Source organism: Chenopodium quinoa, unplaced genomic scaffold (assembly GCF_001683475.1).
Source record: "Chenopodium quinoa cultivar QQ74 unplaced genomic scaffold, ASM168347v1, whole genome shotgun sequence".
Lineage (NCBI taxonomy): Eukaryota > Viridiplantae > Streptophyta > Magnoliopsida > Caryophyllales > Amaranthaceae > Chenopodium > Chenopodium quinoa.
Genome location: NW_018742951.1, coordinates 2,633,000 through 2,705,088, shown reverse-complemented (window position 1 = coordinate 2,705,088; position 72,089 = coordinate 2,633,000). Strand labels below are relative to the sequence as shown.

At 35.6% G+C, this 72,089-nt stretch overlaps 4 protein-coding genes across 6 annotated transcripts in view; 2 read left to right on the top strand and 2 right to left on the bottom strand.

Annotated features, from left to right (window-relative positions):
- Positions 1-27,570: 27,570 nt before the first annotated feature.
- On the bottom strand, positions 27,571-29,426 carry LOC110728516 (40S ribosomal protein S12-like). Its single transcript, XM_021908153.1, has 5 exons — positions 29,305-29,426; positions 28,719-28,758; positions 28,309-28,603; positions 27,918-27,983; positions 27,571-27,831 (listed from the first exon to the last, which is right to left on the bottom strand). Exons 2-5 carry the CDS (start codon positions 28,724-28,726, stop codon positions 27,772-27,774), a joined length of 429 nt encoding a protein of 142 aa, XP_021763845.1. The 5' UTR covers positions 28,727-28,758; positions 29,305-29,426; the 3' UTR covers positions 27,571-27,771.
- Positions 29,427-35,867: 6,441 nt separating this feature from the next.
- Positions 35,868-49,303, top strand: LOC110728515. Of its 2 annotated transcripts, none has more exons than XM_021908151.1 (10): positions 35,868-36,347; positions 38,238-38,320; positions 43,926-44,192; positions 45,311-45,809; positions 46,183-46,436; positions 46,535-46,738; positions 46,826-46,918; positions 47,021-47,137; positions 47,258-47,577; positions 49,026-49,303. In XM_021908151.1, exons 3-9 carry the CDS (start codon positions 44,022-44,024, stop codon positions 47,291-47,293), a joined length of 1,374 nt encoding a protein of 457 aa, XP_021763843.1. In that variant the 5' UTR covers positions 35,868-36,347; positions 38,238-38,320; positions 43,926-44,021; the 3' UTR covers positions 47,294-47,577; positions 49,026-49,303. The 2 variants fall into 2 exon arrangements, with proteins under 2 accessions (XP_021763843.1, XP_021763842.1); XM_021908150.1 differs by having other exon boundaries at positions 46,177-46,436.
- Positions 49,304-51,469: 2,166 nt separating this feature from the next.
- LOC110728513 (solanesyl-diphosphate synthase 1, mitochondrial-like) lies at positions 51,470-69,089 on the top strand. Of its 2 annotated transcripts, XM_021908148.1 has the most exons (13): positions 51,470-51,986; positions 52,529-52,686; positions 52,803-52,892; positions 54,568-54,648; positions 54,746-54,817; positions 55,319-55,465; positions 56,463-56,549; positions 60,106-60,177; positions 60,329-60,414; positions 62,375-62,507; positions 64,253-64,342; positions 65,264-65,362; positions 68,693-69,089. In XM_021908148.1, the coding sequence occupies exons 2-13, from the start codon at positions 52,534-52,536 to the stop codon at positions 68,870-68,872; spliced, it is 1,290 nt and encodes a 429-aa protein (XP_021763840.1). In that variant the 5' UTR covers positions 51,470-51,986; positions 52,529-52,533; the 3' UTR covers positions 68,873-69,089. The 2 variants fall into 2 exon arrangements, with proteins under 2 accessions (XP_021763840.1, XP_021763841.1); XM_021908149.1 differs by lacking the exons at positions 51,470-51,986; positions 52,529-52,686 and having other exon boundaries at positions 52,809-52,897.
- Positions 69,090-70,687: 1,598 nt separating this feature from the next.
- Positions 70,688-72,089, bottom strand: part of LOC110728512 (transcription termination factor MTEF1, chloroplastic-like) — a 1,808-nt gene continuing 406 nt past the window's right edge. The window contains exon 1 of the mRNA XM_021908147.1: positions 70,688-72,089. This exon is cut by the window's right edge and continues 406 nt beyond it. Coding sequence (XP_021763839.1) covers positions 71,206-72,089 — 884 coding nt within the window. The 3' untranslated portion in view covers positions 70,688-71,205.

Genomic DNA, 72,089 nt, shown 5'->3' with positions numbered 1-72,089 from the left:
TCTAATCACCTATCGGGATTAAGAGCTTTCCTAGCTAGCATACACTTACACTATCGTCATAAGGCATACAAACTAAGGTCATGCAATAATCAATCATCTAATGACTATTCCTAAATCACAATATTGTCATGATTTAGTTCAAGTCACTCAACCACAACATGAATATGGCCATAAACATGGAGTAGCCAATAAGTATAAGCATAAGGAAGATTTAATAACAAATATTTCAAATTAATTTAGCCTAACATGCATCAAACTCAAAGCATGCCTTCACCAAAACCCTAGCAACAAGAAACTACTCACTATCCATAACTACAACTACAATCATGCTAAGCAACATTATAACCAATGAAATAGTAAGAAAGACAAGATTTTTATCAACTAAATTAACAAAGGTAGAAACTTCAATCATAAAAACAAGAGAATATAGAGAAATATACCAAAAGCTGCATTGAAATCCAAGTAAAGAACAATACATCATCCACGCTCCAAGCTTGACCATACACCAATGTTGCAAAATACTTCTTCAAAAACTAAGAGTAAACTAGTGTTAATGGCAAATGAAATTACACTAAAAACTATGAGGATTCTTCAATACAAAAGTGGCTAAAACAATAATCTAGAAATATGCCCTAAAAAGCTCTCATACAAGGTTTCTATGCTAAAGTATGCTAATGATAGAATGTTGTTGAATGTTAGCCGTGTTTCCTCCCTTTTATTCTTTGGACTGAATTCGGAATTTGAATCTGCAGCAGACAGGCGCGCCCGCGCACTACATGATGGAGAGGTTGCTCCTCGAAATGCGCGCCTGCTCTAAAATGGGTATTTAATGGTTGGTCCAACTCATTAGCGCACCCGCGCTCAAGGGAGGCGCGCCCGCGCCCTATTGGTGCGCCTGCGCCATTGGCTAGGTTTGGAATTCTCCCGTTTTGCCCTTGTTCCTTCCATCTCTAAATCAACGGCATACACCTACAATCATGAAATAGGAAGGCTAAGCGTAATACAACGAAGAGGGAGGGGAGTATAGACTACCTAAACCATATGGATATGCGATACGCATCACAAAGGTAACATACTCAAACTAGGAAAATCATAGCAAAAACGTACTAAAATGGACTAAATTATTACTGAAACTACTAGAAAAGACTACCGTAGGAGTTACATAAATGTCATTCATCAAATTCTCCCAAGCTAAACCTTTGCTCGTCCTCGAGCAAAGCTAAAGACAAAGAAGAATAAGACACAATTATTCAAACACAAGAAAAATATAAAAGGAGGGAAAGGAATATACACTAACTCACTTAAATTGGAATCACGGTTGTTTTTAGCATAAACAACAAGCCATTTAAACCTCAAAGTCGCCAATGAGGACAAGTATGCTCTCGTGGGGGTTTCCAAAGAGTTTAACCCAACTCTACATGCAAGGACAACAACCACAAGGCAAGGCATAGACATAGGCAATGAAAATACACAATGAAAATACACAATGAAAATGATTTTGGTGGACATTTGCAAAAAGATACATAATGAATGCAAAGCTTTCTAAATAGATAATGGTAAGCATACTCCAAGATGTTTGAGGTTGAAAGAAACATAAATTAAGCTAAGCGTAGAGAACTAAAGAGTATACCATTCACCTTTCACCCCAAACAATCTAGCCACATTTTCTCCACTAGCTTCAAGTCAAACCTTAGGTAAGCTTCTCATGATTCTTCGAAGGAACAGAAAAAAAATAGAAGTTAAGCCATAAATGAGTAGGGTATCCCGACATCTTAGCGATGTATAACCTCTCTATAAGCTTGAAAACTATCTCCCTACACCAATAATGACTATACTCTCTAAGGTCAAAAGGTCTTTGAAGGGTTTTATGGAAGGTCTAGAGTGTAAAGTGAGGGTAATTTTGAAAATTTGTAGGGTATTTGTGAAGTGAAATAAAGTAGTGAAATGTATATGATGAAAAATGGGTCAAATCACAAAATACCTAGCAAATGCACTTAAAAAGTTGTCTCCCCAAGCTTATTTATGAACATAACTAAATTATATACAAAAAGGGGTACTATCAAGTCAATCCCCCCAAGCTAAAATGGAGCATTGTCCCCGTTGATCGCGTAAAGAGGAAGGAAAAACTTATTCTTTTTTTTTCTCTTTTTTTTAATATTTCTTATTTTTTAGAAAAGGGGACTGTTTTCCCTTTTTTATTTTTTATTTTTTGTAGCGATGAGGAACTATACAATACAAGTCAAAGAATGAAGAGATATGAATGACTCTTACCCTTTTGAGCATGGACTTGTTTTTCTCTTTCTATTTTTTTTTGAAATTATTCTCGATCAAGGGAACACTTTTGAGCATGGACTTTTGCTTCACATGGGGTAAGGGAAAAAGTTGGGAAAGTGGATAGGGAAAGGGATGAAGGGGAATGCCTTTGTCTTTCCTAAGAGGGTAAAGGCACGGTCTTGGGTAGATAGAGGTCAAACTCTAGATTAGCATATGCATAGACAAGGATCCTAATAAGCCGCTCAACAAAAATGAAGAAGGCCAGAAAACATTGAACCTCAGGCAGGATTTTTGTGTAACAATTACCAACCTAAGGATTCACATCCCGTGGGATAAGGCTACAAGAAACCTAAATTTCTTAACCGCTACCTTAGCATTAAAATTTGTTTAGGTGAACCAAAAACACTCTCAAACCATGCAAACCATTAACATTTAGGAACCAAGCATTTCAAGAATGGAAATGAAACATAGTTCGACCAACGAAAGCAAATCATCCAATGAATAAAATAGCCTTGCATTGCATTGCCCCTTTTTTATTTATTTATTTTATTTTCACTTGAAATCATCTAAACTACTCTATCATCAAAAAATTTCTAAATCCACAAATCTCAATAAGAAAATCGTCTTGAAAAATCTCATCATAAGTTGTCTCAACAGATAACCAAATCATCAATCAAATAAATAACATACCTCTACAGATCAAGCCCCACGTCGGCGTAGATCAGTACCAATCATCATCAACAATCATCAAATATAGTCAGAAGGACGAACTTCCCGATATCCAACAGCATCATCATCACAACTCAGAAAAATCTCAATAACTCATCAGAAAAGAAACATCAGTACGCCAAACACAGAAAAACAGCCGCAGATAACCAAGCAGAGGAGGCAGCAGACAGACATAAAGCATAAAGACAGTGACTACACAGCAAGCGAGCAAGAGAATATCCCTGCCAAGTAACTCCCCACCAAGAGTATATACCCCCTTATCATTAAAATAAGCTACTGAGCCTAGCTCCTAAGGGGCCACATCATAATGGAAGGCACCCGGGGGACCGGAGAGGTCCTAGCCACCGTCAAAGCCCGGTGGCCATCTGTAGTGACCCCTATACAGATCCTCCTGCCAAATGGGTAGCTTATCTGAGGGAGCGTCCGGGGAATAGAGAGGGGCAGGGTGATCAGGATGATCATAGGGTAAGCTGGGTCCCCTCTATAGTCACTCCCGCCGGGCACACGATAGTCGTACTGCCCATCGTCATCAGGGACGCTGTGAACCTCCTTACCGGGCTCGAAAGGATCCTGTCAGTAAGGATAGATAGGGAGGTTGTCCCTCCCCCCCCCCCCCAAAGAAGGAACATGGCCATGCTGAGGCGGGCAATTGGGATATTTAATAAGGGGGCAATCTCACCTCTGTTCACAGCGGAGTCATATAGAGCTTGCTGCTACAAGATGTGGCCCTACTGTGACTCATAATAGCCTCGTACACCGAGGCTTAGCTCTTGCATTTGCCTAACAATATAAGTAAGCTCGAATGTACCTGTAGTCTGTTGGGTAACCGGCTATTGCTGCTCCTGAACCTCCTCCTCATTACCCGTCTCTACCTCATCATCCCCATCAACATCGTGAAGTGAGGCTTAGGGAGGAAATAACGATGGGCTCCTCTAACTAACCACCTAAAAGCATTGGGGTTTGCCGTGGGCATGATAAAATCAGAACGGCGAAGCTGGTCCAAGTCAAGGTAAATATCCCCACTACTACCTATGGCCGTCCAAGTCTGTGTAACCTAACTTGGTGGCCAATTTAGTGACCATCGCCTTGCAATGGATCTCCCGCGACTTTTTCCCCTAAGTTATGGCTTGACTAGTTTGCAAAAAGAGGAAACTCAAATTCAATCTCTGTGCATGCTCCTCCTTTGTGGCTATCCACATGCAAAGGACCTTTTCCTTAGTCAGCTTACCTAAGTCCTGTTTACTAATGGTAGAATACCCTAATAAACGGTGCAGGATCCTAAGGGAAGGGTGCCAAATCTCACTGGCTATGGAATGCCTGGTATGGAATTCATCTTTGCCTGAAATGGAACGCCACCAAGCGAACTCACTTTACTCCCTAAACTGCTCATAAAGCGGGTAGAGGATGTCTGCATCTGAGTGATCATGCAAAGTCCAAAGTCTTATCAACCAAATCCGCATAGTGGGATTACTATCAACATGCTTGTAAAGCTTTAATAATAATTCAATTAATCCTTTTTAATACAATAATTCCAATAACAATTCAAACTCCTTTTTATTTAATTCAACTTGATTTCAAAATCAAACCTTTTTAAAACATAATAAATAATTTAATTATTCGAAACATGATATAAAATCAATCCCTCAATTCATTTATTAGAACGAATTCTTTAAACATACTCTTATTTCATAAATCATAATTCAATTCAATTTAATTCAATCATCATAAAAATCATATAAAACATGCTCATTCAATCCAATCAACTTCAAAGGTATCTAGCCACCTAAACGTACCTTTGATCCTTGCTAGCAAAACAAAAAGGAACTTCAATCACTCTTGTCAAACACACCCTACAAATAAATATAACCTTAATCAATATAAAGTTGACAAATAATTACAACAATTGAAATAAAACCCCCAACTATATATACATGAACCTTATAATTTCTTTTTCATAAACTTGAATAAAAATCTGATTTTATTTAATTAAAAACACTCATAATAATTTTATAAAACCCCCATAATAATAATAATAATAATAATAATTAATTAAGATAAGAGAAGAAGAAGAAGAAGAAGAAGAAGAAGAAGAAGAAGAAGAAGAAGAAGTAGGAAACCAAGGAAAAAGGAGGAGAGAGGTGGCGGCAAAGGGCGGCGGCTGGTGGCTACCAGTGGCTGTGGTTGGTGGTGATGGTTGGCGTCGGCGGCAGGTGGCAGCCGGCGGTGGAGGGTGGTGGTTGTGGTGTTTGGCGCAAGAAAAGGTGAGAAAAAGAGAAGAGAATTAGTGAGAAATTAAGAGAGAATTAGAGAGTTTTGGTGTGAGTGTTTAGCTATGATTCAAGGGGTAATTATAGGCTAGCTCATGCAAGAATTATGGTAGGAGAATGTAGGAAGAATTATGGTGAAAAGAATTAAGGAAATTACTTGGAGAAGAGAGTTAAAGAATTATAGAAAGTTTAATATTAAGGTGACTAAGGAATAATTAATTTATGGAAAGTATGTTGTCATGAAAAATAATATGGTAAATGTCTTTTCTTGGGGAATAATCAAGAATGATATGAGGTAGGGAAATAAGATGATCAAATATTTAGGAGATGGGAATAAGAATTAAGGAAAAATGATAGATTTAAGGGTGATAATTAAAAATACAAATTACCAAAATAATTTACCCAAAAATCAACCAAGATGGCTAAAAATTTTGAGCTTCCATAGCTCAAATTTTCGGACCACTTAATAAGTATTTAGGAAGTTTGCTAGATTTAAGGGATTTAAAATAATAGTGTAAATAATATATATTGTATAAAATAATTAATTAAGAGAATACTAATTATTCACTAAATAAATTTACTAAGAAAATCAGATTTTCCACACTAGGAAAATCCAAAATCCCTAGCTAATCATTAGGAATTTTCGGACCTCTTAGTTAAATAATAAAATATAATTGTTGCTTAATTATAATATCCGAAATATATATATAAATAATCCGTTTTTTAAAAAAATAAAATAAAATGGATGATAAATCTTATCCAAAATCCAAAAAGTAATAATTAAGTTTTAAAATACTTTTGGCGCCAAAATTCAAATATCATTTAGGCTCCAAAATTCAAATAGTAGAATAAATTACTAAAATATCCTTTATAGAAAATAATAATTAATTAATTAATTAATTAATTAATTAATTAATTAAAAAATACGTTTCAAAAATATAGAGTATTACACACTGCTTCCTGGTGCCTGCATTACAGACAAAAAAACCTGATATTAGTCATAAATCTAGGCTGTCTTTCCAAAAACAAATGAACACAACAAAAAAAAACAAAAAAAAAAACACTTACATTTGTCATAAATGTTCCATTAAGACTGACCAAAACACTAAAGCCTTGAGGAACAGTTGTTCTGCTCCCCTAGATCCCCTCCTACAACCCCTAAATCCCCTGCCACCACTTCTGCCTCCTCTCACACTTCTTTCCCCTTCCTTGCCACAACCTCTGCCTGAATTTCTTCCTCCCATGATGAAAGTTTCCCCAATCCTTCCATCAATCCTCCCTCCCTTAGATCCTCCCCTTGCTCTTCCCCTTTCTCCCTTACTACCACCACCTCTATTGACTACTCTACCCCCTTTGCTAATTCTAGATGGTTCTGTAGTTGATGTGTGATGGGCAATGCTATGTGGATGGGGAGGTTGTTGTTCTGTGACAGCGGTCTTTTTTGGCCTGCCCCTTGGTTTCTTTGCAGGAGGCTCTAAAGTCTGGACTGTAGCAGGTGTAGGGTCGGGTTAGGGCACCCTCTTTTATTATGGCCTTTTTATTTGCATAAGATGCAAGTCATTTCCATTCATGCTTAGTGAGCTTTCCTGGCCTCTTAGGATCTTCAAATGGGTCTTTTCTTCTATTTTTTCTTAGTCTTCCTGGCCCCACATTGATTGGTGGTGGATCAAGATCAAATTTAACTCTTGCCAGTGCCTTTCACCATCAATTAGTGGGATTGAGCTTGCATATTCTCTAATATAATTCTCTGTCTTATAGGATGGATCAAGAAAGTCTTCAGCATTTTTATGTGTAAAAAATATTGCAACAACGGTATGGAAACAAGGGATGCCAGTCATATTCCACTTTCTACAAGCGTAAGTCCTTCCCCTCAAATCAACTGTCATAATGTCCAAGTAATAACTAACTTGGAACAAACTGTGTGTAGATGGGATTACATCATACTTTTCAGCTTCTTCTTTCTCTTTCAATGGTTTCTTTGCTATCTTGGGGCATACATCAGTTGTCTATTTCATCATTTCATCTCTCTTTGTCTATTTCATCATTTCATCTCTCTTTGTAACCAGTCTATTTCATCATGTCTTCCCTAGCATTGATTATATATCCATTGAATGTCTCTGCCATATTTCTAGTAATCACATCAGCCTTCACTTCTGTCTTCAAAAATTCTCTATAGAATAGTGAAGGGTTGTATGATTTGAAAGCTTCAGCAGTAAGGGGATCTGCTTTTGCTAACACATCTAAGGCATCATTGTAATCTCCTAACTATATGCCTTTGCACAATCCCAGAACATCAACTTGTACTAATCTCCCTTGAAATTCTTATGCCATAGTGAAAATATGTGCCTAGCACAATGCCTATGTTCAGCCCTAGGGAGTACAACTGAAACTCCCCTTATAATGGACTGTATGCAACACAAGAAAGCATAACATATTACTAAGTACAACAAAACACATATAAATGAATAGAGGAATGCAATTTAATAAGTAATGTTCATCTGATACAAGAACACATCTAGCTCCATCATCAAGATTCAAGCTTTTTTGCGGATTACTCAGAAACCACTCCTGTTTAGGGTAAAAATACCCCCACCGCGTGGTCCAATCCTATAATGACACGTAGCCCAACAATAAGGCGACACGTGTCCCAATAGGAAGATGACACGTGGAAAACAAAATAGCACCTGAATGAGAGAAAGGCCTCCTTACATCAGGAGACCCAAATCCCGAGGAAAGCGCTAAAACAGCGCCCCCAAAGAACACTTGTCCCTACCTGATTGCGCCGCCAATCAGAGCACACCAGTTTAGGTCACTAAAACCTAGATGGCACACATTCCCCCCCCCCCCTATAAATACCCCAATCATTTATGCTGGGAGGAGTGGATTGAGACATCATTTATTGCATAAGCAATTTGCTCTAACTTCTCTCTACTTTCTCTCTCTAAATTACTTCGTTTTTCGATCACTAACTTGATTGTTGGAGTCGAATATTCCGTCAAACGGAATATTCATTCTTTTACAGGTGTCCAAGATCGTCCGGCTACATTCAAAACCTGTATCCTGAGGGATTCCAAAAAATCCCGAAATAACTCCAATGAAGAATTATTTTCACCTTTCACCACAGCCCAAGCAATGCGGTCATCTGGTCATTGCCATCTCTCCCCCACTGCCGACGTTAGTTTCCCCCCCCCCCCCAAGAAAAGTCTTTAGGAAGCATGCATATATTGGGTTTCGCGGTGTCCAACACCGCGCGGAAGGAAACCCGCCCATAGATCCATGCATAAATTAAAGCAACTAAAAATCTATGTAGATAATTAAACACATAATTAATAACAAGAATAGAGAGAAAATGCTCACCCTAGAATCATGCTTCGCTCAACCGTTGAGCTCTTACTTAAAAGCTTCAAGTTTCGCAAGTGCGACAACCTCCGACGACTCACACCCTCGCTACCGAACCGTAACCGGCCCCTACCCCGTAGCTTAGACGGGGCTAGACCAAAACAACTTAGAGTTTACGAACAAAGGTTTTCTCGCTTTTGGAGATCCCTTAAAGTTCGCAAACTCAAGTCAAATTCCAAATACCCAATGATGGGTATTTATAGGGAAATGTCCCCAAGAATTCCCATCATCTTTCAATGTGCGATAGTTGGTAAAGTGAGAAAAACATGAATTAATTTAATTCTAAATTATATTAAAAGGCATGTACAATAGTCAAATGACAAGTGTCAATCCAAGGGAGGGGTTAGGTAAGGATCACAAACCCTCCCCTTGGAGAGCAAGCAAGCCTCAACAAACTCATGTCCACGGCATGCCCCTAGCCTAAGGCCTCAAGGCATGCCGCGCTGGCAGCCTTGGCCTTCGGCTGGGCCGACCTCGCAAGCCCAGCTTGCTACTGGTGCTTGCGCCATTGCGGGCTGGCAGCGCACGCAAGCGCGCTGGACTAGCAGCCTTGACATACGCAACGACATGCTGGCCTAGCACACTTGCTATGTGCTTACGAGCTGGCACTGCTAGCTAACCTGCTCGGCCAGCTTGCCCAGCCAGCGCACATGCGTAGCTGCTGGGCTTGCGGCCAAGGCAAGCACATGGCTAGCAGCCTTACTAGCCTAGCGCGCCTAGCCCTTGCATGGCTAGGCCAATGCGAGGCTAGGTCTTTGCGCGTTGACTTTTTATTTTACTTATTTTCTCGTCTTCTCGATTCGTTGAATCGACTCAACGTTCGACGCTCGGCTTCGATGCTCTAAGCTCAGAATCTGACGTCTTAGTTCGTAAAATCTCTATCGACTTATTTAATCCTCCGGATTCATTCGTCGCTTCTGTTGGGTTGCACGATTGGATGTGAGCCAAAGGGTTCAGTCAAGATTAAGCTGTAATGTTAAGGGAAAATTGTCCAGAACTACCCGAAACACAGGCTCATTTGTGAACAACTACCCATTTTTTTTTATTTGTTTACAACTACCCGCAAGTTTGAAAAAGTTTGGGTAACACTACCCATTAACGTTTTCCATCCAAAAAACCATTAGTGGGCCCCACATTGTACACGTGTCAATTACTTATTGGATAAAAAAATTTAAAAAAAATAAAAAAAAAAAAGAAAAGAAAAACCCAGCCCTAACCCTAAACCAGCCCCACCACCACCACTACCACTGCCGGTAGCCTAACCCTGCCACCGGCACTAAACCAGCCCCACCACCCCACCTACCCTATCCGACGCACTACCCTAGCCCAACCCGAAACACCTCACCCCCAGCCAGGCAGCCACCACTGCGCAAAACCACCCCCCTTTCCCCTACCCTTGAAACGGCCAAATCGACCAACGAAATCAACCATTCTAGGTTTCCATGGTCGATTCCAGCCATTTTGAGGGTGAAAGGGTAGAGGATTGGTGGTTTTCGTCCGTTGTCGGTTTTTGTTGATTCCATGGTCGATTCCATGAGGTTTCGGCGGTTCAGCGACGGTGGTAAGGGTGTGGGTGTGGGTTGCTGTTTCGGGTGGTTTAGGTTGTGGTTAGGCTAGGTTCGGAGATGGTGTGGGCTAGGTTTGGGGGCCGGCCGTTTTCAAAAGTTTAGGGTGGCGGCCGGCCGTTTTTTGGTGGTGGCTAGGGGTAGGGGCTATGGTTTCACGGTGGTTGGGGTGGCTGGTTGGTGGCTGGGTTTTTTTTTTCTTTTTTTTTTAAATTTTTTTTAAAAATTTTTTATCTAATAAATAATTGACACGTGTACAATGTGGGGCCAACTAATGGTTTTTTGGATGGAAAACGTTAATGGGTAGTGTTACCCAAACTTTTTCAAAATTGCGGGTAGTTGTAAACAAATAAAAAAGAATGGGTAGTTGTTCACAAATGAGTCTGTCTTCCGGGTAGTTCTAGACAATTTTCCCCTAATATTAATTATACATTAATGTTACTAATCAGAAGCGGCCTCCAGCTAGGCAATCCGATCACTTGACCTCACTGAATAGTTAGCTTTCCTAATTAATTCCGAACCCTCTATTGAAATAATACACTTGTTCGAAGGACACCATTCCTTTCAGTCTCCCACTTGTCCTTCCGGAAAAGTGTGCAGTTTGTGTATAGCATGTTTCCTATGTCACTTAATGTCTCTTCGTGAACTAAAAGGTAAGTTTCTTCGTCATCCTTATTACGTCCAAAAATGTTTCTCGATTTCTGAGTTCGACTGTCAATAAGCAGATAATTTCTAAAATCCATCTGAGCACGGCCATGCATTTTTAAGTCTGGCTCTTCGAGAGGCCTTGTCAACAACAAAGACATGTTCCCTACTGTTAATAGGGGGACATTCCCAGTCTTGCATTGTTAGCTTCCCTAACTAAGGGTCCCTAGCCGCCCAAGTGTTGCCTTTATAACCCCCTTGTACGGCAGACATTTGACAACATCAAAACAGACTAGGACTCAAACAAGAGAACTAACAACACTCATGGTCGAGGAAAGAGGTTCCAATAGCCATAATAAGCGATGTACTTATGACGATTGTCAAATCTCTTAAAGTATTCTCATAGGTCAATCCGGTATAGTTCTAAACCAATACATGTGCAAATGATTTATGACAATCATGTCCTTGTAGCACAAGAAACGGTGCTATAAATCATATTACACACTAATCTCACGCGGTCATTAGTCGTCCAACTTTTAAATGACCTTGATTAGGGATAATTTCAATATGATATTCAACGTTCACTTAATAGGTGTTTCTTTATCCAAGACATGGTCTTGATATCCTATTTTGAATATCGTCAAATTGAATGGACTCATTATTTAATTCTAAACCACAATTAAATAGTTTTGTGGAATAATTAGTAAATTTTATTCCACTATGAAACTTTTCAATGTTTCATCTTATGATAAATAGTTTTCTCCAAATGTTTTAAGAGTAATACTCTTTACAAAACATTTATAGAGATCACACCCATATCTAATATGCTTGATTTATTTTATGCAATTGTGAATGTTGTGGTTCACTTATTGTATAGGTTTAGTTATGATTACTTTGAAAATCTTAGCATCTTCATTATAAAACACTTTCATAACAAGATGATAAAATTTAAGTGTGTTATGGATTATACGTGATTTAGGATTTATTGTCCAAGTGATGACTCCACTCATTTTTCATGATTTGAGATCTTCAACTTGGCAACCTACAATCATCAATGTTCAACAACGAACTATCCATTGATCAACTTCCTTATTATTTCCTTTAAGGCAACAATATTCTCAACATATATTTTAATAGACTTCCTAATGATGCTTTGCTTGGATTTTAGTCCAACGGTTCACAATGATTTGGGATACCCTAACCATTTGTGCTCATGAACATTTACCTTAAATTTACGCACAATACTCATGGATGTAACCCCACGTTGCCATTCTCAAGCCAATACGCATCTAAGCTTGTGTTTGTCAATGACTTCCTCGTTAAGGATCTAATCCTTGCTAAGGTTGTGCTCACAACATCAATACTCAAATTGTATTTTTTCCATGCATCAAGAAATCATCTTCTTAGTTAACCAAGTACTTTAGATGTTCTTGATCATAATCTAACAATCTACTGCTTAAATTCAAGTTTATTGATACTTTATACTTCACATGCTCTAAGCATGTAAGTCATGTGACAATTTCATATCGTAGCATACATGATGGATTCAATTGCAGAATTATTCCCAATCTTATTCCATTCATGTGACATTTTTAGCTCATCCAGTTTCACCGAGTCTTGCTAAACTATTTTCTATGTGATACGGTTGAAAGTCTCTACTAGAGCTTTTCTTGTTTGACTTAGTATTTACCTATACTACTAGAAAATAGGTCATTTTTGACGGAGAACTTCTGTCGGAAACACCCTAAATTCCGTCGGAATTTCCGTCGGAACAGGTTGTCGTAAAACCATTTGTAGGAAAAAAGGCCTTTTCCGTCGGAACAGTGTTTTCCGACAGAATTAGCCCATCGAAAGAGGAGTTCTGGCCACCGGAAAGTCTGTCGGAAATTTCCGACGGGGTACAAATCCGCCGGAAACTTCCGACGGAATTCAGCATAAAAAAAAATAAAAAAAAAATCCCCAGCACCACCCCAACCACCCTATCAAGCCACCACTTCCCCACCTTAACCCACCTCACCAAACCCACCCACCTACCACCTCACCAGACCCACCCACCTCCCCACCTCATCAGACCCACCCACCTGACGTAAACCCACCTCCCCACTTCATCAGACCCACCCACCCACCTCACTGAAACCCACCCAGCACCACCCCCCCTGACCACCACCCACCAAGACCACCCCCCACCCACCACCACACCCACGAAATAAACCCCCCAACCCACCCAACCAAGACCAAAACCCACCCTGAAGAACCACCCTAACCAACCACCTAACCCACCCACCGAAAAAACCTAGATCGAAACAACCACCAAAAACCAAAACAAAAACCAATTCCCTTACCCACAAACCCATTACCACCGAAATCACAACCCCCAAAATCGAAACAACAACCAAAACAACAACTAAAAATCGAAAAAACTTAAAAAAAAAATTGAAATCAAACAAAATAAATAAATATACAATTATCTTCTGAAATTAATCAAATAACATTACAATTATATCAAAAATTAATTATAATCTGAATTGTTAAAAAAAAAAAAAAAAAAAAAAAAAAAAAAAAAAAAAAAAAACTAGATTTTAAGGAGGAACGAGAAGTCGTTGCCGACTTGTCATTGTTGCTTGGGCTCAAACCACCAGCCGTTGTTGCTTAGACACCTCACACCACCAGCCGTGAAACGCCGGATCTAAAGGAGGAACGAGAAACCGAAAAAGGCCGAATGACCATTTTGAGAACAAGAGGAATTTTATTAAAAAAATAGAGAAGTAGAATGAAGGAGAAGGAGAGGAAGGAGAAGGAGAGGAAGGAGAAAGAGGGGAAGAGGAAAGAGGAGTGAGGCGCCGAGGAGAAGCCCGGAAAGGAAGGAGAAAGAGGGGAAGAGGAAAGAATAGAGGAGAGAGAAAGAGAAGAGAGGCGGGGTGAGAAGAGGAGAGGAGAGGGTTTTAAGGGTTTTTTAGGTTTTTAAGGGTCTTTTTATTATTTAATTATATTCCAACAATTTTCCGACGGAATAATCCGTCGGAAATTTCCGACAGATTTTTTTCCGTCGGAAAATAACTGTTTCGACGGAATAATCCATCGTAAATTTCCGACGGAATAAAAATCCGTCGGAATTTACTACGGAAAAACATGTTTGTCGGAAATGGTCCGTCGTTAATCGGCCTATTTCTAGGAGCTAGCTTATACTTAGTTCAAACATTTACTCAGTTTTATACATATGGGTCGAAAGCCTTTCCAAGTCCTTCATGTTTAACACAGTAAATTCGTTTACTCGTTTAAACATTTTATTAAGTCTATACAATAGATCTTAATTCCCAATATGTACTAATTATCGCCTTTAGCTTGGTCCAATATTGAAAAATACTTTCAAATCTAAACATTTAGCATTTGATAGTCATTTTACAATAGAATAGTTCGTAAACTTCTTGTTGGACCTTTACAAAATTGACTTTTGCTCCCACTAAACTTCTTATTTAAAAGAATTTCTATATTTCTCCATAAGTCAATCCTACTATTATCTTCATGAGAAAACATGTTCCAATTCCTATATGCAATGTTTCCCTCAATCCAACAATGGAATTCTTGTGCTTGCTTTCAAATCTAGCCATTATTTAGATTAATAAAAACCCTTAGACTATTCCATAGTCTCTTCCAAAATCCTAGGCAGTTTTGATATCTATTTTTCCATATTTAATATGCGCAATTTTGCTAGCATAATCACGAAAAGACTTAAGCATTCCGATTTGTGAATAGGTTTTTGTAAAAATCAACGCCGTGAATTTAATTGTATCCTTTTCAACCAATCTAGCTATGTATGCATATACATTACCATATTTGTTAGTTTTCTCCTTGAAAACGTATTTGCGGCTGATGGGTCTTTACCCTTCACGCAAATTAATCAAGTTTCAAACATGATTTTCAAACATGGAGTCTTATTCAGATTTTATGTCCTCTAACCATCATTCAGAATTTAGATTTGTCGTAGCTAATTTACAAGACACTATTTACCATCTAATAGTAAATAGTATGCTTGTAAGTCTTAGGTTTATTTCTAACTTAATAGAAACTTTATAGGATTCAATCCATGCCTTTGGTGAATTTTATACCTATACGGGGTTATTGCATCAAACACTGAGTTTCAATACGCTTTTAAAGCCCTTTGATTATATTGATCTTACTTCAATACTTCTAAAGTTTTGTGAGTAATGAATTCTCTTTTAAGGCACTTGTAAAGTCCTTTGAGTATTCTTTATCAATCATTCCTATGAAGCCCTTCAAAAATCTTCCGAGATTCTCATTTCTAGTTTGTTGCTAATCTAGATGGACATCACTTAGAGCAACAAATACTATGTTCTCAATTAGGTTGTGGAAGTAATCCCGTGGTCTCACTTAAATTCTTACAAAGAGACATGTATATTGTCTTTGGGTAAAAGTTCGTTGTGAAACAAACAATTAGCTCCCGCTTGAGCTACCTTAGCCCTTATTGAGTCACTTAGCTCCCACTGAGCCACTTAGCTCCCACTGAGCCAATGAGCTCCCACTGAGGCTAAGAGCCCTAGACATATACTTGAAAAGACGTTAGAAACTATTTCTACCATAACTGAATATGGTGTCCTATCTTAGCTTCGACATTTTATTTAGTGTAACATTAGTCATTTGTGCAAATCTTTAAGAACTTCACAGGAAGGGATGTGATCCATCATCATTTGAGTCATTTCCAAATGGCATCGAGGTCTCCGTGAAGACATACTATATTATTTGTGGAGCTATTTATGAAATTCCAATTTCATAACTTTGAGATGATCACACTTGGCTCAAGTAAACATCGCTCGATCTAATCTAGACTTTTCGATATCTTGCCAAGTTGATTCTATACTTCACTAAACTTTTGAGCTACTCATGATCCAATTTGTTCACATTTGATGAATATAGCCACATTCTTTCAAATTCTTGTGAAAACATTAAAGTAATGGAATCCTCTTTAGCTTTCAGAGTCAATTGTCTATACCAAGCACAATAGCTACTTTCTTTTTCAATTTCAACAAGTAAGACTTGCTTGTCTTAGAACAATTCTGAATCGATTAACTATCAAGAGTCTATCTCATAGAGCCTTGAGTACGTTCTTGTCGATGTGACATTGCTAAAGATGTTCGGAACACAAATCATGTCCATGACTTGCGCTTTGTGAGTTTTCATGTTAGAGAAATGTTTGTTTATAATCAAGCATCCTTGATTCATGGCTTAAATAACCATTCCATTCAAATAAAACCAACAACTATTGTTCTTTTACATTGAATGTGAGTCTTTTCGTGTGTAAACGGATCGTTTACTGATTATGGAACATAATAACCATTATTTGTTCCAGCCTTAGCTTTAAAAAGGTCCTTAAACAAAGCACATGACTTTACAACTGATGTAGCACCACTTGCTTCATTCCAAGCTCGTAAGTCAATAACTTAGCTTAGCATCAATGGTTTGAGGTCACTTTAAAGAACACTCAAGCACTATCCGATACTTGTGAAGATAAAGAATTGCTAAGTTAACTATGATAACATGAACTCATAGGTAGAATTGGAATCTCGTATTCCTCTTCTATGTTCCTTGTTTCCTATATTTCTTATCATTCATCATCTAATAACTTTAAGAACCACTTCTTTAAGTGTATTGACTTTTATACTTTGTTAGGCATAATTAAGTATCTATTGCGTCGTAAAACAAAGTTCCATCTTTTCCTTTAATTCGTACTTGAATAACTACATCAATGAGTTTTAATCATTAGTGTATAAAGCGAAAAGATATGTTGGTTATCAACTATTAACAATTTGAGTTTTCAAATCAATACTTCATGCTTATCAAAACTACCTAGTATTTTGACTACATGATGTCCAACCGTCCTTTCAGACTTAGCCATAACAATCATTTATGAGAAGTTGTATTTTAGAAATGCCTTTTCTTTTTTCGAAAACCATTCTCAAAAGATTTCCTCCACCTATCATTGGAAATAATATAATTTGATTTTAGAATTCTACAAATATATGTGCAAAATATAGCCATTTATCAAGATAACATAATTAATAAGCTTTTAAATACATGCAAACTAGTTATTTCAATCAACTTATTAGCGTTTTATTCACGCATTTAAAGTTTGTCCCAATTTTGCGAATATAAAACGATCTTAAGACCCCAAAAATCAAAAAGTGATTAAGCGTGCTTTGGCTTGTCTTAACACTTAATATTTTAAGGTAAGCAATCTCATTGCTAATAGCTCTAAGCTATTCTTGGTTTGATAAGTCGTCTCATCCAATGCTTCCTTGACGATTATCTCCTTTGCCACGACATCTAAGGACTCCTTATTGATATCGTTGAGTTTAACCAAAACTAACGTGTATATGATGTCTTGCGTTAGCAAACCCCCTAGGAAAGTAGTAATGCCTTGCTTTGGCATATCCCATTACTATTCTCATTAGTTCCGTAAGTGTCATTTTGGAATGGCAAATTTAACTCAATATTCTTTGGGACTTAGGGTTTCTATGTTGATTGATTTAAGTGAACTAAACTAATCATTCATCATTTGAAATCCTAAACATGCATATAACATAGCAATTATATATAAGCATAAGCATAAATATATAAAGCATAGATAAAGATGCATTTGGCAACTAGCATGACCCCTTGAAACTTGAACCTTCAAATCTTCAAGGGCCTTCATTACATCTTCTTAGCTTCGTCTTCTTAGAAACGCCATCTTCGAGACTAGGACTAATTATGCAACTACTAATAAGACTAGGACTAATCTACATATTAAGGTATAAAAATACTCAACGAAACGCAATCCGTATTTAGATTTACAAAAATATTAAACAGAACGCAGTCCGTATTTACTATCCTAGTCGTGCCCCACTAGTTGCCATTTTGTAAAACCTGCATTAGAATATCTATTCCATTCATCTATTCACTTCTAAAGTGAATGGCCCAAGCATTTTACAAAATAAACCAAACAACAACGCAAAACACGCGCAAACTAGTAACAAACTTAGGTGGTTAATCCGATTAATACGCCTATCTAAAACTAGTCAAAGTTGTTATCCGATTATGTGAAATTAACACAATAATAATAGCTCAAAACTATTAATGAAGCTCCCACTAAATTCCACATCCAACTTAATTAAAATTAATCCAATTAAAATTAATTAAGCCGATTAACCAAAATTTTGTCAAAATAATTGCAAGTACGTGAAAAATCAGGGCCTAGCCTCGTTTTAAACTACATTGGAAAACAGCAAGCCTAGGCCTAGGCCAAGGCCTAGCCTCCCAAGCCGAGGGCTCGGTGCTGCTAGGCTGCCTAGCCGAGCAGCCATGCTGGCGCTCGGGCTGGGTGCTGCCTAACAGCCCCAGCGCATTGCTCGCATGTGCTAGCCGCACATAGCTCAGCAGCGCAGCACTTGCTGGCCTTGGCAGCTACACAGCATGCTTGGCATGCTTGCACGCTGCTGGGCTAGCTGGTGCTTGCACACTAGGCTGGCTAGCAAGCGCTGCTGGGCAGCCCTTCCTTGTGGGCTGGGTGCTGCCTAGCAGCCACTGCCCTTGCGGCATGCACATGGCAGCCCTCACACTCACTTGCTCGCACACACATTCATGTGCTCGCACGCACCACCTCAGCAGCCACATGTGGGCTGTGCAAGCAGCCCGGCTAGCCGAGTTGGTGCTTCGAAGCTTGATACTTTGATTTTTATGCTCATGCTTCAGAATTAAATTCCGATTTTTTTTTGTGTGTGACTTTAAGATTAATTCTAAATTGATTTTAGAACTAATATTGAGGAATAATGAAAATAAAACAAGTCCAACTTAATTAAATTTAATTTTAGTGCACAAACCAAAATTAATTCACGAACCATTCTTTAATTTAGTTTTTGGCTCAACTTGATGCAAAAAAATTGAGGGCTATTCTCACAATTTATTTAACAAACATAAATTAACAATGAGATTTGACAAAAAATGGTTGGAAAAATAAACAATCATCCAATGAAAAATTTATCCAACAATTACATGTGCAAATTTGAAAATTACATCCTTCTAACATGAAGAGTAATCACATTTCAAGCACAAGTATGAACATTTAAGACTTTAATCAACTTGAAAATGATTAAAACCAAAAATTTGTTCATTGTGGATTTTAGTAAGTTATGATCCAACCAAATAAACAATTAAGTATTGAATCTTTAACATTTAAAGGCTTCAAAAATACATTTTCACCACAAACATTCACACTCCAAGCAACTAATTTGCAAAAATGTGAAATTGCAAATTTATGTGAAATTAAGAGATAACCAAATTAAGCATCAATTATGACTTCATAAACATGCTTAATGAGGGTTCATATTGCAGAAAATTAATGGTATAATCAAACACATAATCCAACAGTTGCATGCCATAATTAATCAAGGTTTAAAGATTTAAAAAATTTTGTCAAAACGAAAACCCCCTCGAAAAAAACCACTTTCTGGGTGGATTTTAGCTTCTAGAAGGTCATTTTTAAACACTTTGTAGGTAAAGAATGATTTAGAACTTCGATTTTCCCCAAAATTCACTAATTTTGAGTCAAAATCGAAGTTCGTAGGCCAAAAATAGCATAAATACGAGTTTAATCTAATTAAAAACGAGTTCCTAATCTAATTAGGAAGCAAAACCAGAAATTTAAATCCATTTAATTAAACACATAATTAATAACAAGAAGAGAGAGGAAATGCTCACCCTAGAAGCGTGCTTCGCTCAACCATTGAGCTCTTACTTGAAATTTTCAAGTTTCGCAAGTGTGAGAACCTCCAACGGCTCACACCCTCGCTACCGAACCATAACCGGCCCCTATCCCGTAGCTTAGACGGGGCTAGACCAAAACAACTTAGAGTTTACGAACAAAGGTTTTCTCGCTTTTGGAGATCCCTTAAAGTTCACCAACTCAAGTCAAATTCCCAATACCCAATGATGGGTATTTATACGGAAATGTCCCCAAGAATTTCCATCATCTTTCAATGTGGGATAGTTGGTAAAGTGAGAAAAACATGAATTAATTTAATTCTAAATTAAATTAAAAGGCATGTAAAATAGTTAAATGACAAGTGTCAATCCAAGGGAAGGGTTAGGTAAGGACCACAAACCCTCCCCTTGGAGAGCAAGCAAGCCTCAACAAACCCATGTGCACAGCATGCCCCTTTCCTTGGGCCTCAAGGCATGCCGCACTGGCAGCCTTGGCCTATCTCGCAAGCCCAGCTCGCTGTTGGTGCTTGCGCCATTACGGACTGGCAGCGCACGCAAGCGTGCTGGGCCAGCAGCCTTGCCACACGCAACGGCGTGCTGGCCTGGCACACTTGATGTGTGCTTATGGGCTGGCGCTGCTAGCTAGCCTGCTCGGCCAGCTTGCGCAGCCAGCGCACATGCGTGGCTGCTGGGCTTGCAGCCAAGGTAAGAACATGGCTAGCAGCCTTGCTAGCCTAGCGAGGCTAGGTCTTTGCGCGTTAACTTGTTATTTGACTTATTTTCTCGTCTTCTCGATTCATTGAATCGACTCGATGTTCGACGCTCTAAGCTCATAATCCAACGTCTTAGTTTGTAAAATATCTATCGACTTATCTAATACTCTGGATTAAGTTGTCGCTACAGTTCAGTTACACGATTGGGTGTAACCCGAAGGGTTCAATCAAGATTAAGCTGTAATATTAATTATACATTAATATTACTAATCGGAAGTGGCCTCCAGCTAGGCATTTCGATCACTTGACCTAACTGAATAATTAGCTTTCCTAATTAATTCTGAACCCTCTATCGGAATAATACACTTGTTCAAAGGACATCATTCCTTTGAGCATCTACACATATAAACTTCCTACAACCTTCCTTCCATCCCTTTCTTACACCATCAAAGCAGACATACAACCTTTGAAAAACTAAGGGGCCTTTTTTATTATGCTTGTAAGTCACTAAATCAACATCACTGTTTTGACAAGCCTTCTTCAATGCTTCAAGGTATCTCCCTAACTTCCCATAATGATCTCTCATATAACCATGGATCTTCCTGTGAGCATACTTGACTTTATATGAAAAATCCTTCTTGAATATATAACTATATATGCTCTCCTGACAGTTTCTACTATTTCCTTAGTAGACCAATGAGGTCTGGCCTTGAAAACATTTAACAGCTGATCAGCCAACTAAGTGGATTTAAGCTGAATGTTCTTCTCCATATTCCTTAGGTAAGTGTTCTCTTCCACCACTCTTTTCACTACAAATGACCCTCTTCTTAAATCCCAAGATGCATACAACTAAAATGGACAGCCTTGACTACACTTCACACCAATTCTCTGTTGTCTTCTTTTATTTACAACCATAATACATAAATTTCCTACCCTGGAATATTGCAAACTTTGCCACGCCTTGTTTAAATTCTTCCCTAGAGGTAAATCTTTGTCCCACTGTCCATTGAAACTTAGAATAATCTGTGTTCCTCCCAACTAGCAGCCCTCTTTTGGCTCTTCTTTGTTCGAAAGTGTCATCTTGATCACTTGGAGTGGGTGTGTGTATCTCATCCTCTGAATCTTCGATTCAGAAACAACATTCCCATCCTCCCTAACTTTTTGCCTCACAACTGACCCCTCATCTCTCTGTGTAGTAAGCTTACCCTCAACAGCCTTTACTTGTAGTTTATGTGCTAGTTCAATAATACTTGAGTTAAATACATTCACTAAATCTCTAGCTACTCTGTGTTCATCATCAGCTGTATCACCATCTAACACCTCAGGCTCTCTCAACTCATCCAGATCTTCTTCCTCAAGAGCTTCACCATCAGGCCCAAAACTAGATTCATAAATCTAATAGTCAACTAGCCAATCATCCTCTTCAGTTTCATACTCATTGTAGTCTATATCATGAGCTGCAACATAATTAGGGTCACTTTGTTCACCACTCAAATTCTACTTCTCATAATCCTCATTATCCCACTCATCACCACTCAGGTTTGCATCATACACTAAATGTTCCAAGGGAATGAGGTTGTTAGGTTTAGGATCTTCCCAATCATAATCTACATGAACACTAGATCTGAAAAAATTATCTTCAGGGTATGAAGTGGTTGCTGCAACAATTTGGGGTGTTTGTGTTTCTGTAGGATTTTTACTGATAAAACGGGTGGAAGAGACAAGATGTAAAGCCTTACAGAAAGATTTGGTTGCTTTTGAGGTTAGTTTTATCTATTTCTTTTCTGTGGAGACCACTGTGGGGTTTAAATTTTTGGTGCTTTGGGACAGTTAAAGCATGTTGTCTGACACCTCACTAGATTCCTTGGTCAACCTTGATAACCTTTTTGAAGTCAGTTTTTTTGGTCTAGGGGCATCGACTGGGCTGTTCATGGGCTGGGTAATGCTTATGGATCTAGTTTGTGAGGTCAAAAAGTCAAGCTCTTTACCATCATGCACAACATACAAGTCAAGGCATCTACTTCCCAAAACTATCTCACCCATTGTTCTCACCTCATTATCATCATATACACTCCTCAATCAAGATACAAAATCACGGCCAGGAATCAAATAATACACCTTTAAATCACCACTGTATGAACCACATTTAGCAATTAACTCTTTCAAATAAAACCAAACAATTCATCAGGGTCAACAGCAAATGTCCTACACATACCTCCCAAATACACCCAAAATCCATTTTTGTCTTTATTAAATGCACCACCATGATAAAATTTCAGACTAACACAATCCATTTCAATCTGAAATCAAAAAGGGGGTTTTATCGCAAACTAGGGTTCATGAAATGATTAGCATTATCAACGTAACATCTCTAATTCATCAGTTAATTCACTTCAATTACTTATATACACTCAACTATTCAACAACAAACATCAATTAACTCAATTAAACAAATTTGAGCAAGTTAGGGTTCACGAATTTACCTCAGAAAACTGACGCCTACAATTCTCTCACCAAAACGCAATTCCTTTGCAAAAGCTTCCACCTTTCCACTGAATTATTTAGTACGTAATGGTTGATTTCTCTTATATTTTTCATATATTATTTCTTTTTACTTCAAGTAGCAGCCATGGAAATTGAACAGTGTTCGTTGAAGAAGAAAGGGGTAAGTGAGAAAGATGGAGGAAAATGGAAAAGGTTAACCTGTTGTATAGGTAACCTGTAAGCTTTTACAATCTGCCTTAGCTGCTACAGTCGGAGTGGGCGTGTAAGCTAGCTTGGAGCAGGCGCTCCAAGCAAAGGAGCGGGCGCTCCTCATTGTAAATCCGGTTTTCTTGACGGATTTTACTATGTAATATTTGGGAGTATAAATACACCCCTTGGCTTCCATTTTACGGATATTTTTTCCCTTTTAGACTTCTTAGGCCCTTAGTTTCTTATAACTCTCTTAATTTAGCTTATATTCTCTCAAAACACAATCATTGTAATAGTTTAATTGAAGTTTTTTCTCTTAATTTCAACAATTCCTTAACTTTGAAGCTTCACTAGTAATCTCTTCCTTCTATCTCTTACTCTTTATTTTCTGTTTTTAATTGCTTTGAGTTGTTAATTTCTTCTCTAATCTTGATTATTTATTGTTGCATGTTCAATCAACTTAGATTTAATTACTCCTTTCAACTTGTTAGATTAATGTTAGAATTAAAACTTGTAGCTATGTTGTTCTTCACCATGTTTAGAGTAGTTTCTTAGCTAGAGGTTGTGTAAAGACCCAACCAAGCCATGGGTTGATTAATATATGTGCTTGCATGTTCATTTTGGGTTGATAATTGATTGTAAAAGGATTTGTTAATTGCATGTGTAATTGGATGGCCACTTACTGCTCATGTATTCACTTCTATGCTTGCATTGAAAGATGAGGTCTAGTTGTGAGCCTCTTTATAACGGTTCCTTGTTTGGATGATGTAGTTGCTGTTATAATTAGGTGAGAAAACACCAATTACTTGTGTCTTATTACTATCTTGGACCGATCGAAAGACAAACCTGAGTTAGTAGTCTACTTCCCAGCATTAAGACTTGGTTGGCCTATCTTGTTAGTTGAGTTTAGTTTAGGAATGCTTAGTGTTGTGGCTTCGAAAGAAGATGATGTTGAGTGCCCTTTCTATCACCCAATTTGTGTTCATGTTAGCCTATTGTATTGATCTATTGGTTTGGTTGGTGTCAATTCTCATTTCCCCCTAGTGTTTGTCTGCATAGTAGTTAATTAATCAAAACCCCAATTTGTGACCGAACTAGATTACAACTGTTTCATACTCTTGGTGTTCTTTATTCATTCCTTGTGGATACAATCATTTGCTTACCCTAGACTTGTCTTAGGTTGGTTTAGGTAGAATTATGTTTGGTTTAGGGTGATTGTCCAACGACCGATTTATCCTCTACCAATATTTGTAAGCATGATTAATTTGTTTCAAAAGTTGTTTATGAGTTTACTTGACTTTGAAATTAAAGTATATTATTTTTTGAAATGTTTTGATTTATGGAAAATTTGTTATGAAAAATGTTATATATGGAACCTATTTATGGAATGTTTATATATAGAAGTAAAGTTTTATAAGAGGAATGTTTCAATTTCTGAGGTTTGAAAGAAGGTTGCTATTATTAAAATTATATGATCTTATATGATCTATTATTGTTATTATTAATACATACGCATCATTTGTGGTGTAAGTAGAGGGCCACTTATAGACAAGGGCCACTTATGTATTGATCATCTTACTCTATTGTATAAGCTCATGAAGGAGTATAAGCGCAAGCCAGGAGTGTGCACTTGGTATTGAAAGGGGATATAAGAAAAGAATGATTTCTAGCTATTTGAATTAGAAAGTATTTTGGTAAGTGTTACTATGGAATTTTCTAAATGTGGAGATTTCTATTAGTGAAAGGTCTAACTAACCATGAATTTTAAAGTTAAGTATTCCGAAAGCATTTTGCACTTGTATGTAATTAGCATTTTTACTAATCCATATTTTTTTTTTGTTTTGGTTTGCCAGCTTGCCATTTATGGTGAGTATCTTCAAGTGTAGATTGATACAAGGCGCTTCATTTGGGAAGTTTGAGAATAAGCAGCTAGTCTATGGTTTCAATCTCGCTTCGATTTATATATGTTTGAGTGTCAATAGTTGTGAGAATATTTTGAATAATTATTATAAATATTTAATGTAGTTAAGGTTTTCTTTTGTGTGTTTGGAAAGTCTTACATATTGATGTGGCGATAATATCTCTAAGTTTCTCTCTAAAGCATGTATTACAAATATTATTGGTTTTTTCAAGAGAAGAGTTTGAGGGTATTAAAGATTTAGTACGCTGCTTATAGTCAAATTATAAACTAATGTACCCTTTATATGGAGGCTTTGAAAACCAACAACAACAACAATGGTGCAAGCATGGGCTATGACAAGAAGGCTAGTGGTGCGAAGCATCAGAATAACTTTGCTAAAGTTTCAATTTTCTAGCAATCAACATGATAAGGAAATTGAAGTTGCTTCAAGGATGCCCATGGTGCTTTGACCAACAACTCTTATTTCTTAGACGAAAAATGAAAAGTAAAAAATCGGAGGTAATAAGTGCACTATTTACATTATCCTCGAAACTCAAAAATTCACTATTTACATTATTAAACTCATGGAAAATTTTACTAGTAGCAAATTCCCATTGCCAATGGATAAAATTAACGATTATATTGTATAAATCCTTCCATTTATGGCATCTAAAATCATGAATGGCTATTAGTCACATAAATCCAAAGCTACTCTAATTTCTAAGAATGACATATTCCTTCATCCTTTGGCTGGTTCCAAACCTCTTGATAAAACAATAGGCATCCAAATCTTTTACATTTTATATATATATTCTTATGAAACAATGCTTCCTTTACCTTAAGCAACATTTTTATATAACATAAAATACAATATCATTGACAAAAGTATAGGAAGTGCAACAAAAATCCTCTTAGGAACGATCACATCATGCCTTTGAGGTACTTCTTCTATGATGGTCTCTAATTTAGAGAAATTTGATTTTCTTTGAGGAACAATAAGCATAGAAGGTGCTACCTCAACAAAATTTTCCTTCATCATTTCGAATTTTGAAGAGTTTAAAAGATATGGACATCTATTTGGCTAAAAGAGGAGAAGGGGATTTAGATCTTCAACCTCTTTATTTTTTGTAGGAAAAGAGGTAACTTATTTTATATATGTTTATTTTCTAAAAGTAGTAAAAAAGAATTGAGGCTTCCGCAATTATTGAAAACTTAAAGGTTATTGGATGACAAGAAATAAATTGATGATATTAATATCAAGATTATAGGCTGACAACCATATTTGCATTAGAAACATCTACTAAATATAAATTTTTGTTGATCTTCAAATCATAAATGTTGCATCTTTGATGGTTGAGAATGATAATGAGTCGGTCATTAGAGCTGTAAATAATAAAGAAGAAGGCAGTAGTTCTTTCCATTTGCTGATGATGATTTCTTCACCTAGTTGGTTGCTTTTCTTCAATTTCTTGGGCATGGGTGAGAAGAAGGGGTAATCGTACTGCACATGAATTAGCTCATGTGCAGCGTTGGAGTGTTGGTAAATCTGTTTGGCATGAGAATTTTCCACATTCTGTTTGTAAGCTTGTCTTGGATGATTTACATTGAATTAATGACTAATTAGTTCCCGTTGGGAATTTGTTTAAAAAAAACGGGTAACTTTAGTATTAACAAGTTATTTTCTTGGAAACTCATCATCTATTCTTCTCCATTGTTGGTGCTTTCAATTTTTAAGTTTTTTCTAGAAGTAGAGTTTCCATTCTTCTTCTCCATTGTTGATGCTTTCAAGCTTTAAGCTTTTTCTAAAAGTGTGTGGCTATGTTATTTTGTTGATTTTTGAAAAAAAAAAAGCAATGCGAAGGTACTGTTAATTCGTACGAAATCCAAATTTACATTAATTTTAATGTAAACCAGGTGTATGTAAAAGAGATTCTTTTTGTTATGCGTGTGGAGCTATAGGGCATTCTAAACGAGATTGTGCACTGTGTCTGAGGAAAGTAAGAAGGAAAAATTGGGATTGGGAAGATGGCTCAGGGCTTCACAAGAAAGGGTAGGCTGAAAGAGGAGGAATTGTGTGAGGTGCTCAGGAAGCAACTATTCATTACTAGCACTAGCTCTGTTGAGAATTCTCAAAGTGAAAGGGAGCATCAGGGAGAGTAATTATAAAGATGGTAAGTAGTGGGTAAGAGTGGGGAAGGAAAGCCATTATTACTTGAGGGCATAACCTTACCGAGCTAACGGCTCACACTTTGGAATGGAAGAAGTTTCGAGTGCCGTTAAGAGCAGGGGTGGGAATTACGGAGTTGCCTCCATAGTACTTTGTGCATGGCAACATCGACATATTGGGTATTTGGCAAGTTAAGGACCAGCAAGTATTTATGGATTATTGACCCTCTCCATACAAGCCAAAAAAAAAATATATATATATATATATCCTTCAAGAAAAACCGATGAACTTAAGTGAAAATCACGATGGTTTGGGGAGTTTTATTCCTATAAATGTAATCGTTAAACGCTGTAATATCTTTTTTCGAATAATAAGAAAGAGCATATAGACCCACAGCAAAAGACACAAGACAAGCAGAAAACACCAAACATGAGGCAGATTTCACAAACCTGGCAAACAAACAAAACCTCTAAGAATTGAACAGATAAGATAAACAGAATCAACAAAATATAAAAAACCAGTGCAACTGCTTCTGAGATAAACAATGTAAAACGTATTGAAAAACATTCAAAAAATTTCTCTGGAAGAAAATCACAACTCCAAAACAAAAATTACTACAGAGCTAAAGCCCTCTAACTGATAAGGAATCTCATATGTGAGCGATTTAGTGAGACTTGATGTGCTGCTGCACGACATTGAGCCCTTCTGACTCCTCACCAAAGTCCTGAAACAGCAAGCAAAAGAAATGGTTAGCCCACCAAAAAGATGTAGCTCTTAAAGCAACCAACAAAGACAATACAAGGGATCTACCTTAACTACTACGCATGAACAGCCGACAACTTTCCTTGCTTTCCCCTCTGAATCAATCTTGCAAAGCTGAACAAGTACCGGGAAAAAAATTAGCATAAATGAGCTTTATTGAAAGGTCAACATTGTGCATATTTCTCAAAAACTCAACAAGTGGTGGTATATAAAAGAAGAAATCTATGCTTGGAAGATATCCAAATTAACTGCTAGCTAATCTAAAGATGAAAGATATCTCTAACATAGTAACATCAAATAACAACGCTCAACCAGTAAGTTAAACATTTGTAAAGCATGTGTGAGTTGCAAACAATAAATCCCATTACCCATCCAAGCGACAAAATAAGGTCAACAAATGAAAATTAACATCAAAAATTTCAATAGTAGAGTAACTTACACCAGCCCACTCGCCTAAGGTCTTGGCGCTTGGAACAGTAAGCAAGTTAACGTTGTGCTCAGCACAGAGAGCTTTGACCAATTTGACATAGTCGGGTTGGTCACAGTCCTCAGCCAAAAGGCATAGCTGAGCAGCATGCTTCTCAATGACTTTGGCACCCTCGTGAAGTCCACGGGAAAGGCCACCGTGTGCAAGAGACTTCTTGAGGACGAGCTGCAGAGCAGTCATGAGGTCCATAGTCTCCCCCAATGGAGAAGGGGTCTCAGTAGCAGGAACAGCAACAGCAACCTCCTCGCTAAAACCAAGTCAATATAAACATATAAAAATTCGGGCCACCAAACACATTTAAGTACTTAGGACTTCTCTTAGAAGCAGAATAAAACATATAAATTGGATAGTTAAGAACATACCCAGACATTGTAGGTAAATTGATGCAAACCTTCTCTTATCCTGTAAATAATGCGAGCAACCCGAGAGTCAGACATTACAAATCCAAATTATAGCGATGATCGAATTTATGAGCAGAGTAAAATACATATGTTATCGCTTTGACTAATCGACAAACCAAAAGTCATTCAAATTCAAATTGACACTTTTCTTAAATCATATTGATAAAAATTTATTCAAATTGATCATAGCAAGCATACAGTTCATTCATTCAAATTTTCAGAAAAACAAACAAACCAGCCAATCTAACGCATACATTCAACATAAGCTTAAAACACATCGAGTATTGAGCGCCTGATAATATCAATTATAGGAAAACCCTAAAACGTATATATGAATAACATTTCAAACTGTGGATTTCAATACAGGTAAATTACAGTAATAGCAATAATGCAGAAAAATCGTGAAATTGATCTGATACAAATTAGACAAGTAATAAACATTTTAAGTCAAAACAAAAATGTATAAATAAATTACAAAAACATGAAGAATACAAGTATGAAATTGAATAGAGAGAAAGAGAGAAGGAGAGGGGAGACAGTGAAAAACCTCGAAGTTGCAGAAAGTAGATTGGTTCGTCGGTGGCGCTAAGAGTATAATGGAGAAAGAAACTAGGTTTTCTGACACTTTAAACCACCTAAAACCCTAACCCTTCCACTGCCCCATTTTTCCATTCAACACCTTTTTATTGGATCGGATCCCATTTGGGTCCATCAATATGAAATAAGCTTAATTAGTCATAGGCCCAGTTCACTTTACCATAATTTTGCTAAATTGAAATTATTTTTACTGAATTGAAAATATTTTTGCCGAACTTAAATAATTTTTAGTGAAATAAAATTAATTTTACTAAATTGAAATTATTTTTGTCGAACTTAAATGTTTTTATTGATTTTCTATTATATTTCTTCTTTAAGTTTACAGATTTTTACTGAACTGAAAATATTTTTACTGAACTGAACTTAACTTATTTTTACTAAACTGAAATTAAATTTTACTGAACTAAATTAATTTTACGGAATTATTTTTTTAAGGTGAAGTGGACAGGGTCATAATCTGTACTCGCTTAAATGCAAAAAATTGTAAAATAACTTTGATTATTCTAAATAATTAATTTGACATGCTTACATGGATCGGAATCTGATCTATGTTTATGCTCAAATAATTATGTCCTCGACTCTAGTGCAATTACTAAGTATTATTTGGATCGTATTATGGAAATAATAATTCGTTTATTTGGGTCGTCCTTACATCTTGCTATAGAAAATACTATAGACCTTTGGGTTAGAAAGAAATAAACACGAAGTCCACCTAAACGGATCCTACAAGTAATTCTTAACTGTGAGTCTTGTGTGCGGCTGGCCACACCATGTGGCCACTTGTAAAAGAACAAAGTAACCCCTTTAACATCGATTCAGCAGCCCCCAGTAATACTGACCAAGTAACCCCTAAGTAACCCCTATAATAATGACAAAGTAACCCTTATAAAACTGAACGAGTAACCCTATAACACTAACGAAGTAACCCTCGTGATATGTGGCCAAGCCACATATAAGACTTTGTGAATTCCTAATACCTACACTCCCCTTTAGACAAAATTGCATACATCCCCCATTAAATTACCATAATAGCCCTTCTAGATAACCCCACTCTTTCCATTTACCGCATAGTAAAGCAGTAACTGCTACAAAATAGCTGCCCTACCCCACATATATATACTAAAAAATATAATCAAAAAATCATCATTTTCTTAACTTTTCTTCATCCTCCATTTTCTCTCTCGTCAAATCTTTTGAAATTGCACAATTCCAAAAAAAATCTTTAAATTTGTTACAATAATCAACAACAATGTCTGATATACGAGATGAGATTGCACTATCGAAAAAAAAAAGATCTCCTAGAAAAACAGCGAAAATCAAAATTGTAAGTTTATTTGTTCATTTTTTACGATTAAACCCTAATTTTTTTTATTTTATTTTTTTTTACGATTTGTGTTTATCATAACTAATTAAGTGCAAAATTACAAAATATTGGTCAAAAACAAGTAAACAAAATAGTAATTTGTTTAATTTGTTTTGTAGACCACAAAAGGAAGTTCCAGAAAGCAACAAAGAAGATTATGCAGTTTTGTAAGTATTATTTACTTAATTTGAAGTTGTTTATTTATCAAATTTAGTTTAATTTTTAGTTAGTTACATTTTAAATAGATCTAAATATAATTTTCTAAATTAGTTATGCTTTTATAGAATTACTGAGATTTAAATTAGTTTATAGTGAAAATGACTTTTTGGTAAATGTTCATTTTCAATTTGATAGATCTCATCATTATGATTAGTATATGATCATTCACCTTCTTACCTTAGATCAACTAGGGGCTGAGAGAAGACTACCCTAGTTTTGTTTATGATCATTGTAACACCCTAAAATCTCCTTCTACGGAACTACTAGTATAATACGTATAATTATACCGTAGAGATAGACTTAGGCGTATTACCGCCGCGTGATTACGCAAGGCTACTTAAACTACTAATTAAAACATGACTTTGCAGCGGAAACTTAAACGGTTCTTTATTAATACTTAAATAAAATAGTAACCATTGTCATGAGTACTCAAAATAGAAACAAAGATCAACATTCCTAACTAAGTGAAGCATATCCTGGGACTCCCAAAATGCTCATATATTGACTCCGCCTGAAATTAGTTAATATTGCTTACCATTAAGGTAAACAGGACGAACCAAAACAAATAGGAAATACGGGTTCGCAAAATATGCTAAGTATGATAAGTGCAAGATAAGTAAACTCAATATATTAGCAAACATGCTTTTAAAACCAATTCCAATAATTAATTCAATAATTCCATAACTCATGATTCAAAACCAATTCTCAATATTCTCAAAACAATTCTAATAACTCAATAATTCAACGAAAGTGATTATTAAAATCAATTCTTTTCAAAAATCCAAATCCTCTCCTAAGTGGGCACACCCCCCGAGCTAGTATCTTTATATTAAAAGGTTATTCTTGAGGAAAGACTAGGTCATACAAAGTCCATAGTCTTAATAGGATCCGCATAGTGGGATTAATATAATAATCATGCTTGTAAAGCTTTTATAACTAATTCTATAAATCCTCTTTAAATCAATAATTCCATTCTTTATAATAAACAACTCAAAACTCCCTTTTTTTTAATTCAATATGCTTTTAAAATCAAACCTTTTTAAACATGATAAATAATTTAATTATTCAAAACAAGATATAAAATCAATCCTTCAATTTATATATTAAAACCAATTCTTTAAACATACTTTATTTCATAAATCATAATTCAATTCAATTTAATTCAATTCAATCATCATAAAAATCATTCAAAACATACTTATCCAATCAAATCAATTTCAATTAAAGGTATCTAGCCACTTAAACGTACCTTGATCCTTCCTTAGCAAACACACAAAAAGAACTTCAAGAAATCTTGTCAAACACATCCTACAAATAAATATAACCTTAATCAACATAAGGTTAACAAATAATCACAACAATTAAAATAAAACCCCTACATGAACCTTATAATTTTTTATTTATTTATTATTTTTATAGACTTGAATAATAAACTGATTTTATTTAATTAATACAACTCATAATATTTTTTTATAAAACCCCCATAATAATAATAATATAATCAATTAGGAGAAGAGAAGAAAAATAGAAAACAAAAGAAGAAGGAGGAAGAAGTGGTGGCAAGGAGCAGCAACACCACGACACGTGATTGCTGGTGGACGGAGGTGGTGGCTGGAGTCGGTGGCTGGCCTGAGCAGGTGGTAGCCAGCGGTGGAGGTGGTGTTTGTGGTGGTGGTTAACGCAAGAATAAGAGAAAGAGGTGGGGAAAATTAGAGAGAAATTAGAGAGTTTTGGTGTGATTTTTTAGCTATGACTCAAGGGGTATTTATAGGCTAGTTCATGCAAGAATTATGGTAGAAAAATGTAGGAAGAATTATGGTAATTTGGTTTAAGAAATTACTTGGAGAAGAGAGCTAAAAAATTAAGGAAAGTTTAGTTTTATGGTGACTAAGGAATAATTAATTATGAAAATTATGTTGTCATGAAAAATAATATGGCAAAAGGGCTTTTCTTGGGGAATAATCAAGAATGGTTTAAGGTAAGGAAATAAGGGATCAAATATTTGGGAGATGGAAAATAAGAATTAAGGACAATAATAGAATTAAAGAAGATAATTAAAATACAAAAATTTCCAAAATAATTATCTCAAAATATCATATGGTGGCCGGAAATTTTCAGCTTTCCTAAGCTCGTATTTTCGTACCTCCCTATTAATATTTAGGCATAATTTTGCTAGATTTTAAGGAATAAAAATGATTGTGTAAATAATATATTTTGTATTAAATAATTAATAAGGAAAATACCAATTATTCACCAATTAAATTAACAAAGAAAAATCAGATTTTATTCACTAAGAAAAACCAAAAATTCCTAGCTAATTAATTAGGAAATTCGGCCTTAATTAAATAAATAAGAAAATATAATTTGCTTAATTAAAATATTCGAAATAATATATATATATAATCCAGTTTTTAAATAAAATAAATGGATAATAAATATTATCCAAAATTCAAAAATAATAATTACGTTTAAAAATGCTTTTGGCGCCAAAATTCAAATCTCATTTTGGCTCCAAAAATTCAAATAGTAAAATAAATTACTAAAACACTCTTTTAAGAAAATATTAATTAATTAATCAATTAGAAAATACGTTTCAAAAATACGGGGTATTACAATCATTCACATATTAATGAATGTTTCCTAAAATTTAAACAAATGTCCATTTGAATTTAAATACGTACATGTTGATTCTCATATTGAAGATATTCATATAAACTATATTAATACATGTTCAACTGGCTCGTAGATTTGGTTTTACAAATGTGGTTCTAGAGGGTGATGCCGTGAATGTGGTGTGTGCCATCCGGAGCAAACAAGAGGGTGCTAGTCCGATGTTTCTTTTGCTTAATGACATTTATCGCTTAAGTAGTTTGTTTGATTTATTTGATTGTAATCATGTTAGAAGAGCGGGTAATACGGTAGCTCATTTAATTGCTAGATGGGATATAGATGATGAGTCGGAACGAATTTGTATAAGTGAGTTTCCCCAAAGCATTCAGACTTTGGTTGAGCTCGATACCCAAAGCATTCAGACTTTGGTTGAGCTCGATATAATTTAATGAAATTTTCCTGCCTGGCTTCATAAAAAAATTAAAAAAAATACATGTTCATCTTCATATTAAATAAATATATGATCATGAGCGTCATTTGAATATTATACTATATACATTTTAACTCTTATATTGATAGATGTTTATTCGAATATTGGTACATAGATGTTCATTTGGATATGTGTATATTCACACGTATATTAATGTATGTTCATTCACATGTTAGAAAATGATTATTCAGTGTACACCTTTGATGATGCTATTTTAAAATATAATACTCCCTCCGATTTTTTTTTAATTGCAACTTTTGCTATTTTAGTCCGATCAAAATTAAATGCAACTTTCTATTTTATTTCTATTTTGGGTAAACAAAAACCTTGAAAATCACTACTTTACCAAGTGGTGGGCCAAACTTTCTCTCTCTACACACTACTTTAAAGTATTTTACCCACTACTTTACCAAGTGGTGGGCCAAACTTTCTCTCTCTACACACTTTAATCACCTTTAATTAACCCCACTACTACATACCCCTTAACTTTTGCCTCGTGAACCGCAATACACACCAAAGTTGCAATTAAAAAAAAATCGGAGGGAGTATAAACTTATGGTATTTCATCCACATATAATATCAATACATATTAAGTTGTATTTTGACATATGGGATTATTAATTAATGGTCATTTACACATTAAAAGATATTCATTTGGATTTTGATATACGGAGTATGTTTTTTTCTTTTTTCATATTAGTAAATGTTCATTTAGAATTTAATACATGTTCATTTAGATTTTGTACCTTTTCAATCTCATATTGAAATATTTTTATTACATTATAGTGTGTTCATTTTTAATTCGTAATTGTTATTCATGCATAAATGTTAGTTCAATTTTGAATCCTCATCGTGGTAGTCAATCTTCATGTGCCTTTCGTGCACCCTCTCCTATCGTGTGGCCTCCCTTACGTACTCCTACTCCTCCCATTGTGAGACCCACTCTTTGTACTCCTTCTCTTTCTACTTTTACTCGTCCTACTCCCCCTTCGCCGCCCACTTCTATAAGACTTATAATAACTACTCCTACACCTCAACATACTATTGTCACATCTCCTCCATTGGTTCAACGCCAATATTCATAGAGTTCGACGATGAGGTACTAGTGACCCTTAGGGTGGAGTTACTCTACATGACATTCTAGAGGACGGGTTTGCTTCACCATCTTCATCATCACTTTTTAGGAAGAAGCAACGTACGTACAAGTTAGGTGCAGAGATTGAGATCGTGTTGCTAACATTATCATACATAATTTGCAAATGTTGATTGAGTGACATTTGACATTTGTTTAGTGTAGTTGACATTGCTTGTAAAGTCACTTGAATTATGATTGAAGTTTGATAGATTAAAACAATGGAATTCATAATTTATTCTCATAATGGATGTGTAGATGAGATTAGAGTGTACGTGATTTGATTGATTTGCATATTAATATTGAAGCTTTTACATGCATGGTGATACGTAGCGGATTATATAGGGTGTTTTGCAAATTGAAAACTTTTTATTTTCTTTTAAAAAAAAATATACGGTAGAAATCGCTACTTGAAGTAGCAATTTATATAGCCAACCGCTACTTGAAATATTGGTTTTAAGAATGAAACCGTCACTTTAAGTAACGGTTATCTTTAGTAAACATCGCACTTCAAGTGGCGATTTTAAAATACAAACCGCTACTTCAAGTGACGATTTTCCACTACTACATTTTTTATCTAATGCAACGGTGAAGACAGAGCTAATACAACGACTATTCTATTACCGTTGTATTAGACAAGGCTAATACAACAACATCATGTTAATTATATCAAAAACTGGGCTAATACAACGGTTTTAAAAAACCGTTGCATTAGGCCAGCTAATCCAACGGCTCATTTTGGCTAATCCAACGGCAGTATTGCCTAATCCAACGACACATTCTAACCTACGCCCGCCTAGGCTAATCAAAAAGCAAAATGGCTAATGCAACAGCACTGCTTTTATATTGGTGCCAAAACGAAATTTCCATTTATTAACTTCCCTCCTCATTTTTCCCCAAATACATCTCACTACGCTCGCAATTACCCAGAAGATAACTCATTTTTCCCTAATTTTCATTTTTAGCTCTGTCTTCGTTCCCACGCCCTTCAGTTCCTCATTTTTCCCAATTCAGTGCCCAACTTTGTTCACAAATTCAGATTTTTTTTTCCCAATTCACGATTCGCCAAGCTTTGTTGACAAGTAGATCAGGCGAATTGAAGGAAGGCGCTGGCGGTAGCGGTGGTAGTGGCTGATTGCTTGACTCTTGCATGTGACAAATTTCCTCGGATCTTTTAAGGTATACCTCAATTTGCTCGAATCTCTGGTGTCTTTGTGATTAGGGTTTGTGTTAATTGAATTTTGTCTTTGTGTTTATGCCGGTGAATGGTTTGGTTTTAATTTTTTCGGGTTTATGTCAAATAATAGACAAAGGAGTATATAATCTGGGTTTGAAATTTTCTGGGTTTGAATTCTTCTGGTGTATAGTATAATTGTGTCATTATTTATGCATTTTTGAGTTTTTGAGTCGAGTTTGGAGGTTGATAATGTTAAGCTTTATGTGTCGGGTATTGGGTTTGAGTTGAAGTCTCGCTTGGATCATTGGCTTGATGGTGCTGTTAGACGTCGTGTTAAAGAATTAGAGTTAGAGATTGGTGTGCAGGAATGTCCTAGATATAGTTTCCCTGAAAGTGGTCTTGTTGCCAATTCAATCACGAAGTTGAAATTACGTAAATGTGAGGTGAATGTCTGTGATGGATTATCTACTGCCTTCTTTACGGGAGCTCTGTCTCGAAGATTTTTGTTTAAATAGTATAGCGTTGGAGAGTTTACTTGGTAATTGTGTTTATCTTAAGAATGTCACTTTAATGAATTGTGATGGGTTGAGAACATTGGAAATCTCAAGTCTTACTAAACTTGAGAAGGTGACTTTTGGGAAAAGTGCGTGTTTAACTGTTAATGTGGAATTGATTAAGGTCGATGCACCTAATCTTCTAGAGTTTAGGTAAATATATGATGGCGACTCCATTGGTAATACATGTCAGATTGAGATTGTGGATTGTAAGATTATGAAACATCTGGAGTTAAATGGCTGTCATCTGGATGAAAATGACTTGGATTTCTTACTAGAGAATTTTCCACTTCTTGAAGAATTATTTTTACAAAACTGTGATAATCTAGTAGATGTCGACGTTTATTGTCAAAATCTTGTCAAATTGGCTTGATAACTGTAGGGAGTTGGTGAAGATTATATTTTCTACTCCTAATCTAAAGTTCTTCACCTATATGGGAGAAGATCCCATACCCTTAGTGTACAAGGGTCCAGCTCTAAAATTGACAGACGCTTGCCTTCGCCTAAAATCAGTCCTTAAAAATGAGTATTGGTTTGTCAGTAATGGTGATGCTGTTCTCATTTAGTCCAGCAAATTTTCTGATTCTCCCACAAATTGGTTGCTATAAATAAATTCCAGGAAAATTTAGCCATTGAATGGAATTGAAAGTTCTATTGTACCAGTATTATGCTAAACCAAGATGTTAAAACTTACTAGTGTTTTGTTTTAAAGGGAAATTTTTGTTAGTAAGAAGTGATACAATATCTAAAGTATGCTGCCCCTAAAACTTTAGGATACTTTAAGTTTAATTGACATGAATGTGTACAGTTGGCCTTTAGCTTTACATTATTATTAAGCTCTGATTTTTGTTTATTGTTTAGCTTTTATTAGGCAAAGCTTTGGTGGTAGAAATTTTTGTGATTATTAGTATGTTACAGCTAGTATGTTAGATTACCTGAGATTATAAACCTATTGGGTTTATTTCATAAGTAGAATTTGAAACAATGAATGGAATATATTATCCCATCTTATTTTATTTAAATTACTAAATTGTGTATTACTCTAGGCAGAATTATGAACATTAAAGTTACCAATTGTACTTGTAATGTGCTACTGAGTATTATACATTTTGTTTATCAATAAGTGGTTGGCCTTGTTCTTTTAGATGTTGGTGTTGTTGCTACTTGTGATGCCACCACTCGCGCTGTTAATTGCTTGATACAAAAGTATATATTTTTATTTGCAAAAAAATCGTTAACCATTTTTAGCTCTGCTTTCACGAATCATTCTTCTTTACATTTAATTTCGCCCAGCTTTGTTCACAAATTCACATTTTTTTCCCAATTCATTTTTTTCAGGTGAAGGAAGGCGCTTGCGGTAGCGGTGGTGGTGGCTGATTGCTCGACTCTTGCATGTCACAAATTTCCTCGGATCTTTTAAGGTATACCTCAATTTGCTCGAATCTCTGGTGTCTTTGTGTTGAGGGTTTGTGTTAATTGAATTTTGTCTTTGTGTTTATGCCGGTGAATGGTTTGGTTTTCATTTTTTTGGGTTTATGTCAAATAATACACAAAGGAGTATATAATTTGGGTTTGAAATTTTCTGGGTTTCAATTCTTCTGGGTTCGAATTTTTGTTTATTTACCTCCATCTTAAAAGATTCAAACCTAGATTTCAATTCTTCTGGGTTTCAATACACAAAGGATAGTATTGTAATTCATTCACCTCCATCTTCTTAGCTTCCTACACTAAAATAATATTCGAATGTGACTACTAGACAACATAAATCTTTCTAACATATTAAAAGAGTCAAACCATCTTGAGAGGCTAGAGGTTTAGTACATGTTGATATTAAGAGCGAAAAATGACTTTACAATGGTCTATTATTGTTAGGTTCTAATTTGGTTGCAGAAAAAGAGAGAAATAAAAAGAGCGAAATAAAGCTATTCTTAGGCTGAATTGAAAATACAAAATCATGTCAACAGAGTTCAGCAACTCATCAATTGTAAATAGAGGAAGTTTCATTGTAAATGGTTGTATAGCCTTAGATTTAGTTTGCCTAGCTGTGGTGGGTATTGAGTGCTGGTTCTGTGTGCTGTTTTTGTTCTTTGCTATGGGCCTGTCCTGCTCTGGTGCTACCTGTCCTGCTATTTTGGCGATCTGTTTCTCTGGTGCTATTTCAGTGATGTGTGCTACTGTGTTGTGGTTCTGTGTGTGGTTGTGTGGTGTTGTAGCTGGTTTGCCGAGGTGCTGGGTTGTGGAGGCCTGCCTGCAGGTTGTTTTTTGTGTTGTAGATGGTTTCTATGTTCTGTTCAGGCAGGTTCTGTGTGTGGCTGTGTGGTGTTGTAGCTGGCTTGCTGAGGTGTTGGGTTGTGGAGGTCTGTCTGAAGGGTGTTTTATGTGCTGTAGTTGGTTTCTGAGTTCTGTTTAGGCTGGTTCTGCTTGTGTTTTGCCTCCTTGTTTTGCCGGGTGTTGCTGTTTCTATCAGAGCTTGCTGGGTGTTGTTGTTCTGTCAGGGCTTGTTGGGAACTGTTGTGTCTCGCTGCTGTGTTTGTCGTTTTTGTGCTGAATTGTAGGTGTTTATGTTAAGAGGCTTGTTTTTAGTCTTTGGTGTATGTCTCACTGTAATTGGTTTTATTCTTTTAAGTTGTATTTTGCTTAGTTTGGTGTAGGCTAGGGTGTTCGTCTGTTTTTTTTTTGTGGTTTTGTTTTTGGCCGTTTTGGCTCTTGTAGTTCGGGTGAGGGCTTGCCCTCTTTCTTTTTTGGTAATAAAAGCTACTTATTTACCAAAAAAAATAAAAAAGAAAATACAAAATCATAGGGCATCAAAATGAAAATGTAAAAAGAAATGAAACTCGAGTTTATTAGTGAGTAAAATTGTCTTTTTCTTTTGTCCTTTTAAAGGTGCAACTGTAAGTACATATTTTTAAGTTGAATATGATATTTTCAGTTGCTTGAATATGTTGACCGTAAGGTTTGGAAAGGCGATTGAACTGGGCAACTGGCTAATCAAACCCAATCCTGTAGCTCTTGTAGAATAAAAACTTTGCATTTTCTAAAATGATGGTATACCCTTCATGAACTGTGCTTAGAATGTTTTATTGATTTGGTAGCGTAAGTAGAGGATACTTATCTGTTGGTTGTCCTGTTTTTACTAACCTGTTACCTCGAGAACAATGGACTTTCAGGGTTTCATCCTTTCATCTCATACATCCTATGGGAAAATTAATATCAATGTTGAAAGTTTAAAACTGTCATGAGTTGCTGCTGGTCTTGGCAGAAATGGTTTTAATTGTTTTGGTTAGCTTATTCGGCTGTTTTAACTATTTGTTTGTGTTTTACGGCTTCTGTTGCTGTCTTTTTAGCTTTCTTTGTTCCATTCTATAGCAGGTGTACCTAATAGAATTACATATTACAACTCAAAAATTAGTGTGGCTTCAAAGTATGAATTCTAGCCTCTCTGCTGTTTATAGGAACTATCCTTTTTCTCACTTAATTTCAACATGCTAGTTTCCACCATGCTCGCTATTTTACAAAAAAAATGGCATCCCCCCTCTTTCTCTGTTCACATTTGCATTGATACGTCAGTAGTGAAGGTTACTTGATGTGTTTGTCTGAAATACGAACTGAAATAGAATGATATGTTTGTCATTCTTTTAATTTAACTTTTTTTTTCGTTTTAGTTTTTGTGACTTAGATAAAAATAACTCTCTGAATTCGAACCCGAAAGAATGGATGGTGAAACTAAGAATTGGTGGATGTTTTCCAAATGGAGTGATGAATATGAACGGGGAGTAGACGAATATGTCAAAAAGGCTTTTGCTACTAAGTCTCAAGGAAATTAAATATGTTGTTCTTGTTCACTTTGTCATTATCGTTTTTGGTGTAATGAAGGTGTTGTGAGATATCACCTAATTTGTAATGGTTTTGTTCCAAGAACGGATAAGTTATCAGATTTAGGGATCAATATCCAAAGAGAAGAAACTATTTTGGATAAGGATGAGGGGTCAAACCCAAATGAGTCTGACGATGACATAGTAGGGTTGTTGCATGATGCACGTGATGCTTTTAGAGAGGGGCCAAATGATGAAGCAAAAATTTTTTGAGGTTAGTTGAAGAAGGCCAGGAAGAATTGTATCTTGGTTCCAAAAATCATTTAAAACTTTCCTTTATGATTCGCCTTTTTATTTTGAAGTGTGATCATAAGCTAACCACTGCTGCATTTGGAGATGTATTGGAGCTTATAAGGGAGGTGTTGCCTGATGAAAAGTTGCCTACTTCTTTTAATGAAGCGAAAAGTGTTTTGAAAGTGTTGGGGTTGGATTATACAAAGATCGATGCATGTCCAAATGATTGCATGATATATTGGGAAGAGCATGAAAATGCAACAAGCTGCCATGCTTGTAAAACGCCAAGATGGAAATCAAAGGACAAGGAGAATGAGATACAAAATGATAATGGAAAGACCTATAGGATTCCTCAAAAGACCTATATGTGTCAAGAGACGGCGAGATACATGACTTGGCATGCCGATGGGCGTGAAAGTGATCATATTTTACATCCAGCTGACGGTCAAGCTTTGAAGGAATTTGATTCCTTATATAAAGAGTTTGCTGATGATCCGCGCAATGTGAGGCTAGGGTTAGCCACAGATGGCTTTAGCCCGTTCAACTCAATGAGCATTGTGCATAGTACCTGGCCAGTTATGTTAATCAATTATAACTTGCCTCCTTGGATGATTATGAAGCCTGAGTTTTTTATGTTAGCATTACTAATTCCGGGTCCTTCTTCCCCAAGCAATGACATTGACATATATTTGCAGCCACTAATGAAGGAGTTGAAGGATTTGTGGGAGTTTAGATTGGAAACTTATGATGCTTCCAGTAATCATAGGTTTGACATGCATGTAGCATTGATGACTACTGTGAGTGATTTTCCCACTTACGCAATGTTATCTGGGTGGAGCACAAAAGGATACTTAGCATGCCTTGAGTGTCATTATGAAACAAAATTTGATTGGTTGCCTTATAGTGGTAAGAATGTGTACAGGGCAAATCGTAAATTTTAGGATCCATTTCACCCTTGGCGTCGTGATAAGAGGAATTTTGATGGGAAACTTGAGGAAAGACAGCAACCTACTCGATTGACTGGAATTGATATTGAGAATATGTTGCGGGATTTTCCAAATGAATTTGGAAAGAAGAAAAAGAAACCAAGGCGTGCTAAGGATGATCCGAATCCGTGGAGAAAGATACCCATTTTTTTTTTAGTTACCATATTGGAAGCATTATCTTAATCGTCATAATCTTGATGTAATGCATATTGAGAAAAATGTGTTTGATAGTGTCATTAGGACATTATTAGACATTTCTCAAAAGACCAAGGATCATGCGAGTGCTCGTTGAGATTTGGTAGAGCTTAATTTGATGCCAGAACTTCAACCAATAGAATTGGAAGATGGTGCGGAGGAATTTCCAAGATCTCGCTTTTGGATGTCATTGGAGCAAAAACGCAAATTCTGCCAGGTCTTTAAAAATGTCAAGCTTCCTCAAGGCTATGCTTCTAACATTGGTCGATGTGTGGAAGTTGGAGAAAGGAAAATTGCAGGCTACAAAAGCCATGATGCTCATTTTATGATGAATTATTTGCTCCCAATTGCAGTGAAGACAACATTACCCAAAGATGTTGCTACTCCTTTGATAAGACTTTGTGCTTTTTTTAAAAGTATATGGAGTAAAGCTGTTTTTCCTCAACATCTTGGAAAAATGCAATCTGAGATAGTTGAAACTTTATGCTTACTTAAGAGGATTTTTCCACCTGCCTTTTTTTATATTATGGTACATTTACCTATACACTTGGTGGGCCAAATTAAGTTGGGTGGGCCTGTAAGTTCAAGGTGTATGTATGGAATTGAGAGGTATCTTCATGGACTGAAGCAAGATGTTCAAAATAAAGCTCATCCAGAAGGCTCAATGGTAGAAGGATATCAAGCCAAAGAATGTATTGCCTTTGTAGCTAGATTTTTGAAACGATCAAGCACGCCCATACCTAAGGTTAATGGTTGTAGTACATCACAATCATTTTTTCCTAAGGTAGGACGTCCAATAAAAGGGAAAGGAAGGACCTCAAAGAAAAAAAAAACGTGAACACATAATTGATCGCATTAGATGGGCACAAGCGCATCGTTATGTCTTGTTCAATTGTGATTGTGAGGAAGTTGAGAAATATATCAGGTTAATTAGGTTACCAACCAAAATGTAGTTTTTTCTTTCTTTTTCTCTTGGTTATTAATGTGTTTTATTTGTAGTGATAATAATATAATCTTTTTATATTTCATAGTGAGCACAAGATATGTGTAAGCGCTAGAAGAAAAAGGAAATGGAATAGTGCTCAAGATCACAGCAAGGATTTTGTGGATTGGTTTAGGGATAAAGTTGATTTCATTCTTAAAGAGGGTCAAGACATCATCCCTAAACATATCTTATGGTTATCAAAAGGGCCTTCTCACATTGCTAAAAGTACACAGGGTACTCAGTCAATGGTTATAGGTTCCATACCATGAAGCGCGATGCAAACTGTGTCACTCAGAATAGTGGAGTCACTCTAACAGCCATGACACATAGCTTTGCGAGTTCCAAAGATCAGAATCATGTTGAGGGAAATGTTAATTATTATGGTTCAATAATAGAAATCATTTAAATATCTTACCATGGCTACTTTTGTGTTGTCTTATTTAAGTGTGTTTGGTTTCACTCGGAAATGGATGATGATGAGCTTGTTATGATTAATATGTGTAAGACCATTTCCAAAGAAGAACCATTTATATTGGCATCTCAAGCACATCATGTGTTTTATATTGAAAATCTTAATAGAGATGGTTGGCATTATGCTATTCAAATCCCTCTTAGAGAGCTTTCAGATGGTATTGACGCACAATTTTAAATAATTCACTACATTCTCAAAATAGCTTATTTTATATTGCAATACTTTTCATATTTTAATATCTTTTTTGGAAAATAAACGTGTTCTCATTTATTGTCTTTGCAGATGAAGGGGAATAAAACAAAAGTTTCTGCTTCCCAAAGTCAGGTTACAGATTATGAGTTATAAAGGATTCAAAGATTAAAGTTCAATGCAGAAAGAATGTCAGCCCAAGGATCGGGATCCTTAGCGAATAAGATACTTCAACAAAAGACAAAAGACCTACTTTCTCCAAGTGCAAGGCAGACAAAAGATGACTCCACGTTAGAGTATGATGGTGAAGAGGAGGGCGAAACTATGGAAGATGACAGTCTTGCGTCTGGAAAAAGAAAGGTAAGTAAACTTGTTCCCTTCCACCCCCCCTCCCTTGAGTTCCTCTCTATCAACACCAATATATGCGAGCTAATTGTGAGGCTGCAATTGTTGGTCTTTAGCCACTGATTTAGGGCCACATTATAGATTGAAGGCAAGTTGTGTTATGTACGGAATTTTTCTCCTTTTGTGTGTGTGTGTGTGGAGGGCCTATTCTGGTATATAATAGAGAATTTGTCTGAGCTTCTATCATTGACAGAGACGTGAGATTATATCCCTGCTTATAATAGAGCATTTGTCTGAGCTTCTATCACTGTTGGGTCTAAAGATTCTAAAAACCTCAGGCCTTCCAGTGTTGATCATTGTACACTTTTAATTAGTTTTAACATGTAACAAAAATAGTTCTTTAAAAACATCACATAAAAGTACTAAATCTTAACTAGCAACTACATACTATCATAATATAGTCATAAATGTAAACAACAAAAAGTTCTATATGGATGCATAAAATGCATTGTGGTAACAAAGTCTGTGACATTAATAAAAAGCATATATTTGGTAATCTTGCTTTAATTTATAGCACTTATGCTTTCATGTGACAACATAGTACTACAATTTGCAGGTATATGTAACAAATAAAATTGTGTTACACTAGTTTATATAAGATAAAAATTAAATAAGATTAGTTTTCACCTCAAGAATCCTGCTATACTCTTGTATGAGATAATCAACATGAGCAGGGAGTGTGAACTGGGTAGATCTGACTGAGAAAGGCACCAAGTAGTAGTTGTTAACGAAATCATTGCCACCAAGGGTGATCAGCACCAGAGCTCGGTTTACTAGTTGTTGAGCTCTGGCTTCTCCGATTAAGGCACTCACTCTTTGTTGGTACTGACAGAAATAATCTAGCTGCCTGTAGATTCTGATTATGTTCAGCTGAAAAAATTGCAGTATCAGTTATTTTTTTGGAGTACTTCAGTAATTGTCTAACAAGAAAATCTATGAGACTTTTTCGTTACATATCACAGCAAGTATTTTTTTTAACTAGTAAAAATGCTACATTATGAGCCAGTTTTAATTCAGGATTACTATCATTATTGAAGTATGCTATGTAATTACTTTTTGGCTTATGTTTTTAGGTCTCAAAGAAACTACATTTAATTTGCACACGTAAAACGGCTATTGTGAAGATGAATAGCCAGAAAAGGCAGCATGTTGATGACTTTTGCGACAATAACTCTGTTGATTTGGCCAAGCAAGTTCAGGATCATGGCATCCAAAGGAAGCATCAACAACAGCAAGTTGGGTCAAAAAGTAAAGGCAAAAAAAGAGCATTCTGTTCTCCTGGTTCAATGTCAGCATACCTTGAGTTTCGGAAACGGCAAAAAGAAAACAATGAAGTGCTTGATGAAAGTAATCGTTCTTTGCATAATTCCATGACAGCGCGAATACGATATGACAATGATGCATTGAATGCGAATAACGATAATGATGCCATATATGAGAATGATGATGATGATGGGCTGAATGAGAATGATGATGATGATGGGCTGAATGAGAATGCTAATGCTATTGATATTGATCGTGAAGGTGATCAAGAATTTGACCAACAAGATGTAGCACAGTACGGAATGGAAGGTATGGTTTTCAATATCTGTCATTTTTGCTGAAATTTATACACAACTTCAATACTCATACTGTATTCAATACAGTAGCTGTTTTAGAAAAAAAAAAATACTATGTAAAATAAAATTTTGGGTTTTGGCTTGTTTTTTTTTAATTAATACAAATAAATTGACTGTAAAGTTCTGATAAGTTAAAGTGGCTGTAAAGTTCGAATTTTATACTCCAAATGAGTTAGTAAGGCTGAAAAGTAGCAGAAACAATCATAAAATCTTACAGTAGGATTGAATAGATAATAGTGCCAGTGACTTCTGATTTCATATTACTAATCTAGTTTTTCCTATATTTTTGCAAACGGTTTTTCATGTATTATTGCATATAGAAACAGAAAATGAATTATCTTCTAAAAGGAAAAATCATCGAGGTCCAACAATGCTACGTAAGGTTCATGTGCGTACAACAGAAGAGTGTCAAGTGATTGTTTTGAACTCATTGGGTCAGCCAGTTGGACCTACAAAGGAGATTGTCCAGGAGTTCAAGTTTTTTTTGGGAACTGTGGCAAGGGATTCCGAACTAGCTCCGCTTAACTATTTTAACTTCCCAAGCCTACCCACACTTGACAATATATGGAATTACGTCCAAGTATGTAGTGATATTATCTTTTTGCATTACGTTATTCTACTTTCCTCATACTTAGACCTCCACACGTTACTAATGTATTAACGTAAGAATTTGTGCAGGAAAAGTATATGGTTCCTGATGGTGGAATAAGTTGGGTGATGGATGCTGTGAACAACTGTTGGAGGTATCATAAATGCCAGATCAAGAAAAAACACTTCTATGCATATGATAACGACGCTTTAAGGTGGAAAAATAAGCCTAATACAATTTCAAATCTTCAGTTTAGAGATCTTTTGCTATATTGGAATACCGATGAGGCTAAGGTATTGTATAAATGGATTTTAATCTATTATATTTTAATCACATATATATATTTAATTGAATTATTGTTGGATTGTAATATTTTATAGAAAATCAGTCACAACAACAAAGACAATCGTCTAATGTTAGATGATATGCACACTTTGGGTCGTAAGTCATTTTCCATTTTACGCCATGAATTGGTAAATACTTTTATCTAATTATAGACAATTACATGATCAATTTCATATTCATCACTTGTCCTATATATATGAGGCTTTACCCTTTTTATTTAACATTTATAGCGGCAACAAGATCCGGATAAGCAAGAGCCTTCCCAAGCAAAGGTTTATAAGGAATCGAGAAAAAGAAGTTCTGGAAAGACATACAAAACTAGTTGTGAAAAAGCAAAGGATAACATTGTGAGTTAGCATCTTAAATATAATTTGAATTTGTGTGTATTTTATTCGATAATTGCTAATAAATTACTGTATTTACCTAATTGGCCAAAATGGATGCTCTGGAGTCTTCCGAATATGAAGATGTTAATAACTGCAACGACCCTTACTACGAAGTGATTCCTACTGCTAAACGCAAAAGTCGTGTGCATTTGTATGGATCGGGTGTGAAAAAGACAGATTTGAAGAAGAAAGCGAATAAGCCCGATTTCATATTCCCAGAGGAATTCATATCAAGTGTTACCACTGCAGTTTTGGCTCAAATTCGCGAGGCTAACCCTACGATTAATATTGTGATTCCTGATGTTCTGCTGCAATCGACTCCGAATGATGCATTCAGTGCACCAAATCGAATTGGTAACCATAGTGGCCAATCTTCCAAATCAGCTGCAGCATGTAATCAGGTACAACTAATATTTTCTCCTGCTTTTGTGTGTGCTAATATATGAGGGTAGACTGGGTTACTTTTAATTGGGATGACAAGCCAATCAGATAACTAGTATATTGCTGTTGCTCTAGGATCATTTAATCTGGTCATCTGATGTGTTTATCATATGATATGATCACACCAAATTAGTCAAAATGACATTAGTTGTTGAATTGTTCCAATATCATCTATTCATGTAGGAATTAATATAAATAGTTGTCAAGAAACCAACAAGCATAAACTAAACATTGTCAAGGATCCCAAGCCCTGGAAAATTCAAGACAAAAACACTTGTGGCAGAATTTAGTGTTACAATTCTTATTGGACCTCGTCACAAATACTAAGAAAACTAAGCAAACTACGCTATAATCTTGCTGGGTGATATTAACTTGTCTAAGTAGGATAACAGGTCAAAACAGTCTTAATGAAAATTGAAAACAGCCTAAACAACAAATCAGTGAAGTGGAAGCACAACAATAAATAAAATAACAGATTAATCACACAATTAAGACTATAAGAGAGTGTATCTCTCTCATAGAGTCATTGGTAAAGAAATAACCTTTTTGCAACACTAACAAACTACAGCAGATGGTTGACAACGAAAACAGGCAAGAACCAAAATTAGTATAAACACCACATTATCCATGTTAATAAAATGGAGATGCATATTACAAACGCGTAAATGTTTAATGGAAAACTAAGGGTTCCACTAAGAAATAGTAAAGATGAAGTAAGAATTCATATGACAGAGGAGAAACACTAAGAAATAGTCACAAAAAAAAATATAGGTAGAGAAGAATTTAGGAGTTATTTTTGTAAGATGGGTAAGTATAGATTCAGATTATCTGATATGATGCCGAATGCTTGGTTCTACAAGCTTAAGGACATGGGGAAGGGAAGATCAACAAAGTCGAATTCTCGAGCTTCGAAGAGTATGAAGAAATCCTCTGTTTCAGACACTCAAACTAGTGTAATCACAAAATTTGGGCACCCAAATAGCTCTTATGCATACTATCCTACCTCTGCAGGTACTGTAGAACCCCTGATCAGGTTTACTGATCCCATGTATAGTTCACCCATGAACTATAGTCGAGTCTCCGATGCTCGTTCTGCTACAAGTTCGTGCAGAAAGTTGTCTAATGCATTATTTTAAGTTGCTCGCTGCTATTGCCTTTATTTTCCCCTCCCCTGTGTGCTGCCATAATGTCTTTTCCCCCCTTGCTAGATGTTGCTGCCTTTCCCCCTTCGCTGCTTGCTACCCAACTGTCTTCCCCTTGCTTCTGCTGTTTTTGCCTACTTGTGCTGCTGCTGCTTGCTTGTGCTTCTATATCACATGATATTTTAATTTTACAATCATTAGTCTCAATAGAACTCAACATAGAGTGCCACCCAATATATATTAATTTCTTTTATTTTTACATGTAGGTGCATGGCGAGCTAGATGGAGATGAATGAAGTACAATGATTATATATTGTCATCCAACAAATGGAGCGTACACGTCGGTGACTAATTTTATTTAGTTCGAGCTTGTGAAGATTAGGATTTGTATTTTTTACGATTTTTAATTAGTAAATTTTTATTATTTATTATTAGTTAGTATTGGTAGTGTAACATATATATGGAAACAATATTTTGTAATGTAACGTACATATTATATATACTTCGTTTATTGTTATAAATATATTGATATATTTTATATTTATTGTTACCTTTTAAATTTAAACTAACTAACAATATATATATATATGTATTCCCTCAAAAAAATATAATACGTAGTATATTTCATGTAAAACCGTTGCATTAGGTGAAAATATACCGTTGTATTAGGTGACATATACCGTTGTATTATGTGACATATACCGTTGTATTAGGTGACATACACAATTGTAGTAGGTGGAAAATACCGTTGCATTAGCCTTGCCATTGGATTAGGTCTATAGATCATGATTTTGTTGCATATTCATCTAATACAACGGCAGCCAAAATGTCGTTGGATTAGGTATCAAGCTAATACAACGGAAGTACCTAATCCAACGGCATATTGGCAGCCATTGTATTAGATGCAATAAGCCGTTGTATTAGGCCTAATACAACGCCAGCTGATGTAACGGTATACAAGCGTTGGATTAGGTCTAATACAACGGTTTTTAACACCTAATACAACGAAATTTGCCGTTGGATTAGATCAAATATGTATTAGTGTTCTTTTTTAAAAACTACTACTTCAAGTAGCGGTTTTTCACTGTAACGGTAAAAAAATTCGATTTTCTCTTACTTGCTTACGTGGACGTTAATGTGAGAATTAAAGAAAAAGAAGCTGTATTTAGGGAATTTGAGCTTTTCCTAATATTATTTTGGGAAAGAGTTTAATTAACCTAATCTGATTATATTATTAGGGGTTTTGGAAAATAAAAACACACAATATTCAGTTTTCACAAAACTAACGTAATATTTTCCTCTCCATATTCTTTATCTATAAACTGGTTTTCAACTCCAAGAAACTGGAAGGTTCTCTCGTCCAACTAGCATTGGTGGAGCATTGATTCAAGGCGATGGAACGAATAGAGGAGTCGCACTTGAGGCTCTTTATGTTCAATAGAGAAGAAACCTACAGAGAGGAATTCACACATCAAAGGATAATTCTAAACTATTATGTGATCCTGACCCTTTAATTATATATGCATGAGATCCTGTTTAGGTACCTATGAATATGATTCATGAAATTTCGCTTAGGGTACCTAAACACCTACATATGCATAGTTGTTAACTATATTTGCCATCTTAACTAGCAATTATTTATGCTCTATTCATCCACATAAATGTATTTAAATGTAGAATAAAAAAAAAAAAACACATCCAAACTATATACGAAAAAAATTCATATTTCTTTTATATGCTCTTCGATATTCGACATTGAATTCCAAATTATTAATACTAAAAAAATTCAAACAATTTCACAAAAAATATGGGAAATTCTCAATGGTGCTATTAAGTTTTTTATTTTCTCAACGATAAACAACAAAAAATCAAAAAATCTCACTAACTTAGTGGTGCAATTAATGAGATTAATCTACAATTATAAGCCTAACTATAATTAACTAAAGACAAATTGACTAATATATCCTTGAAAAATTAGATTTTCCTTTATTTTTTTAACAATTAAATTATTTAAAAAAAATTAAAAAAAAAACCACCATCCACTCTTTCCCCACCCCGACCAACCAACCCCCAACCACCACCCACGCCCAGCCGCCGTCCCCTCTTCCCCGATTTCCTCCCTTCCCCTATTACCTCCCTTTCCCGATTTCCTCCCCCTTCCTTGATTCCCTCTCCTCCCCTTCCACGTTGCCCGATTCCTTCTTCTTCCCCCCACCACACTCATTCGAGGAGAGAGAAGCCGCCGAAGTATAACCCTTCTGTTGGGAATTCGCCGGAGTTTTATGTGGGTTATTTAATATGGGCGGAGAAGCTTCCAAAAATTTCTCGAAGATTGAAGAGTTCTCGGGAGCAAACAAACCCTAGGTTTTGCGGGACGAGTTCGGAGAGTGAGTTGCCGAGGGACTAAGTTAGTTGGATGATTTGAGGAGAGAAAAGAGTGATAATGGGGGCTTTGAATTGAGTGGTGAAAATAGTTTGAATGATAGGAGAGAGGAGAATGATAACAGTAATGTTCTGGTGGGAGGAGGTTAGTGGTTTAGGGGGAGGGCGAAGTCAGTGCGGCGCCGCCGGCAACTAAGGATGTGGGGTCTGAGCGCGGTCGGCACCGTGAGGCAGAGAGGTGGTTGGGATGGAGGGGGAAGGGGGAAGGGGTGGCGGGTTTTTTACAAAAAATATTTTTAAAATAATTATTACAAAAAAAAAAACTAACCATGGTTAAACTAATTAACTAATGTCACCATTGAATTAAACAGTAATAGTTGATTACGAAAGATAATTGAAAATTTTGCTGTTTACTAAAGAGAATATTAAAAAACTTGTGAGCACCATTGAGAATTCAAAATAACATCTCGAAATAACGTCCAGGTCACACACTAATTACCTAGTTAATTAAGTCCAATAGTATTTCCTCTAAACTTCAATCTCTTTCTGAAATAAACCGAAAAAAAAAAGAAATACTCGTCTAGTCGTTTGTGATGAACAAGTGTGTGCTTGTGGTTTAATAGTGGCTAATTTTGGTGTGAAGAAATTAATGGTACATTATTTGGCGTCGTCACCTCTTTTTTGAGTCAATGCGGTCGGTTTACTCATCATCAACAACAAAACCCTTGAACAATTAAACCCACCGCTTTCTCCTTCGTGTTTCTGTTTTCACTATTTTTTATTGTTGATTTTCAATTCTTCTTCCTGCCTTCATTCTATTAAGCGACGTCATTTTACTACTTCAGGTATCTCAAATTCTCAATGCTTTGATTTTACAGGTTTTTGTTTTGTCCATTGTTTGAAATTTGTTGAAAAATGCATTTTTATGATAGTGGGTATTTTTTGCTTGATGGTTTGATTTAATGGGTTCAATTATTGATTTATGATGATTCTGTAATGTGGGGTTAAGCTGAATGCTGATCATATATAATTCATACCCACTTTGTCAAATTGGGTATTGAGTTTATGATTGTTGTTAATTGTTATTGCTATTCATTTAGTCTTCTGTACTCGCTTGATTGTTCGAAACCCGAAATTGATGAATGAATGATAATAGTTTAAAAGTATTGTGCTTATATTGATGAGTATACAGCAGCTGGCCGAGCTAATTGGCTTAAGTACTGCCAATTTAGTATGTTTATTCAGTTGCTAAATTGAAATCTGGGGCAATTTTTTTTTGTTTTTGATCAATTTGTTGGTGAGATGTTCAAGCGGTAAAAAAAATGAAAATTTTGGACTTTCCACTATTTTATAATCTCCCATTTTCTCCTTTAATCTGGCCTTACAGAGAAGATGTTTTCTAGAGGATGTTCCCGGGTTTCAAGGACTGGGATGAATCCATTCCGGTGGCGTTATCCTTGTGTAACTGTTTCTAGTCCAGCTGTTGCTGCATACCATAGATTGCTCTCCTACTCTAATCCCACAATTACTCCTCCGATGTTCAAGGTATGATATGGGTATCCTTAATTACTGTAGGCTCTATCATTTTCGTAAATTTTATATTACAGGCATTATAGTTTACATTGTGTATCTAATAACTTTGTATTGTATTCCTTATGCAGTATGCTTGGGGATCTACAGAACATACACTTTGCGGTTTTCGTTATGATGCAAGACATCATATTCATAATAGTGCAACGTCCACAGTTGAGGTTAGGTGTGACTTTTGCAGATCCAGTATCCAACTAGGCTTTGTATATATTACTCGTGCTATTATGTGTTGTTTAGGAGTGAGTTAAGTTGGTCTCTTTGTGGGATGGGATAAAACAGAATCTTAAATCTACTTTTGTAGTGAGGAATCTGGTGATGCTCTAAAGATGCTTTTGTAAATATTTATACAAGAGCTTGGAAAATTATCTAGTAAGGGATCACATTGAGAATCATGAATGATATTAGCCACTCCTGGAACAAAAAGGAGTTATTAATTTTCAACTATTTATATTATGGACTAGTTAGAAGGCAAAGCCACTACTGATTGGTTGTGAAGCAGATTGAATTTTTTATTTATATATTTATGAACATAGAGAAACACTCTGTCGATTGGATTGCTCCACAATAATGACATTCAGATTTCTTTCAACCAAACTGATAGATAGGAACAAGTGGAGAGCCACCGTCTTAGAATTTTTGTGGATTGCTAATTTCGGGGAACTGAATACTTGGAATGCTATTGTTCCAAGGAAAAACGTTGTAATTTTCTTGTTTTGGGGAACTTAATACTCAGGTTGATTTGCAAGTGTAGTGACTACAAAAGGTGTATTTTTTTCTCATGCATGTGTCTAGTGATTGTTACTATGGAAATTATTAGCCACTTGTTGGCATTGTATATGTGATTTACTTAGTATAGAGTGGGGATGGTTTGAGCTGTCTTCTAAACTACATTGAGAGATGAGCACAAAAATATAGTGAATAGACTCAAAGAAAATAGAGAGATGAACATTTCTAAAGAAAGTAGAATTTGGTGATGAACAGATACACATGTATTTTATTTGGGGCTTCTCAAATACAATCATCCACATTCAAGAGGTGATTCTCTCCCTAACTTTCTCTTTCTCTGCTTATCTGAATACCCTTCACACAGGTACACAAGCCTCTTTCTGTATGCAACTCCTCTGCTTTGCCAGAATACACCTCTATTGATCTCACCTCTAATAAACTTCATTATGAATACCGAATACCCATAAAGCCCCTAGCAGCATTCTGTAGCTAACTTCCTTGAGTAATTCCCAAGCTACTCTTCTTTTTTTTCAAGTATACGTCAACAAGGGATGGAAATTGGGTTGATTGTTAACAGAATATGCTCATCAAAAGACACTCTTCTGTTTCCTGAGTTTTCTCCAGGACATTCTGCTGCCTGATTTTTGTAAAAAAATTTCTTATTTTTGGATGATCACATCTTGGTAGAATGAAGGATACTAGATGTTTGTCTGGATCCAAGTTTTTATATTGCCTATGGTCAACGTTATATGCAACTTGATTAATTGATTCGAAATTTCCATGTAAGAGAGTTCCATAGAGCTTCTCTATGCTTGTATTGTATTTCATGGAGCTGTAATTGCTAATAGAATACATATTAAGGTATATGTTAGTTTGCTAATTGATGTAGATGATAGGCATGCATGTAAATGTTTCTGTTGTCAGGAGATGAAGGGTTTAACAAAAATCTATTTTAAAGTTACAACTCTAGTTGTTCATAATGGATGTTTAGATTCATGTCGTTTTGGTCAGTTGGCCTTATTCTTATGCAGAGGCATTGAATTCTAATCATGCTTCTGTTGTCTCTGTGATTGTATATTTGTGCTAAAAGCTGTCAATTTACTTTTGCAGGATCAGTCGGATCCATTTTCCCTTGTTGCTGATGAGTTATCAATCCTAGCTGATAGATTACGGTCAATGGTGGTCGCAGAGGTGCAACAGTTGTCTTATGTACTGCTAGTACTGTTTGAATGGAATGGGCTGCTGAAAATTAGACATTGTATGATGTTCATGTTATTGCTTCTTGCAGGTCCCTAAGTTGGCATCTGCTGCTGAATATTTCTTCAAAATGGGAGTAGAAGGAAAGCGGTTTCGCCCCACAGTAAGTGTTGCATATATTGTTTGCCGTGAAACATGAAGTAACATAAACATGTAACAATTTGAAATAACTCTTTTTCTTTAATATCTGTATATCTGTAAAGTCAGTCCGGTGTATTGATAGCATCATTATTGACAGCATGCTATCTTCAATGCTGACATGGCTTATTTATCTGTATCGTACAATTTTTGTTCTTTGTGACTTTTTCTATTATAGAGTTGTAGAAGTTAGGTGTAACCCTGATGTAAAGGGTCTCTTAATATATATTTATATTACCTATAAAATATTCAGGCTTACTGGATGAGACAGGTGACTGGTCTTAGACCTTTATGCTTGCTTTTGGGTGTTCTGAAACAGGTTGTATGAATTAGGATATAATTATCCTGCTGCACGTATTGTAGAGTTTAAATAGTCGGTCTAGCATTCTAGCTTAGTTTTTCATTTGACTTGCTGCTCTTAAATTCTTAGCTTGCCTTTCTTAATAATTGAATTGTTGCTTTGCAGGTTTTATTATTGATGGCAACAGCGTTGAACATGCCTGTATCAGTGTCTTCTGCTGATAGACTATCACCCGCCAGCGTAGTTGATAATTTGGAAACACAACTTCGTCGAAGACAACAGTGCATTGCTGAGATCACAGAGATGATCCATGTCAGTATATAATTACTTATTTCCTTTGTTCTCCTTGATATTCTCCTTTGTGTTTTTGTTAATTGTTGTTCAAATTTGTTATTTTGCCAACGTTTATGCTATCTGATGCACTGGTTTGTGGCGTCAGGTAAATTGTATTTACTAGTTCTTGACTCCTGCCTAAAGTTTAGAGGTCTGTGAAGCGTGGTGTATGTAGTTCACACTTCACAGTACTTATGGGGCAACAATGTAATGAGAATTGTGAACAATGGAAAGCTTTAGGGTTGTCTAGATCTAAGGGGTAGAAATTGGTAATGATATAACCTTACACTTAGGCCAGCTTTTGGGTTAGGTGCTGAGAAATGGTACTTTGGTGGGGGCTGAGTCAACAAAAGGATGTACCTCCTTGCTGCACTATCGAGTAATTGATTGCTGTCTTGTTTCCCTAATTTTCTTTATTCTTTTGTATGTGGAAAGTGAATGTAAATATTTATGTTATTGAAATTTAATGTTGGCCACCCATTTTGTGAATTGATGTTTGAGATTGGGCTTATGGTTCTTATCAGATTCCATCTATGGTTGAGATAGTTATTGGTTATTAAAGTATTTAAGCGAATAAAGCTTGGGAGTTAGTTCACAGTCTATTTTCCTGTGTTTCAGAAGATTTTAGTATCCTGAAATTTATTATGGTGCTGTTAACTTTTGGCTTAAACCAGTCTTCAAGCTGGATTCCTTTTGTACTCAAGGGTGCTCCTTGGTTTATTTTCAGCTTAGTCTCTACAATAATAATAAGAATAAAAAAAAAGGTGGGCTTTACTCCTTTGTTTTCAGTAATCATGCGGAACTAAGGCCATCAAGATTTATTATGATTTAATCGTTAATTACCAAATGCTGTATCTGCTATCTGAAGGCATCCTCTTAATTCTTACCTTTCAGTTAGAGCTTCAGGAAATATTGGTTGAATTGTGTATCATCTTTTGGTCTTGAGTTCTTAATTGATACTCTTGTGTTGTGTTAGGTGGCAAGTCTTCTCCATGATGATGTATTGGATGATGCTGATACTAGACGGGGTGTTAGTTCATTGAACTCAGTGATGGGGAATAAGGTAATGTTTTCAGCTTCTTGTGCTGCATGTCAAAGTTGGCAGATTGTGGCTGTTGCAGTATGGCATTATATGCCACTTTAATTACTTGTATTATAAATTAAAAAATGCAGTTGCTCTGTACTGTTTGCTAAACTGTAGTATTCAGAAAGTATTGGACACTTTTTGTTGTGATCTTCTTCTTCATTTTCTTTTCTTTTTTGTTTTATGGCTCCAACATTTCATTGCATTTTTAGAAAAGGTATACATCTATATGTTTAATATACCATTACTGTTCTGCTCTTCCATATCCTCCAAGTGTCCAACCCCTGATTTAACTGTGGAGCTCAATATTGCTGTACAACCAATAAAAATCTGACAGGGCAATAATTGTGTGGATCTGGATAGGAAAATGCTGTGGGACAGCAATTAGTGGAAGGGGATTTGTGTAGTTTTCGGTGGAGATAGATGCTTGGGTTAAGGTCGAAATGTAGCTTTACTGCCTCCACTTTGCTCTCTAAAAAAATAAATTACCAAGATCACAGTCAAGGCGTAAAGGATGTAAGTCACCAATGATGCATAATGAGCGAATTGCAGACAAGGTAGGACAATGTATAGAAGACTCTGAATTTACTATCTAGAAAGAGAATTGATTCAGAAATCACTGAATAACCAGTTTTATAAGGCTAGCTTTCTCTAATGAATCCTCGTGAGGAATATAAATTTGTTAAAGCTAGTATATTCAGCATTTCACTCTCCTTTGAAAATCCTAGTTGTCGTATAAGATCTGAAAAGTTCCATACAAACCTTTTAGTGGAAACAACTAACTTCACAGAGGATACAATAAAATCTTCTCAGAAAAGAGAATCAAATTGAATTGACTGACTAAGCATTTGGAACAAGCTGAAGTAGGAGTCCCAAAAAATGTGCAGAGTAACATAACTGGCTTTTCTTGACATAATGCTTTGAATATTTTCTTGTCTCTTAATTTTGGTTTAGCTAATTTAAATTGTTAGAATACTTTCGGATATTGTTTCGATTAGCTTCTGGATATGTTCTTGCATCACATAGCTCGCGGTACTGTAATAGCCAAGGTTACAAGGTACGCGGTACGAAGGCCCGAGTTGTGACCTTGTTCGGTTGTCTGATTGTTTTGTTGATGCTTCAAGCTTTTAAAGTTTTGACAATGGTGATGGGTTAAGTTACAGATAATTAGAGGAAAGAGGAGAGAGAAATGAAAGTATTTAATAAAAGAATTATCTATATAATGCTGTAAAGTCTTGGACTTGGACCCCACACTCCACTGTCTATCTTGTTTTTCTTTTTAACATTTTATATAGGCTTCTCTATGTAAAAGTTGTACAGTAGATTCAAAGAATTGATTTATAATTCATTTTCTATATATTATTTTAACTTTAGTTATTATCAAGGAAAAAAAACAGGTTTTTCGTAAGGAAATCACACCCATTGTACTCATTTGTACCGGATTCACTTAAGGTAGTGTTTTGCGTATCTATTTTGGTACTGCGTTTTGAATCGAACCCTGTACTTTGTAACCTTGGTAATAGCTCATTACATAAATCTTTGGTCAAGTGTTATAATTACAAAAAGGTCCTAAAATGTCTAAAAGAACATTTTTTGATACATTTTAGAACTGTGTATTAATGATGCACATCATTACACGTAGGAATTTTCGTGAGGCCAACTTGATGGAGCTTGTCTTCTTACCTCCCACAAACTTTTGCCACCAACATGACCTTGTCTTTACTCTTAGATTTAGACCTCTAATCTGCTAACCACCAAAATTTTCCAATACATTATCATTTGCTGGCTTTGAAAGACAGAAAGTCCTTAGCCCATGAATGTTGGATTACCCATTGAGGGGAAGGCCAATTAAATTGAAGAATTTAAAAGGAAGCATACTGGCTGGTCAAAGTGGGCTGGCAGGGATTAAGGATGTTCTTGACCATCTCCAATTGTATCCGAACTATATCATTTGATGTATATGTTTAGAAATTTCCATTGTCATCATAAATTGCTTTAGAGAAGTCATGTACATCTAAGGGGTCATTTGGTTGGATCTTTTGAAATGGGTTGGAATGGAGTTAAAATTCATTTCATCCATTTTATTGTTTGGTTAGGCTTTTTAGGTATGGAACCTCATACCAAGATGGTTCTAACTCTACCCCAACCCCCTAGAATCCGATACCCACCCCACCCACTAAGATTCACATTTCATTCCATTAATGAAATGTAAAAACCTCCAACATGTAAACTAAACAACTTCAAACTACTATGGGATTTGAAATCCATTCCTCCCTAGCATTAGATTCTGTACCAATCTATTCCATTTTAATGAACCAAACAGCCCCTAAATGGAGTCTTCTTGTTTGATGTTCGCCTCATCCTTCTAATCGAAAAAAAAATAAAGGCTTCCACATTTTTTTGGTTCTTTTGCACCTTCCTAGTACTGAAAAATTAAACCGTTTCAAAAATTTTCTATTCCAATTCTCAACTCAACTTTAATTAGTATGATTAGGTTGGTGAAATTAGTTAAGCTACCTTTCTCATTCAAATTATCCCTCCTCACACCCTTGTTCCTCGAATCCCAACCATTGTAGTATTTGACCCCATTGAATAGAGTACTAGGCACTTTTGCTGGCCAACCGCAAGCTAACTGATGATAATTTGGAGCTTTGTCCAAGGATAATTCCAATTTCAAAGTAGTGGTATGTGAAAAATTGACATTTATGGGGGTCTTGTTCAAGGCTTGTGTTGTAGTTGTGGGGATAAAACATTTGAAACCGGGAGACATGAGTATATAGTTGGGTATAATTTGAAAATTTGTTTTTGTTTACTGTGTTTCTTTTTGCTCTCATATGATATGTGCATGACAACCATTTTCGGTAACATTGAGAGCATCACGTATTATTGAGGCTCAAATGCCCCCCCCCCCCCCCAAAAAAAAAATAAAAAATAACTCTCATCTTTCATGCGACCCTTTTTTTTAGTAGCAATCTCTTTCCCAATGTACCCCCCCCTCTCAAGTCCTTTATCTATTTTGCAACCCTTTCTTATTAGCAATCCCTTTCCTGATGTTTTATATAGGTTCAAAAGTGCCCCCCTCCATCCGATCGCTTTGATTGACAACCATCATCCATCCCGTGTCATCAATGGCAATTTTCTTAAATAATATCTTTCTTCTTTTCAGCCTTAATCCTTAAAAGTAGATCTTGATGGCATTGTTGTAATCACATATCACAATTTAGAAATTCACAACCTCCTAAATCCTCATCCTATGCCATTTTTGTTCTTCAAATTCTTACAACATAAAGCAACCACCATTCCTTCATCAGATCTTGTTTATGACATGAGACATCAAATAAGGGTAACAAGTCAAACACCACGTAACAGATCACAAGCTTCAACGCAGCCAACATATTACATATCTCTTTTTTTTTTTTTTTTTTTTTTTTTTTTTACTCCCTCAATCTTATAATATAAAAGATTAGCAAAAGTATGATATTATAAATGCTTTTCTTAAGCATGTTCCATGACTTAATCTATTTATACAGTGCAGTTGGCAGTTCTAGCAGGTGATTTCTTGCTCTCTAGGGCCTGTGTAGCTCTAGCATCTTTACATAATACTGAGGTAAATTTTATGTTTTTTTAGACATTTGAAATTGTAGCTCTGAATTGTATTTCCCCCCACTGCCTGTTGGTTCATAATTCTTTGTGAGAAACTCAAATATGTTGGGCAATTTATAAGTGGGGCAATTTACAAATGAGAATGTGTTTTGCAGGTTGTAACACTACTAGCTAAGGTTGTAGAGCATCTTGTCACTGGTGAAACAATGCAGATGACAACAACATCTGAGCAGCGTCTAAAGTACGTAGTTTTTCTCCTGGTATTATATTTTGTGTACCTTTTGCAGTCGTGCTTTGTTTGGAAGGGATAACCTAACTCTTTTTGTTCATAAATTGGCTGCCAAATTTGTGAATTAAAGGTGGTTTTTAAGCGATATGGATGCATTTGTTGATTGCATATTTGTTTTCTTATCTCCTGCATAGAGATCCAACTTGTCAAGTTCTCCTGATACGATACTGGAATTAAAACCTCAATATGTTATGTCAATGTTTTTTGCTTGTTTGATGTTTTGAAGGTGAAGGAACTTTAAAAAATCGCGGAGAAGAAGATATATCAGGAGACAAAGGGAAAACTAAAGATCTCTATATGGACATAAAAAAGAGGGGAAAATCTGTTGGTAACTCTATTGAATAATCATAAATGGCCTAAAGGAGGGACTTATTCTCATGAAGTTTCTAACTTTACTGAAGTTAATTTAGATATGTGTGAGCTTCTAAGACTTTGAAACAAGTACTATGTGCTATCATGGTCCTCGCTCCCGTATGGCGGTACGCAATAACATGCTACCATGTGGTGTTAATTTTGTTAAATTAATTACCTTGAAAGTTCTTTCACCCTTTCCAAAGAAATTTCTAATGTAGTTAGTTATGGAGTGGATTACTTAGTAGGAAATTTTGTCTTAAACTACAATTCCCTTTTATTTTTTTAATCTTTTTGGAAATATTGATAAGAACAGTCTTGTTAAACAGTCCTAACTTTCAATCAAACAAAATCTTACCCAACAATATGAACTCTTTTATGAAGTTGGTCCATGGCCAAGAGACCTATTACAGCAAGTATGCTTTTCTCTCTCTCTCTCTCTCTCCATAGCAAAAGTGTGTGTGTGTGTGTGTGTGTGTGAGAGAGAGAGAGAGAGAGAGAGAGAGAGTTATATACTCCCATTGTCCCTAATTTTGTGCTCCATTGCAATAATATGGGTCAAACTTTAAAATCTTTGACCATAATATTTCTTAATCTGTAAGAGATAATATAGTCATGTGAGATCTTTTTCGATCCGTCTCATTGATATTTTATTAATATTTAGTTTTTATAATTGTTACATGTATGAAAATGGAGATAAAATCGTTTCAAGACGCATCTTGGGGACCGCAAAAAGTCAAATGGGGCAAAATGTTAGGGATGGGGAGTAAATATTAAATTTAAGGAAGCCTAATTATTTTACTTTTAGAATCTAAGTATACAACCATATGATTCAAGGAACAATGCTGCCAGTGCCAGCTATGCATGTGGGGCTTGTTTATTTTCTAAAGATCTTAGGGGCTTTCATTGCGGGAATATTTGTATGTACAGTTTACCTATTGGACTTCTTTTCTTCTTTCTGTATTGTGAGGTGTCTTTTTTACTCATCGGGAAGGTTATATATGTTACAGAGAAGTGTTGGGTCAGTCAAAAAAAACTTCTTCGCTAATTTTGGGAATAATTTTGTGTGGCCTTTGGTAGTGATGACTAGTAAGAATCAAAAAGACACTTTGGAGTGCCATGAAAATTCTGGGGAATATTTTAGCCTGAGATGAATGGTTTAATGTATAAAAAAGGTCAAGGCACACCAAGGCAATTCGGAGTTCCTTATGCCTATGCACCTCTTGAAGTGAGGCGCACACACACGTAATAAACAATAAAAAATGTTGTGCGCCTTGGAACACCTCAGTGCGTCTCTGTGTGCCTTCAGTTATGCTTCATTAAAATCGCTTCAAGTAGTTCATTTGTTGCTGTTGCTCTGAGCTTGAGGCACCTAATGTCCAACTATAGGATTTTTTTATTTCCTTGAGCTACTGTTTTTCACACGATTTCTTATATGGTTCAGATAGAATGGTAATGCACCGACCTGATACTATTTTTATTTGGTAGCTGCTTTATGTTATATTGATTTATGCTTTATCATGTATGCAGGGCTGATATTTTGGTTCATTTCTACTTGCAGCATGCAGTATTACATGGACAAGACTTACTTCAAGACAGCCTCATTGATATCAAATAGCTGCAAGGCAATTGCTCTTCTTGCGGGGCAAACTGCAGAAGCTGCAACGTTAGCTTATGAGTATGGGAAAAATCTGGTGAGTGGTATAGTTGTCACCATCTATAATTTCTGTTAGTAGAAAGAAATATATATGTTTTCTCTGCATATATTATGATTGTAATGGAAAAAGAATGATTAGTTGTCAAATTAAAGAGTTTGGGGATAGATCATCCTTTTAGTGTAAGTGTACTGTGCAATCGCTGCATCAGAAAATGAATACACCTATGCTAAGTAGGTAAGTAAATTAAAAGCCCAATAGCGTCTGTTGGATTAATATGATGAACATATCAAAGTATCAAGGGATGGCCATGGGTCAAATATGGACCAGATTCGAATTTTCATATCCGAATCCAGATCCAATCCATGATTTTTAAGATCCAACAAAGATAATTTTAAAAATTTATAGAATCAAGATTTCAAAGTTATTTTGATACAATTTAATGCATGTCTCAATCATTACAAGATTAAATTTTTTGTGCTTAAAATGGGTGGTTGTTTCTGTTCATTTTTCTGGACGAATTATGAAATTGTGTTGGAAATTGAGTTACTGCAGATTCAGGCTAGCACTATGATTTTATAGTACCTTGTTTCTATATACTGATGAGTGTTGATTTCATAGGCCTTATGCTCCTTTTGCCTGTCTAACCTTAGGTCTGAAGTGACAAGTTAGGGAAATGATATTACTTTTTGTAAGGGGACCCATGGCCCTGTTAAGTTTGCATATTGCTCATAGAAAAAAAGCTTGTGTTAAATTAGCGTGTTAAAACTCTAAAGAACCTCTCCAGGAACTCATTATGGATTGGATATTTGTGATTTAGTTGTTCACCTTGAGGAACCCATTTCCAGTTATCTAGTTGTACACCTTGAGGAACCCATTTCTAGTTATCTTTAATTTTTTAATGTATTGATTCATCGGTTCATCCTGAGCTTTTTAATACCATAATATTCAGATTTATTGCATTTATTGATAGCTAAAGGCTAGCAGTTGCTTTGCTGTTCATCTAAGAATTAATTAAGTATGAGATAATTTTATGTTTAACCTTCCTTTCTGTTAGATAACTAGCCTTTTGGCCTGTTCGATGCACGGGTTATAACTTGGGTTTTTTTTTTTTTTTCTTTTCTTTGTAATGTGTTGCTTATTTGTGTTATATGCGTCGGGATTGTTTTGTACTTTTTTTTTTTTTAAAAAAAAAAAAAATGCTACATTGCTAACAAAGGGCATATAAATGCTACACTGGTAACAAAGGGAATATAAAAAGGAAATATTAAGTTCACTGCTAAAACTTAAAAGAAAAATATAGTGAGGGTGGAACCGTGGAAGAAGATGAAGAGTTATATATACTGTACATGAAATGACATATTGATTTAAGTTATATTTGTAGTTTAGGAGATGAAAAGACTTATTGTACTTCATATGTTTATATGTAATGTGCATTAATTAGTTCGACCTTATTTTTTTTTTTACTATTACTTTATTTTAAGTTTAGGAGATGAAAAGACTATTACTTTATTTTATTATGGTGGAAATGAAACACTTCATTTTTTAATTAAATTTGCAAGTTATGGAATACATAAAGAGTGAACATTAAATTTTTTGTTTAAAAAAAAATTATATTTAAAAGGAAATATTAAGGGAGGTGACATGTGGCATATAAGTGATTTGTAGCTACATGTGGTATATGAGTGATTTGCGGTTTGTGTTTTTAAATACTTATAATAAAGTATAGAAGTATAGATATCAGTATATATTGCTCATTACATCTCCATTTTTTTCCTCCCCAGGGACTCGCATATCAACTGATAGATGATGTTCTTGATTACACTGGCACATCTGCATCACTTGGAAAGGGCTCACTTTCTGATATTCGTCATGTAATCTCTTACCTCCTTTTCTGTTAGAAAGAATCGTACTTATTTGTCAAAAATCTCTATTCTATAAGCCAACTCTCGAGGAGTTTGGTGTCCATCTAAAATCTCTAAAATGTCCAAACTTCTTACGCAGTCTTTTAAAATAGTTTAACATGTTTTTAAATTTGAAGCACGCATGCATTGCATGCTTTTAGATCTTGTTTTCATTTAAGGAACCAAGAATTGTACTATCAACTTCCCTTTGTTCTTTAAATATTTGGTCTATTTATAATTACATTTAAACTCTGAATCGTACACTTAAAACCAAGAATCGTACACTTAAACTCTGAAGGCCACATTTAGCTGAAAAGCCAAAACATTTTTTGTAACTTTGGCTTGGTATCATACTATCAACTTCATGGGAGATTGACAGAGTTAAACTTAAAAGAAACTCATGTTGCAATTTAATCACTCAATCAGCAATGGCCATTGCTGCAATACATTTTTTGCATTACTGTACAGAAATACTGTTCTCGGTAATAATTTGTGGCAAAACTTCATAGCTATTAATATCACATTCTATAAGTGAAAAAATAATAATATCCTCCTAATTGATTTATTCAGACACACACACACACACACACACACACACAGAGAGAGAGAGAGAGAGAGAGAGAGAGAGAGAGAGAGAGAGAGAGAGAGAGAGAGAGAGAGAGAGAGAGTTATATATGTGTGTGTGAACTAGGTTGGCATACATCCAATTATTTTTAGTCTATTTATATTTACATATGCACTCTTTGAAAAAAAAAAATTCAGTCTGAGGGGTGGGGGGAAGGGCTGCACCTGGTCCTCCCCAAGTCCCCAGGCCCCACTGATTTATTTAAAGGGTTACCTGTCTTTTATTTCTTCAGTCACTAAGTGGTACATGTTGCTATTTTTCCACAGGGGATTGTCACAGCTCCTTTGTTGTTTGCCATAGAAGAGTTTCCACAGTTGAGTGAAGTTGTGCAGCGAGGTTTGGACAACCCTGCTGATATAGATCTGGTATGTTTATAAGTGAACTTCATTTTAAAATCCCTCTTTGTTTCTTGTTTATAAATTTTGCATGAACGAATGCTTTTATTTAGGTTGGGCTCCTAAATAATCGATCAGATATTTGTTGGTGACTTTGCTATCATTTTTGTAAGCATCTTTGTGGTGTACTAATTTGTTAGACTTATCTCAGCATATCTTTTCACCTCCCCACCTAATTATATGCTGTGTTATTTTGTCCTAGGAAGTTCCCTCAAGAACTCCAATTCACTGTCTAATCCAATTGAATGCCTGGAGTACTATAGTATCAAGTCATTTGATAGTATCCTGAAATTTTAAGTGTTGGTTGAAAAAACATCTTTGAATATCTCAATGCATACTTAGTATACAAAGTTGGTTAAAGAAGCTTTTGAATATCATTCAGCAAAAGGCTTTTTTTTTTCCCTCTTCTGTCTATATTCTGATTGGTCTATCTCTTGGGAATGATGTTGAGTGACCTGAGTCTTGTGCAATATTAGCTTGGAATATTTTGAGGTTCAGGAGTCAATTTCAAGTACATCAGAGCTCTGTTTTCCAAAATTGAAAGGGGTTCTCAGGACCTTAATATAAAGAAGGCTGTAAAGGGCTGGCTTGTGCAAGAAAAGTACTTGTAACTGGTAAGAGATTGGGGTTTTGGGTTGTGCTAGTGTGCCCAAGGATATGCATCTATGGTGCGTGAAGGAATATGGTCATTTTCTGTGCTTGCTTACGCCTTAATCCCATAAGTGGTAGGGGTGTGCAAGACAGGGTACCCGGTCAAAAACAATGGAACTGGTCTTAACCGGGTCCAACAATTATGGAATTGGTCCTAGAACTGGTGGGAACCAGTTCCAAAACGGGTACCTGGTTTCTCAGCAACTTTGAATATTCAACAACTAATTTGGCTAAAATTCCTTGCTAGATTTCACTGTCATATCAAAAATTAGCAAGCAATTACAAATTTAATAAGTAAATCAATAATCCACAAAGTATATACTCCATATCGCCTTTCCCTTCCATATTTAATTGTGGTGGAAAAAAAAAAATTAATCCCTCACAATCTCATATTATCAAAACAAGTGAAATAAAAAGAAAAAAGATGCAATGATGAAAAAGTAATAAAATTAAAAAGAGAGAAAGTATAGTTTTAGAGTAGTGGAATATTGGGAAAAGAGGAAGGAAGAGGATGGCGTGAGAAATTGAAAATGAGGGAAAGCAAGAGAGGGAGTGCGTGAGAATGGAGCGGCTGACGGAGATTGAGAGTTTTTAGGGTTTGTTTTATGGGATTAGGCCTTATATTACATGGGCTGCGAAAATTTCTTAAATTTTTATTTTTTTACAAAAAACCCAATCCTAATTCATGCATCTAATTTAACCGGGTACCCGGGTCAGGACTTGGAATCGGAACCAGTTCTAACCGGTTCCAGTTCTAAAATCAGGTACCCGGAATATTTGATCACTCCTAATAAGTGGGGTCGGCTAAATGAACTAATACGAGGACTTCCCTAAAGGTCACCCATCTTAGTACTACTCTCAATCATTGTGGCTCATGTCAAAAGTTTTACACTCACTGTCATTGACCTACCGTAAGTCCGTAACCCTCCTTTATCCAAGCTTGGGACTCTGGCGGAGGTTTAATTTTTTGTGGAGCCTTTTTTTTTTTTTTTTTTTTTTTTTTAACGTTGTTTCAGTAATATGGTTTAGGATGTCTTGTCTAGTATTAATGCTTGTCATGCAAACCTGTGAAAGTTGATCTAGAAGTATCCAGGTTATCTTTTGCATTATTAAAGGTGAGAGTTGGTTGATCTAAGTCCTTGGGAGTGGTACCTAAGAGTCTATGACCTTTGGTAAGTTTGATTGAATTTTAACATCATTATTGACCTTTGTGGCTTTTTATGCACACACAAAGTTGCAAACGGGGACAAAATAATTCAGAGATAGCTCTTGTTATGAACATAATGTTGATTGATGAACCTCTTCATACCATGGTATAATAAGGGAAGTACTTACCATTCCTTGCAAGATTTTATTCCAAAGAAAACATCATAAAGCGGTTTAGTTCTTAGTTGGGTTTTTATTTTTGTCATGCACCAGATAAAAGGGGGTGGAAGTATTTTTTGGTAGATGTTTGTCCATATTTTTATAACCAATTGCTTGAAAGACCAACCTATCTGCCTTGTCAGGTTTTGGGTAATCACATATTCACATAAGCATGTAGATAGTTCTCTTGCACAAGAGAATTGTTTTTTTCATTTCTTTCATACTAGTATATACTACCTCTGTTTTTAATTACTTGACTAATTGCAAATAGGCACACAATTTAAGAAAGAGTAGACTAGAATTCTAAAAGTCCAAACTACCTCTGCCAGTAACTATTCCCCTCCACTGACTTTTCACTTTTTCAGTCTCACCACCGCAACCCACACGCTACCACCATTATCCCTCACACGCCACCACCACAGCCACTGTAATCTCTCACTCCACCACCACAACCACCAAACCCTCTTCAAACTTGACAAAAATCGCATATGTACCGTCGTACATACCACCACAAAAATAAAGGAATGAGAGGAGAGAGAAAATACCCACACTTCACCAACCACCGTCCGTGAGCAGAAAAATTGAGAGCGAGCTATTGGTGGTCGAATTTAGCTATGGTGGTTTCAGATCTACAATTGCTAGCCAAATTCGACCACCATAGCCTCGATTTTGGTGAACTTCAAACCTTTTTACAAATTAAGGCGGTCACGGCACATAGTAGAGCCGTGGAGGTGACAAAAGAGGGTGTGAGGGGAGGAGTTTGGAGACCATCGATAGTGAAGAGGTAGATATGGGTGATGATTGATGTTTTCGATGGTGTTTCAAAAATATTGTTGAGGTGGTGGAGATGGGTGGCTGCCATGGATAACTTGGAGGGAGGATATGGTGGTGTGGTGAACTATGAAGAATTAAAGGGGTTGAATGATTGAGGTGAGAGAGAAGGGGGTATGGTAACAAAGGGTATATGGTTTTAATTATGTTCACAATGTGAGGGTAAATAAGTAAAGTGTAGTGTTAAATTTGCCAAAAAAAGGAAACAGGTCAAGTAAAAAGAAACTTCCCAAAAAAGAATACAGGTCAAGTAAAAAGAAACTTCCCAAAAAAGAATACAGGTCAATTAATAAAGAACGGAGGAAGTAATAAGGATTTTGCTTGCTTGCATGTCCTTTTCAGCTTACTAGTATAATTGCCAATAGAAGCCCATAGCAGCTCGCTTTATGATTTGAGGAATGTTACGTATTTGTATAATCTGGTTTTTTTTTTTTTTTTTTTTTTTTCATTTAGGCTCTTGATTATCTTGGAAAAAGTCAAGGGATACAGAAAGCAAAGGAATTAGCACTGAAGCATGCAAACCTTGCAGCTGAAGCTATTGATTCCCTTCCTGAGAGTGATGACGAGGATGTTAGAAGATCAAGGCGTGCACTTGTAGATCTTACACACAGAGTCATAAACAGAACTAAGTGAATAAAGATATGGACGATTTTGTTTGATTTATTTCTGTCTTCATGTATAATGGGGCAATCTCAAGGTTAGCCTCAATATTCTTTCACAAGTTTAAGTTATTTTCGTTTGCTGCGGTTCAAAGCAAAGGCGTATGCATAAAAGTTTTAGTTAGACAATAGTGGATAAAGATGTACGAGTAATGAACATAGCAAAATTAATGCCTTTATTATTATTATTATTATTATTATTATTATTATTATTATTATTATTATTATTATTATTATTATTATTATTATTATTATTATTATTATTATTATTATTTATTTATTTATTTATTTATTTATTTATTTATTTTTTTTTTATTTTTTTTATTGCAGTTGCTTCTAATACCATTATAGAATATTTTTGTAGTTATACAATATTTAGCGTCTTTTTGCCTGCTAATAACATTTGAGTTTTATTTTCCCGCATGTTTCTTAGAGTTGCTCCTTTTCAGAAAAAAAATGAAATATTTACAGAGTGACAGTTCTAGTTGGGATTTTCTCGAACAAATTGCATGGAATATGCAGTTTGAGCACAGGGGCGCTTTAAAAATATTTTTGCGTGAAATTGTTAGCTTGTTGTGGATAGCTAAGCTGGTTACTATGAGAATCCAAAGAATGTGTGTTCCACTTGACCAAAGTTTGAGGGTTGCTTCACAAAAAAAAAAAAAAAAAAAAAAAAAAAAAAAAAAAAAAAAGTAAAAAGTAAAGAAGATGAACAACGTATGTTTGTGATTCACTTTGCATGACCTATTCCATGGGATAAGGGATAATAATTACACGTATAGAGTGAAGCTAGGTTTATAATGTGTGAAACATTTTTTGAATTTTTCTTTTTACAAGAATAGATGAAATCTTACTAGACCAATTTTGGTTCATACAAATCTTGAAATCCTTCTTTACTACTTTTGTATTAATATCTTTATTTGCCAATTAGTAAATATTATTTCATCTTTCCTAAATTATATGTATCACTTTATTATAAAGTTGTTCTAAATACCCTGCAATGCTATAAAGGAAAAACATCCAAAGTTTTTGTTTTTTTTTAGAAAGATACATCCAAAGTTTTTATTACTTGGTATGTATTTCGTATATCTTCTTCAAAATATATTTTGTATATCTTTTTTTACCTCTCTCATGCCCCCACAAAAAGTGACACATGGCCAACTAATCAATAACTATAATACCAATAAAATAAATTCTCGCTAATAACAACCACACAATTAAAGAGTTGTGAATTCAAGACCATAAGAGTATGAAAATTTGATGTATTTAAAATACATATTTATTAGACGCATTTAACAATATTCCACTAAACAAAGTAAAAATTCGGTGAAGGTTAAGTCAAATCAGAAAATTTTCAAAAATATTTAAAATAGACCAAAATAAATCTTAATTCATTCTACTAGAACATCGAACGTGTTGTGTCTTACGTTGTGCTAGCTAGTGTTTAGCATGATTTATCTGGTGTTTGGCTAAAAGGTTTTTAAACAAAGATACATTACTCTCTCTCACACACAAATTATCAAATATGTTGGGAGTTGCTTGAGACAAGAAATGGGAAGATTATTATGGAGATTAGTGAAATAAAGGTGGTTCCAAAGAATGCAAACCATATGGATAGGTCGTAGTCTCTTAGACATGCTTTTGCAAAGGTTTTAATGGCATATTTTTATATCGTAATATATACCATGTCCTGGCTCTAATATAAAATATCCCCACAAAATGGGCAAAATAACTAAAGCCCAAAAAGTTCAGATTTAAATGCTTGAGTATCATGATGATACTATCATCGTTCATCAGAAGCTTGCCGCTATAATTTACCTCCGGTTCATACTATATACAATTTTGGAATTTTTTTGTATCTCACAAATAATACACCAAAATTGCATGTAGTATGAACCGGAGGTAGTATTATTATTTGATTATTCAAATATATTGTTACATGCCAAGTTGCCAACTAATGTACTTCTCGCCCAAAGGACAAAAGAACAAGGGGAAAGAAGGAAAGAGTACATTAATGTTTTACCAATGGAGAAAGGATTATGATTTATGTACAATCATCTAAAGTTACATTATAAATTTGTGAGTAAATAAATTACAACTATAACATTATACGAACACTAGTCTTACTTCTTTGAATTTAGGAAGGCGAAGATGAATTAGGCCTAGTTTGCACATCAAGAAAAAAAAATCGTGACAAATATAGGCTTTTGGTGTATGGAGAAACATAAAGGGTTGTGATGTAGACGGGTTTTAATCGCAAGTCTTTAGCACCACCCCAAAACCTTAACCAACTAAAGCAGTCGACAGTCAAGACATCGAGCAAAATTCTACCTTGTTTCCATGTGTTATCAACTCATTGAATTCTTCATCAGTAGCCTTGAGCATAGTTGATAAAGGAATCTTTGATCCACTCTCCAAAACCTCCAAATGTCTCGGCTTAATTCTCTTCTCCAAACTAAAAGCAAAATATTGAGGAAATTCCCTCAATTCCTCCAAATTACCCTTCATTTCTTCAAGAAAATACTCTATCTTGGGATTATAATTGTTCTCAATACTAAAAGTAAACAAAGCAGGACACCTTAAAACCATACTCACAGCTTCTTTTCTACTAAAACCCAACTCAATCAAATACTCGAGTTTCGGTATCAATGTCTTCTCAACATTTGATACCAACAAGATAGGATCATTATAAGCTAACCCCTCAAGATTTTTAAACCCAAGTCTTTTAAGATAAGAAAGAGCGGGTTTAAGTTGATCATTAACACTTGAAACTAAAAGTCTTGGACATTTATTGATCACTTTTCGAAAATTATGATCAGGAACTCCAAGATCAAAAGATATGAAATTGAAAACAGGGTTAAGCTCTGTTTTTATGTTGGAGGTAAGAATTAAAGGGCACATCCCAAAAATTTTGGGTAAGTCCTTTTGTTGGATCCCTTTAGATTGAAGGTATAATATAATGGCATGTATCGAGTCAAGAGAAGTCGAGTGGAGGGAAGGGTTAAGAGCGAGCGCCTTACCGGAATCGATACCGAGGATTTCGAGGCAGAGGATTTTTTCTTTGAATTGGAGGGAGATATTGGAATGAGTTTGGGTGTAAAGTGGGTTATTAACAAGAATGCTTTTGGATTTTGGGGTTAATTGATCAAAATTAGGATTTGAAGGTGGTATTAATGGAGGTGATAAACAAA

Excerpts from the sequence above, each read along its gene's own strand:
- LOC110728513 (XM_021908148.1), top strand. The coding sequence starts at position 52,534 with ATGTTTTCTAGAGGATGTTCCCGGGTTTCAAGGACTGGGATGAATCCA. Across the intron at positions 52,893-54,567 it reads GTGCAACGTCCACAGTTGAG|GATCAGTCGGATCCATTTTC; the intron begins GTTAGGTGTGAC and ends TTACTTTTGCAG. Across the intron at positions 55,466-56,462 it reads AGATCACAGAGATGATCCAT|GTGGCAAGTCTTCTCCATGA; the intron begins GTCAGTATATAA and ends GTGTTGTGTTAG.
- LOC110728515 (XM_021908150.1), top strand. The coding sequence starts at position 44,022 with ATGTCAGCCCAAGGATCGGGATCCTTAGCGAATAAGATACTTCAACAA. Across the intron at positions 46,437-46,534 it reads ATATATGGAATTACGTCCAA|GAAAAGTATATGGTTCCTGA; the intron begins GTATGTAGTGAT and ends GAATTTGTGCAG. Across the intron at positions 46,739-46,825 it reads GGAATACCGATGAGGCTAAG|AAAATCAGTCACAACAACAA; the intron begins GTATTGTATAAA and ends AATATTTTATAG.
- LOC110728516 (XM_021908153.1), bottom strand. Across the intron at positions 27,984-28,308 it reads CCTTAGGCGAGTGGGCTGGT|CTTTGCAAGATTGATTCAGA; the intron begins GTAAGTTACTCT and ends GTACTTGTTCAG. Across the intron at positions 27,832-27,917 it reads GTTCATGCGTAGTAGTTAAG|GACTTTGGTGAGGAGTCAGA; the intron begins GTAGATCCCTTG and ends TTGCTGTTTCAG.